This window comes from Papaver somniferum, unplaced genomic scaffold (genome assembly GCF_003573695.1).
Source record: "Papaver somniferum cultivar HN1 unplaced genomic scaffold, ASM357369v1 unplaced-scaffold_76, whole genome shotgun sequence".
Taxonomy (NCBI): Eukaryota; Viridiplantae; Streptophyta; class Magnoliopsida; order Ranunculales; family Papaveraceae; genus Papaver; species Papaver somniferum.
In genome coordinates, this window is record NW_020650526.1 from 2417650 (window position 1) to 2489738 (window position 72089).

The 72089-nt window shown below is 36.0% G+C and overlaps 3 protein-coding genes and 1 long non-coding RNA gene across 4 annotated transcripts; 2 read left to right on the plus strand and 2 right to left on the minus strand.

Moving 5' to 3' along the window:
• Window positions 1–26018: 26018 nt before the first annotated feature.
• LOC113344446 (flavonol synthase/flavanone 3-hydroxylase-like) lies at window positions 26019–27685 on the minus strand. The gene is made up of 3 exons (XM_026588418.1): window positions 27330–27685; window positions 26962–27233; window positions 26019–26880 (listed from the first exon to the last, which is right to left on the minus strand). The coding sequence occupies exons 1-3, from the start codon at window positions 27594–27596 to the stop codon at window positions 26310–26312; spliced, it is 1110 nt and encodes a 369-aa protein (XP_026444203.1). The 5' UTR covers window positions 27597–27685; the 3' UTR covers window positions 26019–26309.
• Window positions 27686–30565: 2880 nt separating this feature from the next.
• On the plus strand, window positions 30566–33906 carry LOC113344329. Its single transcript, XR_003357763.1, has 5 exons — window positions 30566–30802; window positions 31428–31656; window positions 31766–32094; window positions 33077–33132; window positions 33539–33906. It is a non-coding gene; the product is annotated as an uncharacterized LOC113344329 (long non-coding RNA).
• Window positions 33907–38347: 4441 nt separating this feature from the next.
• On the plus strand, window positions 38348–42485 carry LOC113344444 (long chain base biosynthesis protein 2a-like). Its single transcript, XM_026588416.1, has 12 exons — window positions 38348–38632; window positions 38720–38785; window positions 39026–39114; window positions 39225–39370; window positions 39458–39582; window positions 39717–39810; window positions 39905–40068; window positions 40350–40511; window positions 41309–41435; window positions 41533–41699; window positions 41793–41900; window positions 42137–42485. The coding sequence occupies exons 1-12, from the start codon at window positions 38504–38506 to the stop codon at window positions 42224–42226; spliced, it is 1467 nt and encodes a 488-aa protein (XP_026444201.1). The 5' UTR covers window positions 38348–38503; the 3' UTR covers window positions 42227–42485.
• A 15293-nt stretch (window positions 42486–57778) lies between these two features.
• LOC113344306 (cytochrome P450 704B1-like) lies at window positions 57779–60053 on the minus strand. Its single transcript, XM_026588312.1, has 4 exons — window positions 59379–60053; window positions 58542–59216; window positions 58211–58414; window positions 57779–58125 (listed from the first exon to the last, which is right to left on the minus strand). Exons 1-4 carry the CDS (start codon window positions 59928–59930, stop codon window positions 57943–57945), a joined length of 1614 nt encoding a protein of 537 aa, XP_026444097.1. The 5' UTR covers window positions 59931–60053; the 3' UTR covers window positions 57779–57942.
• Between the last annotated feature and the right edge of the window lie 12036 nt (window positions 60054–72089).

Below are 72089 nucleotides of genomic sequence, written 5' to 3' on the forward strand. Positions count from 1 at the left end.
TAGAAGTGAGAAATATTTTAACAGAAGTGAATAAAATTTAGCAGAAGTGAGAAAAATTTACGCGAAGTGTTTATACCTCAACGACAACTCTTATAAAGGTTGTCAATAATGATGAATTTTTTTTTAGCAGAAGTGAGAAGTTTTTTGCAGAAGTGAATAAAATTTAGTAGAAGTGAGAAAAATTTAGCAGAAGTGAGAAAAATTTAGCAGAAATTTTTGTACCTCTACGACGACTCTTAAGGCGATTGTAGAAGGTCTATTTATCCTTTCTTCTTATCTTTTCCATCTCCCATCATAACCATCCATTTACATCATAACCGTCCATTTATTTATTTTCCTCAACATTTTTTTCCTTATCACTTTTTTATATAAGTAAATGTAAAATATAACCAGACATGTAAATGTGGAAGAGTGGTTGAAATCCAAGTCTTAGACAGAGTTGGTTCAGGTTCGATTCACCGTAGCCTCATTTTTTTTTCAAAGTCAATTTATCATTTTACAACCCTTATAAAGGTTGTGAATATTGATCAGAAAAAAAAAGCACAAATCTATTAATATTGTGAAGCTGGAAGTATGGTTGATGACTTGTGTGAATACACAGTATGCCTGGGTTCGAAACTTGACAAGAACATTTTTCAAAATCGATTTATTTTTTATCTTCAACAACCCTTATGCGTGTTGTTATACATTTATTCACCACCTTTAACATATGAGTTGTAAAATCTAAAGGTGGTCACTTCTCTCTGCAACCCTTTTCACACAAAATGTTGTGGTTTTTCACTCTCGTCGCTACCTTTTGGACCTATTTGGTCCTAAGAGTTGGACGGTTTTTACTTTGACAACTTTTTCATTGGAAAAAGTTGTAAAACATGATATCTTTTACAACTTTAAAATTACGAGTTGTCAATCTACAGTTGTAGATTACTATTTTTCCCGTAGTGTGTTCCCGCAGAACTATCATTATTAGTGCGACATGACGACTGAGTGTTACTCTCAGCAGAGTAACACGAATCTCCAAGTATTAATAGTGAGGCATGCACGAAATACGCGTACATGCTACATCTCTCGGTGTGTTGTACTAACCCAATTCATCATATTTGAATCTGAACTGTTCATATCAGTGTCAGAAACAATCATGACCATGCAAGTTGGCCGCACGATTTAACCAGCCTAGACGATCCTCAGAAGGAGCAGGCTTCTACATTAATGACCACCAGTGGGCCCACTTATGCCCTGGTCGGTCGAATACCTACCATGCCTCCTAAACTACCACCGAACACCAACCTGAAGTTGGATGTCCAGACTGGTATGGAGCAGCTTGGAGGAATCGTACAAACAAAGGCTGCCTATGGCAGTCTCAAGTTCATCACGTCCGTCCAACTTCACCGGCGTGGTTGGACGGCGTGGATCATCCCGGTCGAACAAGCGTCGTGGTGTACACCGGCGGACCTTCTTCCTACCTGCATGACCGAATCTTCCTTAACCTGACCAGATTGCACTATACGATTGTCCAAAGTTGTGTCAGCGTGAAGAATTGAGGGTCGCATGAAATTCTACTAAAGGTCTCAAATTGATCACGACCATCCAATTTCACCGGCATGATTGGATGGCTTAGATCAGACCTATAGCTACCAGGCAGGTATTGGCGTGTTCACCACCGGCCCAACGTGGGCCCCACATGGTCGGCCTCCCCTAATTAGGGTTTCCGGCACATCACATGTTTCGTAAATTAGTCTCAACCATCCATCTTCGCAGGCATAGATGGAGGGTGTAGATGTAGATTCAAATGGCCCAGAGAATGTCAACACAATCACCGTGGGCCTTCCTACATACATGACTAATCGGATCTCGATTTGTGCGCCCAGACTAGGCATGGCCACGCGTTTTCAACTGCAAATCGATCTCGACCACTCAACTTTTCCGGACAAATTGAGTGGCTTAGATCACATCTTCACGGGACAGTAAGGTACAAACGTGTACATTGGCCTGTCGACTGCATGCCTGACTAATCGACCAAGACCGACCATGGTTGGTCGTCTCGAAACGCGCTCCCGAAGTAGGCACGACGTGCGGTCTTAAATTCCTTTGCGGCATGGGATTTCTGTCGCAAATCAATCTCAGCCGCTCCTCTTTGCCAGACAAATTGAGTGGCTTAGATCGCATCTCCATGGGACAGTAAGGTACAAACACCTACATCAGCATGACGTCTACACGCATGCCCAATCGTCCCTGCCAAAAACGTGTCCCATGCTTGGATTCGACCAAGCTAAAGGTTGGTGTTCGAGCACCTCCTAAACCCTAATCCGACTGTCGTGGATGTGGGTTGCAAGCCATCTCGTCCGTCCAACCTCACCAGCTTGGACAGACAGCCTAAGACAGGAGTTAGACGACCAGTGAGGCATCACCATGATCACCGTCCACCACTCTTCCACACAAAGTGATCGTACAAGTTAGGACTTACTTGTACAGCCTCCAAACGATCACTCTAAGATGGCTGGACGGATGCTATTTTAAGATGCTTAATCCGCGACTTACTTCGTTAACCCTTAAAACAGCGATGCTTCACACATGCTGAATATATTCAATGCATTACCTGCATAAAATACACACGATATTTCACAAGTATCGACTTCCTAAATAACTTAGTTATTTAATCTAGCAACAAATGCTACTTTTTGTGGGTCCCATGATACACACATTCGGGACATCAAACATGTCACAAACTGGGGGATACTTACTCGGGTATTGGTCTACGGTTTACAACGTGCAGCGCACAACGCGCCATCACAAGAACGTGTCAAGAAGACATGGACGGTTAGTGATGATGGGAGAAGTGGGAAAGACTGATCGTGTGACACTAACACACGCAACTCCACTACTCCATCGCTCCATTTTCTCCACTTCCCATGAGAGACGTGGGTTAGGCTCAATGACTTGTATAAATAGGTTCTCCTCCATATTTCCCAAGACAGGACAAGACAGAAAACCAAGTGTTGATACAATCGTATTCAAACACCAGAACTGATAGCTTACATTCTGCAAGCCAGTTCAGCTTTCTAATACAAGTCATAAACAGCCAACACCTTCACAATATCAACACTTTCTTCGCTTTCCTCCTTAAGATCAACCCCATCTCCTTCACTTTGTGACCGGAGCAAGTCTGGAACAACCATTTCTTGGTTTAGGCCAGAGTTGTTCAAATTGATTTCTCGAATCACAAGCACTCCCGTGCAGTGCATTTGTTTAGGGTTTAGATTCATTTCTCATCCACACACCCCAAATTACCAAAACCGGCAGAAATAGTTTTTCACCCATAAACAGGGAATAAATAGAATACTTATAGATCCCGGAAGCTCTGTCGACATTCTCTTTTATCCTACATACAAACCATGGGTGGAAGGTACGAAGAATTGATTCCTTCAACGTATAAAATTTATGGCTTCAATGGCGCTGCGAACAAGCCAATAGGTGAGGTGACAATGAGGATTTTTCTTCAGAATATGCCAACAGAAATTGTATTATGTGTTGTGGATGTCGAATCACCCTATAATGCGCTGATTGGAAGACCATGGATGCACAGTATCTTGGGTGTGGCTTCGACATTCCACCAGTGCATAAAATTTCCTTTACCTCAGGGTATTGGTATTATAAGAGGAGATACAATTGAAAGTAGAAATTGACATTGATAAGTGCGAAGAAAGAGAGAGTAAGCGAAGACATTGGAAAAACCATGCAGCAGATAGTCAAAGAGCTGAGAGGTTAATGGTGGACGCAATATAGTTGAGAGTTGGACAAACAGATAAGCAGAATATTAAAGCAGGGTTTTCTGCGAATAATGATACTAAACGAACCAGAAATATTACTTCTACTGAAGGAGGAAGAATTCAGAGGCAGAAGTTGTGTTCTCAAGAAAAAAATAAAGGGTACGATGGTTATCGCACAAAGGAGATTGAAAGGGTCATGCGAAATAATATTCCGAAAAGTATTTGCGAGCTTAAGGAGATACAAAAAATGAAGGGGATAAGTGAGTAATATGGGGAATGCACATGTCTTTCTTTATGAGAAACCAGTTAATAAGAAGTCTATGTACTAGAGTTTTATAAACTCAAAATTTGAAAATGGAATGAAAAATTCTAGTTTCATGAATTGATACCGTGTCAAGAAAAGAAAAATTAAAATCTTTATAATAAGACCTTAATAAAAGGCACCAGAAATGATAATTTTTATCAAGATAGACTAGGAATCCGAATGTGGCGTGCAACCTAGTTCGCATACATGCAAGAGGAAAAAATTAAGACCTATCGCACGTCATAGTCGGAGAAACCTAGACAACATGACTCAAGGGAAAGCTATATTGACACTGGAACTTGAATCATGGAGATTTGGGGTGAGAATAAACGAAAATTCCCATCCGGGAGAGGTACCTTAAATTTTCAGTCTAAGATAATAATTTTAGATTGAGAGACTAAGGTGAGAAAGTCTCTCCTAAGGAGTGCAGAAACTCGATCAGGGCACCGAGGTACACGGTTGAGTCAAGAGTGCCCGGGGCGTCTGGAGCGTACCTTGCCACTCTTGACAAGTCCTGACTATGATGCACTTGGTTTGAAGATACCCCACTTAGGGTGCGGTCTCGCAACCATAAACCTCACCGGTAGTGGGATGTGAGACTGCGAAATCAACTGGTTGTTGGATTACCAGATAGGAAGAGCCATAACCTTAACCTGGTAGAGGTAAGATTCCTTGAAGGGGCAATCAAGGGGAAGATAATGACGGCACCCTCCATTAGGGAGATGAATTGTGTCAAAAGACGTAAATGTCATGAGGCTTTTTACTCAAGGGAGTATTAAGACTTGTCATATTTATGCGATAAAACCTAAAGAGGTAATAATACAAGAAAAGAAAAAGATAAGACGAGATCAATGGGTCGATACACTTCAGTGTAAAGACCTCCTGCGATCTCGTCGTACAGAATTAAGGCAAGATAAGACCTTTACATAGGAAGGCAAAATAAGACCTTGAGAGAAACATAAAATTTTAAACTAATTTTGTTTTGCAGGAACTCGCAGAGAAAGAAGAGTACCGCGAAAGCGTTCGCACCAAATGCATGAAGAACTATAAAATAAACTACTCATACTAAGTTTATCAAGATGTGTCAATTAACATAAGCAAGAATGGGAATGCAAAGGGAATGTTATTTTCCCCATTTGATAGACTCATATACATGCGAGAAAATGATATTTTGGACGCGAATGCAAACAAAGGGAATTTATATTAAAGGAGTGAAAATTTATGCACAAAAGGTGCTTGTTTTTAAGATTACATGAAAATATTCAGGACGCAAAGAATTTACAACAAATGAAAATGATTAATCTTCCTTTTCTTCGTCCCACTCAGCCTCAGAACCGCTTATTTCTTCTTTAGATTCTTCATCTTCTCCCTCACTGTCCGAAATATCAGAAATATATTCATTGTCAGGGATTTCTGGAAATTTATATTTTGTAAGAGGAATGTTATTCTCAGCGCAGACTTTCTTAACATCAACTTCGCGAGCACGATTAGCATCATTACTATTGTTTGAAACCATGATGGTGTAATTCTTCTTCAATTGCCGGTACTTGGAGTTGCGAGCAGATAAATCTTTCTCTTTAGAAGCTAACTGAGTTTCTAATTCTTCAATCTTCTGAAGATGATCCTTCTCCTTGTCTGCGAAATATGAATAAGCAGGTTAGGACACATAAAAAAAAAGGATGTTATTTTCAAAGAAAAGACAAGTATTAAAAGAGCAATATTTGACCTTCATAGTTGGAAACAATGTCTTTAACCAGTGCGGAATGTTCAGCTTGAAGACTCACGTTTATAGCTAAATCCTTTCTAGCATCATTCAGAAGCCAAGCAGCCTAACTAAATTCAGCTTCGCTTTCTATGAGAAGCTGAGAGCGAATTAAATTTCTTTCTTCGACAAGTATGTTATTTTCGCTCAAAACCAAATCACGTTCTTTTTGAACCTCAATAATGGATTCTTGGAATTTTTCTAATGCTTTCGCACCCTTAAGAGCAGTCTCATCTTTCTCATTAATAAGCTTATTTTTCTTCGTTTCCAAAAATTGATTTTTTTCTTGGATCTCATGAAAACGATGTTTAGAGTTATTAAATGAAGTCAATAAAGATCCACGGCTTTTTCTAAGAGAAGCATATTTCAGTCTTAATTCTTCCGAACTCATATTTTCAAATCCTTGGTTGGGATAGTTATTTAAAGAAGAGTTAAGATGTTCTAAAAGGGTTTCATCATTAGGGAGATTGGCAGCCTCATCCGAAAGATTATACAGGTCTGCAAATATAACAAAATAAGAAATGCGAATTATCGCATAAAAATAGAAGAACAAGGAAATAAAGGCTACATACCAATGAGTTCATCAATTCATTCTCGGGCTCTGCGAATCAACTCAGAATTGGTCGAATTCTCAATTTTAAGCTTAGAATTTTCTTTCTCAAGCTTAATAAGTCTCCTTTGGTAGTATGAGGAGATTACATAAGATAAACGGGCTCCCTGCGAGAACGAAAGCAATTATTACAGTTAGGAATAAAGCAATACTAAAGAAAAACAAAAGGTAAAGTTTCAAATATTACCAAAGAGCCGATGGTGAATTGGAGGTTTGGATTTATCGCAGAGGAAGCTCCACGAAGACATGAATCATCTAAAGTAGGAGCATCGCATATTTTAGAGACCATTCCAAAGGCACGATTCAATTCTTCATTGTCAACAGGAGTCAAAAGATTGGATAACTCTTTCAAAGAAGAGTAAACTGATGAATCCTCAGGAGCAAGAATGTCGTCCTCACTAGACTCCGAACTTGAAGAAGAATCGTATCTGTTACGCTTCCTGGAGAGATCATCCATTGAAGATGTCGTTTTTGACGAAGACTTAGACGTAGGCCTTTTAGGAATATTCTTACCTTTACCTGAAGTCTTATCACACAAAGGTTTCACCTACACGAATAATCAAGAGAAGAAACAGAAGCAACAATGTTGTTAAAGTTAAACAGAACGTTTCTTACTTTATTATTCTGCGAAGCTGATGCATTGTGTGAAGTTTTGGCCCTCTTAGCAGCCTGCAAATAAAAAAAATGGGAAAATAAGAAATTGGAAGGTGTTAGAGCATAGCTCGGTCGACCGCGCATGCGTTGCTATATCAAGCATATTTGTCAATGTAAGTGATTAAAACTATGAGTCTTGATTTCTAGTCTATTATAGCTAAGTCTCGGACTAGGATAGAAAAGTGTAGTTGAGCTCAAGGACTTCGCGACGATTCACCATACAACGACGAAGATCTACTCAAGGAACCGTGGAACTTCATCAACAAAAAGGTATGTGGAGACTTGAACTTATCTATGACTCAAAAGTATATCTATTCTATCTCCTACTTCTTATGCGACAAAAAGTCGTATGCTATATAGACTGGATCATACACATTTGACATTTCGAGCTGAGTATTCACTACTTATCTTTTTCTCGAAATCGTGTGTTGGTAAAGAGTTTCGCTTTGATCAAGTTTATCTTCACCTAGTGACGAAAGTCATGAAAAGTTTCAATTACTTTGAGAATTGCTCTGACATGAAACGGTATGTGAATAACGGCTATATAATGTCCTCTGAGAATGTCTCAATGATTGGAATGAGAGTTTATATTACATAACCATGTATTCCTTAATCCGAAGTTTTCGAACTTTGTTGATTGAGAGAACCGGAGGAATTGGCTTTGCCAAGTCCGCGAACCCAGTCTGCGAACTAACGGAAGTTCTTGTACCGAGAATTTCTGCTGGGATTTTCCAAAAACTCGTTTGCATGTTTAGTCCGCGAACCTAATCCGCGAACTGGCAGAAGTCTCTTTGCCGAGATTTTCTGCTGAGTTTGGAAAACTCTGCCAGTTGCCTTAAGTCCTCGAACTTGTTTGTGAGCTTAAGTGGTTATGATCTAGAGATGTGCTCTGAACATGAAACTTAAATTACTAAGGAATTCTTTATGCAAACCGTGGCTATAAAGTTTATAAGCCGATTCAATCGAATCGAATCATCTTTGTTTCAATTGTGTCTTGTGTAGTTACATAAGATCTGATAGCAATTGAACAACTCTCTAACTAGTTCATTTGAGTCAATTGAACTAGCTATGGTGAAGAAGAACTAGGTTAATATGAATTGCTCATATGGTTAACCTTTTGGGTTACTATGTTGAACCAACATTCACGTACACGTTTGGGCACGGTTTTCACAAACCCAGTAAACGTCTACCCAAGTGTGTGTGACAAGCTAAGTTTTCGATCTAACGGTTGAGAAATATTAGCTTGAATCTAAATCAGGTTTTCATCTAACGGTGAATATGGATTTCTTTGTAACTAAGGAAAAACCCTGATTTGAAGGTTATATAAAGGAGACCTCTAGCATTGTGCAAAACTAATCCCTACACGTCTGTGTGATACTAGTGCGCTCGTGTTGTAGTATTTCGATTGCGGTAAATAAAAGTTCGTTGCTCGGACTTGTAAAGATTTTAAAAAAAAATATATATACAAAATTTGTCACAGGATCAAGAGATACTAGGACCCAGGATGTCACCAATTCTTATACTCATGCGATTCAATTATTAATTCTAGACAATTAAAGCTTATATTGATAACAAATATCGACTCTTACTTTGCCAAAAATAGATTTTGTAAAGTATTGTATGTAAATCATAAGCATGATGCATCAAGAATCTCATGGATTAAGCATACATCATCAGACAAAATCACAAATAATCAATAAAAATCATAATTCCATTCATAATAGTGCAAATAGTCATAAAAGAATTAAATAAAAATTACTCATGCATAAAGAATGGTTTCTTCCATCATCCCAGTATTGGGGTTTAGCTATTCATATTAATCATACACTCAAAATATTAATTCAAAGATCAAAGTGTGATCAAAAGAGTCAAAAGTTATAAAACAGTGGTTCGGTGACCCACAAAATACGTCCAGAAAGAAACGATACCAGGGAACTGCAGTAAAACAACGACATTCCGCTGCTGCTGTTGACGCTGCGGAAAATAAGACTGCTCTGTGCAGTCTGTTCTTCGTGTTCTTCAAGGTCCTCTAATGGCAGCAGCAGCATCAGGTGGGAATTGCTGTTAATCCTTCTTCTTCGCTCCTCTGCGTCCCAAACCTTCCCCAAAATCTTGATAAACCTTCTCTAACTTCTCTCCACCTCTTATATACTTCACAGCTCAAAGAAATCCCGATAGAATCTCTTTTTTTCTTTCTTCCAAAGTTTCGAAAAATATTTATCCTTTTCTGTTCTTCACGCGGCTTCTGGGTTTATCAAAACTGCTCAAAGCTATTCGTACGCGTCTGTTAGCTATAAACTTTCCACCAAACTCTTATCAAGACTTGAACAAGACCTAGTACGTAACTATCCAGCGTAAAACTCTCACAAAATCTTTCATAAAAATCCTTGAAACTGGACAGAACAATACGTATCCTGTTTGGACTTTGATCGCTTCTCCCAGCCATTCCAGCCCAAGTTGATCGATAAAATCACTTGCATACGGTCTGTTTAGTCTTAACAGGCCTAGGCCAATTGATTTCAGGGATTTAATCTCCCTCAGAACTGCCCAGAAATCCAACAGCAAATTATCAGACGTGAACTTTAGTTTTCCCGCCAAATTCCATTATTTGAACTTTGAATGTGGTGTCCCCTTAACCAGACTGGGAGTCCCTTTAGCATATGCCTTGAAATGGGGTGCCCCTAGCGATTTTTCTAGGGTGAAAATATAACTTTTTTCGGGGTTCCTCCGAGGTATTTCTGGGGTGCTTCCGGGTTACTTCCGGTACACTGTCTACGGAGTTCCAAACGCCACATTTCTAGCCAATTTCGCCGCAAAACCTTATTTTTCCCAAAACACCTACAAATAAATAAAATAACCCAATAAGTACAAAATCGAGCACTAACAATATATACAATTGAGATATATTAGACACATAAATGCGTCTATAAAATACCCCCAAACTTATTATTTGCTAGTCCCGAGCAAATCAAAACTACAAAATAAAATCCTAACTCACTTTCGCAGGCATCGTCGATTGCATTTAGCGTATGCAATAAGCCTTTTAACCCCTAGGTGTCCCTAGTGGCCGAGTTATAGTCTCGGGAGGGCTTACTATAGATATACCCACAAAACCTTAATACTCCAGACCCTAGCTATCTACAACGAACCTTGGAAGGCACTAAAGAATCTCCTTGGTTGGCATACTTATTGACTACAGGAGGAAGTACCCTGATGCGAAATTCCAATTGCTATATATGAGTTTGCACCCAAGTATACTAAAATTCATATAAGTGACAGAGCTCTACTAAGATAGTTTCACGATGGACATCATACTCGGAGTCAGACTAATCATATGGATAGATTAAGAGATGGATATAGAAAAAATATAGATGGTTTTGATGTTAACTAGGTGAACGATGTTTCTCATATCTGTCTGAAGGCCACTGCCAAAATAAACCTATCCTAAATGACTGAGATAGTCTGACAATATCAAATCACTGGCATATACAAGGGAACTAGTGTTCGATAATCCTAACTCTAGGTCAACACAACTGACATATACAAGGGTTCCAGTGGCCGACTTTATTGAATTTTATTCCGTTTGGTCAAATGGTCTGGTCTAAAACATTTTATTTTTCATAATTTTTTTTTTCAATACTCAGTCACTCTATTTTACCCTAGCAGTGGTAACAACTTGAATCGTGAGCCCCACCTAATCACCTAGAGAAACATAGTTTAAAAATAAAAATAGAAACAGAAATGAAAAGGACTCAACGAGATATGGAGAAACTATGATGTTATTTCTAACACCTGAGCTCTGTGCTTTTATGAATAGACTCTTTAGATGTTTCCATCTAGTCAGATTGGTCCCTCAACTCCTAAAACCAAAATTCTTCCATCCACTTAGATTGGTTAGTGCCATCCTAAATAAGCATATATTGCTAGGCTCTGGAGTTTATTTATTATGCAACTAAAATTTTTCTCCCATACCCCCAAACTTAAACCTAACATTGTCCTCAATGCTCTATAGATGAAATTAAAAGCATGAACAAGGAGAAACTGTTACCAATGAAGCAAAAGAGATAAGGAAAGATATTACCGTGTCGCATGAATATTGGGTTACCTCCCAAGAAGTTCTAAGTTTAATGTCTTCAGCTAGACTTAGGAAAGGATTAGTCAACTCGAACCGTATAACAGTAACCGAAATAACTGTGGGTCTTCAAAACCAAAAAGAGATGACAAAAGGAAACTGCAGTGAACCAAGAAAATGTACAAGACTAGCATGCCCTTACCTAGTTTCTGGATAACTATCACTAATTGCGGTTCAGGTTCAAGTTCTATGAAGGGGTCTAATAGACTATTTTCCTCGGATGCATTTCCTCATAGGTATGATCCAAATTATTAGGTCCTAGAGTCTGGAAAAACTCAGATAAGAACCTGGAATCACAAAATAACCTAACTAATTTAGGATCCTCTAAGTAAATTAGGTATGACTTACATAGTTGACCACAGTCAGAGTAGTGGTCATTCTGAAGCAAATGTGTCGATTCTAATTTCCTAAAGTACTTAGGCTTAGTCTCAGAACTTAATAAGTGACACATTTGAAATCTATACGTTCCCACAATTGGAAGAAAACTATTTGGTGGGAAAACAAAGTCAATCTGGGTATCATAGCCTGGGCAAACCACATCAACCAGAGGATGGGTTTCTAACGACTGAACTTTTTTCAGGACATCATTAGGTTTGGGAAACCTAGTATGAAGATAATCTTGTAAGATGGTTGAGGCATGGATATCAAGTCCTATGTTAGGGGACTTTCTGAGAGTTAAAGGTAAAGCACTAGGAAAGTGATAATCACCCCAAACGAGTTTTCAGTGTCTCTAGATAGACTAGTCACAATCTCCCTAATTTCTAGATCATCAGATTCTTGGAAGTGGTCAATTGATTCTTCTAAGTTTTTATCAGGTAGTGCATCTTTACTCATCTCTATGGGTCTATGTTCTTCATTTAAGATTATTGTTTCTAAGTCGCTAGACTCTAAAACAACATTTTCAGAATAAACCCGTTCCTCTAAAACACTATCGGCTTCGTAATCAAAAGGAAATACTACATCGTCTAAAACGGTGGTATTCCTAATCAAATCCTCTTCCTCTTGAATAGGTGAATAATCATAAAAATTATTTGGATTTGAAGTAGAAATAATATAATTATTATAAAGCTCAATTGGATTACTAGATTCCTGATCACTATGCCTACATATTTCAGATTCTTCATCACTACTATCCTCATCATCATAATAGTACGAAGATGATTGAACCTTATCTAAATAAGTAGTGTTACTAATTATAACCTCGTTATCTTGATTATGTGAAAAACTATCTTCATTCTCAAGGGTATTATTGGATACATTATATTGGCAATTCAAGTTATTTCGAGCAATAATTTCGTTCGTCTCTAACTCAAGTCTACGTGTCGAATCAGCTATCCTCTCAAGGGTCTCTTCCAAAGAAAGTTCCCTTAGTGTAGGATCTAAGTTTTGAGTTAATCTATTGAGGATATCTTCTACAGATTCAGTTGTTGTTGCAGTCCTTTCTTCCATAACTACGTTATCCACCTCATATGATTTATACGTCGATTCAGCTAACTGACGTGATGACTCAGCTAAATTCCTGAGAGTCTCTTCTAGAGAAGGAATAGGAACTGAAGGATCATAAAAAGGACTACTCTTCAATAGTTTGATTGTATCCTCTAAAGACGAAGAACTAGTACTATAATCTTCTTGCTCGTATGACTGATGCACGTGTGGATAATAATTGGGCTCACCATGGTATGACCCATAACCTTCAAAAGGTTGGCGTTCCCAACCACTATTCACACTATGGTCATAATAATGTCCATATTCAACTTCAGGTCGATACTCATTGTATTGGCTTCTATTATACCAGTTTGACATTCTTAAATGCAAGGGAATTCTACAAAATCACAAACAAGGCCGACTCGACCAAATCAAACCTATAAAATCTAGCAAACAAAAAGCATGATGGCTCCACTTAGATTGTTTCTAGACCAGCTTCCATTCCTTCGAAAGGAATTCGTTACAATTTGAGCACACCCCTCTGGAATCAATCCGAGTCAAAGTAAGTTGAATTGAGGCGAGGGAATCTCAGTGGAGCTTTGATACCCAAGGCCTCACCGCTATCACAGGGCGGCGCAGTCACGCATTCAACTCACAGAAACCATCATGAACTTTGAAGTGTGCATAAAGAGCAACCAATATTTTTCGAACGAGTTTCCTATTAAGCTCTTTACCCTACCGGTCTCGTTCTATTTCAAATTTTAAAGCTTAGGTTCACGTTCGGTTTTGTTTTCCTAAGATGGGCAAGAAGGAAACGGTGATGAAATCCGAGTCCTTATATTGATTTGGCCAGGCCTTTCCCTTTACTAGGAATTTAAAAACAGTCCAAATTCGTCCTCAATCAATGAATCACCTTAAGGAATACAGTAACTCGCTTACAGGAGATTCGCGAGTGTTTCGATGGACTTACCTCCCGTACCAGACGGGGGATGAACCGTTGAAGTCGACTCGGGACACGACTCCTATGTCATGTACGAACCCGAGGGGCCGAGATGATATTGTAATCGTCGTCCTTCCCTGCAAACATTTTATATTTAAAAATTTTTTATATAACCCTTCCGTAGGGTTAAAAAAAAATAAAAAAAATGTCCAAAAGTCCAGAATAAAGTCCAAATAAAAAGTCCAAAAATTACAAAAATTATGAAAAATAAAGCCTATTTACAAATTCTAAAAAAATAAATAAAAGCTATATACAAAAATAATAATAATAATAAAAATTAAATCCTAAAAAAAAAATTATGTCTTTTTTTTCATCTCTTTTAGCTTTTAGCTTTAAGCTTTTTTTTCCCAAGTCCTTAGTATTCCACTTCGAACCTGTAAATCAAAGACACAAAAAGAAACGTAAAAAGGAACACATAATAGTAAAAATAAAATAAAATAAACCTAAAAACAAATCTATAAACAAGTCTCCGTCGGCAGCGCCAATTTGTTGTAGTATTTCGATTGCGGTAAATAAGAGTTCGTTGCTCGGAATTGTAAAGATTTTTAAAACAAAAATATATACAAAATTTGTCACAGGATCAAGAGATACTAGGACCCAGGATGTCACCAATTCTTATACTCATGCGATTCAATTATTAATTCTAGACAATTAAAGCTTATATTGATAACAAATATCGACTCTTACTTTGCCAAAAATAGATTTTGTAAAGTATTGTATGTAAATCATAAGCATGATGCATCAAGAATCTCATGGATTAAGCATACATCATCAGACAAAATCACAAATAATCAATAAAAATCATTATTCCATTCATAATAGTGCAAATAGTCATAAAAGAATTAAATAAAAATTACTCATGCATAAAGAATGATTTCTTCCATCATCCCAGTATTGGGGTTTAGCTATTCATATTAATCATACACTCAAAATATTAATTCAAAGATCAAAGTGTGATCAAAAGAGTCAAAAGTTATAAAACAGTGGTTCTGTGACCCACAAAATACGTCCAGAAAGAAACGATACCAGGGAACTGCAGTAAAACAACGACACTCCGTTGCTGCTGTTGACACTGCGGAAAATAGGACTGCTCTGTGCAGTCTGTTCTTCGTGTTCTTCAAGGTCCTCTAATGGCAGCAGCAACAGCAGGTGGGAATTGCTGTTAATCCTTCTTCTTCGCTCCTCTGCGTCCCAAACCTTACCCAAACTCTTAATAAACCTTCTCTAACTTCTCTCCACCTCTTATATACTTCACAGCTAAAAGAAATCCTGATAGAATCTCTTTTTTTCATTCTTCCAAAGTCTCGAAAAATATTTCTCCTTTTCTGTTCTTCACGCGGCTTCTGGGTTTATCAAAACTGCTCAAAGCTATTCGTACGCGTCTGTTAGCTATAAAATTTCCACCAAACTCTTATCAAGACTTGAACAGGACCTAGTACGTAACTATCCAGCGTAAAACTCTCACAAAATCTTTCATAAAAATCCTTGAAACTGGACAGAACAATACGTATCCTGTTTGGACTTTGATCGCTTCTCCCAGCCATTCCAGCCCAAGTTGATCGATAAAATCACTTGCATACGGTCTGTTTAGTCTTAACAGGCCTAGGCCAATTGATTTCAGGGATTTAATCTCCCTCAGAACTGCCCAGAAATCCAACAGCAAATTATCAGACGTGAACTTTAGTTTTCCAGCCAAATTCCATTATTTGAACTTTGAATGTGGTGTCCCCTTAACCAGACTGGGAGTCCCTTTAGCATATGCCTTGAAATGGGGTGCCCCTAGCGATTTTTCTAGGGTGAAAATATAAATTTTTTCGGGTTCCTCCGAGGTATTTCTGGGGCGCTTCCGGGGTACTTCCGGTACACTGTCTACGGAGTTCCAAACGCCACATTTCTAGCCAATTTCGCCGCAAAACCTTATTTTTCCCAAAACGCCTACAAATAAATAAAATAACCCAATAAGTACAAAATCGAGCACTAACAATATATACAATTGAGATATATTAGACACATAAATGTGTCTATCAGCTCGCTAGAGTCTATTCTCCTTTAACCTTTGGTTTTCTTCTCTAAAACCAGGTTAACGACTTAAAGACATCATTGGGATTGTGAAGCCAGACCGATACTACTTTTATCGTAGTTGTGTGATCTGATCTTGCATCTTCTATCGTACGAGTACAATCTTTGATTGGCTTGAGATCGTGAGAGTTCTCCTATAGGGAAGATAAATAAGTCACAAACATCTTCGTCTCACTGTTTGTGATTCCTCGACAAACCGCTTGTGTAGTCAAGAAGGATTGTTGAGAGGTGATTGATTAATCTAGGATGTTCTTCGGGAATATAAGACCGAATTATCAATTGGTTCCTGTTCACCTTGATTTTATATCTTAAGACGGAACAAAAACCTAGGGTTTTTCTGTGGGAGACAGATTTAACCTTTGGTAGACTTTTCTGTGTGAGACAGATTTGTTTATTATCAAGTCTGCGATTTTGGATTGCAGCAACTCTTAGTTGTGGGTGAGATCAGCTAAGGGAATCAAGTGCGCAGTATCCTGCTGGGATCAGAGGCGTAGGAGTACAACTGCACCTTGAATTAGTGGGAGACTGATTGGGGTTCAACTATAGTCCAGTCTGAAGTTAGCTTGTAGTAGGATAGTGTCTGTAGCGGCTTAATACAGTGTGTATTCAATCTAGACTAGGTCCTGGGGTTTTTCCGCATTTGCGGTTTCCTCGTTAACAAAACTTCTGGTGTCTGTGTTATTTATTTTCCCGTATTATTTTTTATATAATCGAAATAATACAGGTTGTGCGTTAAGATCATCAATTGGAAATCCAACCTTTGGTTGTTGATTGATATTGATTGATCATTGGATATTGGTCTTTGGTACCGTCCAAGTTATCTCTCTTTGATAAAGACTCGCGGATTTCCGTTTACTTGAGTAAAGATCAAATCGAGAGATTGGAATATAAACTCCTTGATATATCTTTTTATTGATTGAGTCTAACTGTCTAGTTGATTCTCATAAAAAGTATATTGGAGTTTATCCATACAGATTGCTAAGAGAACTATTGGGTGTTGTTGTTAGACCCCCGCGTTTTCAATTGGTATCAGAGCAGGAAAACACGTTAAAGACCGTATAAGTCCATGTTTGTGGCAATCTGAGTCTGTGGATATAATCTCATATGCATACCAAAAATTCCTCCTAAAGATGTCAACTTTTTCAAGTGTCTCGGAAATACCTCAAAGGGTCACTCCTTAGATGATTCTTCCGAATCCCGAGGTAAGAAGATTGTTCCGTCCTGGGGTTTTCATTCTTCCTTCAATGAGACATTGGACATAATGGCAAAGGCTGAAAAGGAGCTCACCAGAATTTCAAAAAATTCTATAGAGTTTGTTGATCTCAAGGATCATGTACAGCTCATTGATGAATTTGAAAAGTCTATTGATCGTGAACAGGTACTCTATAACATTATAAGGTCATTCTCTAAGGAAATTGAGAAACTTCTTCAAGAAAACAATATACATCGTGAAAAGATTTTTGATCTTGAAAAGCTGGTTAAGAAGGCTCAATTAGAGAAAAATGTTTGATCAAGACGCATTCATTTGATCTTGACAGACTTCGTGTTGAGAAAAAGAAACTTGAAGCATCACTTGTCATAGCCCATGGACAGTGCAATTCCTTGGAAAGGGAAAACTCTGTTTTAAAGAAAAATTCTTCTACACAAACTAATTCTCATGAGTTACTGTACAGAATGAAATTTTCTCCAGATGAAGATTGTGTCAAGAAAAGCTTTCATAACTTACAATCTTCTCCGGTGACTATGAATTTTAAACAAGTACCAGTTATTGCTTCTCCTCCACGAATCTGTACCTTCTGTGGAAAAGGAAATCACTATGCTATCCATAGTTTTGCCAGAAAGAAACGTGTTTCTGAACTTCACAAATTGCTTCTTTCTAATATCAATGGAGTAAATAGTCGGACGACTGCTACAGTGAAGGTCTCTTTCACAGGAAACCTGGCATCTTATAAAAATGACCTCTCTCCTAGAAATCATTACAGGACATTTGTAAACTCTCGGGCTACCAATGAAAGCATGTCCTGTGCTTATAAGAACAAATCTGGTAAATCTAAGTCTAGTGTGTGGAGACCAATTTCGGAAAATCCCCTAGAACCTATTTCAAGAGGTCATAGACTTTGTTATCAGAAAGTTTTCTCACCAGTGATTACTAGAAGGACTGCAAGACGCACCCTTTTCCTTGGAATCTGCAGTGAAAGGACAAGAAATGCTGAGATAAGATATCATGGAGGAAATTACAGCTACTCTGTCAGAACCTATGGTGAGACTATGTCTCCCTCTGCTACCTAACAGCAGAATGTTCTATTCTTGTATCTAACTTGATAGATACAAGGATAAGGATTTGAGAGATGCTCAAGTATTGTGTTATTTTTCTCTATCTTGTATATATTTTGATGTAATGCTCTTTTCTAGTTTCATTTTCTTTTGTCACTATGACGTTTTGGGATGGATAATCTTTGAAAGCTGCACAGTGTGCAATATTTTCTCTTAAGGCCATTTGTCTTTTGGTCGTCCCACGAACGTCTGCATCTCCTCAAGGAACTCTAGGGTTTCTAGACATGGTATTCACAAACATATATAACTCTTATACATGTTTCATTTTTCTTTATAAAGGAGCTCTATGGAAACTGTTCCCAAAGAATAAGTGAACCCTATGGTTGAGGATGATCTTAAAGGATGTGATTCTGGTCAAGAGTTTATACTAAAGAAGATGCTTGAAAGAAAACAGTATAACTATTGGATTGGAGAATCTGTCAAGGATCTGATTCGTGTTCAGAATGAAGTTAAGAACAAACTGGCTAACCTTCAATTGCAGATAAACCAGCTTATTGATGGACATGCAAAAATCCTTGGTACTCAGTATATCTTGATCATAAATCAGAAGAAAGTTATCCTTGATTGTGCAAAGGCTCGTCATTATGCTCGCACTGTTCATTGGAAAGTTAATGTTCTGACTTATGAACATGGTGTGTCTACAGTTAACAGAATCAAGGAGTGACTCATACTTTTATGGACCATTTTAGAGGTATGAAATTATCAAGGAAAACTGAAGATATTTTCAGATACCTAGTATGTCTTCTTTTGAGTTGGAAGAATAACTAGTGCTTTGAATAGCGAAGATTGTGACTACACATAGCTATTTTTGTTTTCATCTTCTTATGTTATTTTTTAGGTTTACTGGTATTAAATTCTAAAAATATTTGGAGGATGATATTAGTGCAGTATTAATCTGTTTTGAAGTATTGCAATATTTTTATGGGATATGTATTGTTTGCGTCTGTGAACTTGAAGGTCCCATATTGTGTCAAAAGTAAAGTCGTTCATAAATTGATATTCGTATTGATGAAAGGACGAATGGACTTTTGACAATTACAAAAGTTATGCCTATGCAATCATTTATTTGATGGAAAATAGGATGAAATCTTTTGTTTGACAAGGATAAAATCTATTATGTTGTTATGCAAATAGTGAGGGAAAATAGAATAGATCCTTGTATGTTATCCACAGTATTGATCTTCATTTGTCCATTTTGTTATGTTTTACCGTGAAGGCTCCATTGTGTATCTTATGTTGAGCACCTTATAACTATGACGATTAATATTGGCCTTGTTGGTTGTTCCATGAGATGCTATATGTTGAGCATTCTTGAACTAAATTAATCATCTTGATTGGTTATTTAGTTATTTGCTCCGAAAGTCTTCTTTTGTCGAGAAAAATCTTTTTACAATTAAATTGATTGCTTCGGTGATTAGTTTGGTTGTGTATTCCAATTAGATTAATTATAGGTTCTCTTATAATTAATCTAGTTGAGTTTTTCATATATTCCACAAGTTCTTGTATTGAGTATATGAATGGCTATACTAATCATGCCCTATTGGTTGATGTAGTCGTATATTCCGTAAGGTTTTCGTTATGTTGAGTATTTGAACGATTAAGGTAGTCATCTCCGTGTGGTTATCTTAGTCATATATCCGTGAGTTTTCTTATGTTGAGCACAATCAATTAAATTGATCACTTTTGTGGTTTGATTTAGTTGCGTATTCCGATTAAATTAATCATGGGTTTACTTGTGATTAATTTGGTTGAGTTTTGGATATAAAAAATCATTTCCATGGTTTTTGATGTCCAATTAAAAAATCCTTCTTTTCTTTTGAAATTAAGGTCGCTCTTGTTGTTCTTTCGGGAATGACATCAAATGGGGGAGAGTTCTTTTGAACTTGTGCTTAATGGTAATATCTTGCGGGGTGTGCGGCTGTGGAATTTTATAGGGGTTATCTTGTATCTTAAAACTCCTTGATGAATGCATTTAGCTTCGGATTTATGATTGCATCTAAATTAAGTTGGTATGTATTTTTTCTTTTAGTCTATGAAATGTATTTTGTGGAAATTTCATTATGATCCTTCTTTTACCTTTGCCAATTTTATTGACAAAAAGGGGGAGAAATAATGTAGTTCACACTACAAATACATATGGTTTTCGGATCATTGTGTAAGGGAGAGTGGTTTCCATGATCGAGATGGAGTATTAACTAAGGGGGAGTGATACTTATCACCATAGTATTGTTGTTAAAGTCGTGATGCAATTGGACTTTGATGTTACATAATGATACTATGACACTGTATAATAATGATCGAGAATCTCGATTTCTCTCATTGTTATAGCTACGGATCTTCAACAACGGTGGTTCTAAACTTACAATCTTTGGGATCATTGGAGTACTTCGAAGGACGAAGATTTCAAGGAACGTTTAAGATTAGACTATGGAATAGGAGCCACTAAAGTTTATTTTTTTTGTATTTCATATGTATTAATAGTTTTGTCACTAAAATTGACAAAGGGGGAGATTTTTAGAGCATAGCTCGGTCGACCTCGCATGCGTTGCTATATCAAGCATGTTTGTCAATGTTAGTGATCAAAACTATGAGTCTTGATTTCTAGTCTATTATAACTAAGTCTCGGACTAGGATGGAAAAGTGCAGTTGAGCTCAAGGACTTCATGGCGATTCATCATACAACGAAGAATATCTACTCAAGGAACCGTGGAATTTCATCAATAAAAAGGTATGTGGAGACTTGAACTTATCTATCACTCAAAAGTCTATCTATTCTATCTCCTACTTCTTATGAGACAAAAAGTCGTATGCTATATAGACTGGATCATACACATTTGACATTTCGAGCTGAGTATTCACTACTTATCTTTTTCTCGAAATCTTGTGTTGGTAAAGCGTTTCGCTTTGATCAATTTTATCTTCACCTAGTGACGAAAGTCATGAAAAGTTTCAATTACTTTGAGAATTGCTCTGACGTGAAACGGTCCGTGAATAACGGCTATATAACGTCCTCTAAGAATGTCTCAATGATTGGAATGAGAGTTTAGATTACATAACCATGTATTCCTTAATCCGAAGTTTTCGAACTTTGTTGATTGAGAGAGACCGGAGGAATTGGCTTTGCCAAGTCCGCGAACTCAGTTTGCGAACTTAGTCCGCGAACTGACGGAAGTTCTCTTGCCTAGAATTTCTGCTGAGATTTTCCAAAAACTCGTTTGCGCGTTTAGTCCTCGAACTCAGTCCGCGAACCTAGTCCACGAACTGGCGGAAGTCTCTTTGCCGAGATTTTCTGCTGAGTTTGGAAAACTCTGCCGGTTGTCTTAAGTCTGCGAACTTGTTTGTGAGCTTAAGTGGTTATGATCTAAAGATGTGCCCTGAACATGAAACTTAAATTACTAAGGAATGCTTTATGCAAACCGTGGATATAAAGTTCATGAGCCAATTCAATCGAATCGAATCATCTTTGTTTCAATTGTGTCTTGTGTAGTTACATAAGATCTCATAGCAATTGAACAAGTCTCTAACTAGTTCATTTGAGTCAATTGAACTAGTTACGGTGAAGAAGAACTAGGTTAATATGAATTTCTCATATGATTAACCTTTTGGGTTACTATGTTGAACCAACATACACGTACACATTTGGGAACGGTTTTCACAAACCCAGCAAACGTCTACCCAAGTGTGTGTGACAAGCTAAGTTTTCGATCTAACGGTTGAGAAATATTAGCTTGAATCTAAATCAGGTTTTCATCTAACGGTGAATATGGATTTCTTTGTAACTAAGGAAAAACCCTGATTTGAAGGCTATATAACAGAAACATCTAGCATTGTGCAAAATAATCCCCACACGTCTGTGTGATACTAGTGCGCTCGCTAGAGTCGATTCTCCTTTAACCTTTGGTTTTCTTCTCTAAAACCAGGTTAACTACTTAAAGACTTCATTGGGATTGTGAATCCAGACCGATACTACTTTTATCGTAGTTGTGTAATCTGATCTTGCATCTTCTATCGTACGAGTACAATCTTTGATTGGCTTGAGATCGTGAGAGTTCTCCGATAGGCAAGTTAAAGAAGTCACAAACATCTTCGTCTCACTGTTTGTGATTCCTCGACAAACCGCTTGTGTAGTCAAGAAGGATTGTTGAGAGGTGATTGATTAATCTAGGCTGTTCTTCAGGAATATAAGACCGGATTATTAATTGGTTCCTGTTCACCTTGATTTTATATCTTAAGACGGAACAAAAACCTAGGGTTTTTCTGTGGGAGACAGATTTATCCTTTGATAGACTTTTCTATGTGAGATAGATTTGTTTATTATCAAATCTGCGATTTTGGGTTGCAGCAACTCTTAGTTGTGGGTGAGATCAGCTAAGGGAATCAAGTACGCAGTATCCTGCTGGGATCAGAGGCGTAGGAGTAAAAATGTACCTTGAATTAGTGGGAAACTGATTGGGGTTCAACTATAGTCCAGTCCGAAGTTAGCTTGTAGGCTAGTGTCTTTAGCGGCTTAATACAGTGTGCATTCAATATGGACTAGGTCCCGGGGTTTTTCTGCATTTGCGGTTTCTTCGTTAACAAAACTTCTTGTGTCTGTGTTATTTCTTTTCCGAATTATATTTTATATAATTGAAATAATACAGGTTTTGCGTTAAGATCATCAATTGGAAATCCAACCTTTGGTTGTTGATTGATATTGTTTGATCCTTGGATATTGGTCTTTGGTACCGTCCAAGTTATCTCTCTTTAATAAAGACTCGCGGATTTCCATTTGCTTGAGTAAGATCAAATCGATAGATTGAGATATAAACTCCTTGATATATCTTTTTATTGATTGAGTCTAACTGTCTAGTTGATTCTCATAAAAAGTATATTGGAGTTTGTCCATACAGATTGCTAAGCAAAATATTGGGTGTTGCTGTTAGATCCCCGCTTTTTCAGAAAAAAATTATGCGAGATTGAGAACATTTATGCGAAGCCCCCATACCACTTTCTTTGTCTCAGCTTCGGAAAGTACAAATTTCCAAGGTTGGTAAGAAGAAAACTTTTCGGGAAGAGGAATATCAGAGCCATCCTCAGCTTCACCAGAAATATAAGGACCCTCTAGAATGACAGGGCAATTAAGCCAGCTTGAGTCATTAGATCTGCGAGCAGAACTGTTAGATTTGTCATTCCAATCAACATCTCGCATGATCTTATTATCTTCAGCGATACCATCTTTTCTTCTTAAGCGAACGACCCATTTAGTTGAATTGCTTTTCATAATTGTAGCATAGTAATTTTTAAAGAAGTTATCAAGAGTATATTCGGTAGAATCGATGACCTTATCACGATGCGATTCATTTCGCACCTCATAAGGATAAGAGGTCTCTAAACCAGCTGCACGACGAGAATATTCCAAAGCTATTCTGATAGCATCACCATTTAGTTGGAATATTCCCCGTGCGAATCGATCATCAGCAAGAATTTCATAGAATAGGGGAATTTCTGGGTTGAACAAGGGAATTGGAAGAATATAAAGTTGTCCCAATGAAAGAATGACTCTTTGATTATTCCATTGTTCGGAATTGATCAAATCAAGATTGAGTTTGGATGAATAGCCAGATGATGAAGGAAGAGAAAGTGAGTAACCTCTCGAATGGACTTCGTCCTTTAACCTGTTGAATTCTGTTTCCATCTTCTTACCAGCAGGAGCCATTTTTAGAATGGGAATGAAGATGAGTAAAAGAAGTAAATTATTTGGTGAAATAAGTTTTAGTTTTGATAAAATCAAGATCGGTGAAAGCAGTAGCAGAGAAAATGAAACAAGAAAATAGAAAGAAGAAGACAAAAGAAGATATATAAGGAAAAGTTAGTCCCATTTTTCGAGATTCCATTTCATTAATGCGAGGAATGAACGGATAAAAACAGGCGGTTAAAAGGACGTGTCAGATAACAAATGGTTAAAAACACACGCGTAATTAAAGAAAACTAGAATTCCGGAGGAATGTCGGTAAGATAGAATACGAAAAGATACATACATGCGATATTTTAGGATGGAAATTTCTCATATCGCTCACTTCACAATGTAAGCGAAATGAGAAGAGGAAAAATGTAGGAATGAAATATCGCACATATCAATAACTATGCGAAGTAAGGATTATCTGATGTAAGCGAGGGTTATCGCACATGGCAAAGTTGAAGTGACGTATTGGATGATGTCAGCAAAGTCACGAGTAAAGTGTGATGATCTATGCGAAGTATAAGTTGCGCGAGAATGAGTGAGTATACATGAGCGAATGTAACACACAGTGATTTCGAAAATAACGGGTCTCTTAGCTGTCATCCACTATGAGGAATCCTATATAAAGGAAAGAAGTCATCACATAGAGAGAGAGAGATCTTTTAGTGCGTGTTAGACAAGAAACTAGGAGAGAGAAAGTTTATTTGGAGAGCAAGTAAAGTCATTGTAATCCTTTGTATCCAATTAAAACCTTGATAATTAATAAAAGAATTCATTATGATTACTTAGGTTATTGTTTAGATACATTGGGGTGTGGCTGTATGTTTTCCTGCAACTACAAGCATATCATAACAAGGCCATTTATGCTCGCGCAATGCGCAGGCTAGGTTATGCATAAAAATTTATTTTAAACTATTTAAGCGATGGTGCCTGACCTATAACTACTATCGGTCTTTGGTATCGAAATCAGTCCTATGAGCTAGATTTGGCTGCTAGATTAGCCAAAGAGTGTTACAATCCAAAATAAAAGTGTTGTCTATTTGTTAACACTAGTTCTCTCTCCTATTATTTGCTTGCATGTGAACTAGCAGTGAGATAGTTGCACTGAATGGTTCAGCGCCACAAAAATCACCTTGTTGCGGAATGGTTCAATGCATCTAGATTTATTTTTTGATCTGACGACTGAGATTGATTGCACTAAACCACTCAGCGCTGGGCGCTACTTGATTCTGCGATTAGCGTGCTAGATTAGCATTGCCATGGGACTTAAGATTGTCTTAACTGTGGTGGACGACTAATCTAGATGCTCGATTAACACACCATAAGATTAATCCTAAGGAATGGACCTTGACCTGCCATTGAATGCCAAGATAACTCGTTGATTAAACTTAAGAGAATGTTTGCAGTCACTTTGTGTTTCCCTAGTATTGATGACAATTACTGACAATGCCAAGATGTCAACCGACCACCAACTCGTGTGACAACATCCTTGGTTAGCTGACCGTAAATCGACAAATCCATAAATATCGCAGATACTTAGCAGTCTAGTATTAATGAATATTGCAGTTGCTTTGCAGTATCAGAGAAAAAAAATGGTTAAAGCTTTAACTTTCAAGTTGTAGAGTTTTCTCATCTTTCTAGATAAATTTGTAAGTGTTGCAGACACAGGAAGTGACACTGCATAAACGTTGCTGAAGTAATATAAATGTCGTAAAAATAACTAATTTTGCATCAACTGTCAGATAAACATTACTTACATATTTGGATACGAATTTCTAGAGGACTCTGGATATGAGTGCGAATTGCCTAAAAATTAGGTATACCTGGTAAATAAAGTCGCTACAATGATTAATAATGAGAATCAAAGCATACAAGTCTTGGACATTGATTTTTGGTTTTGGTTTGAGTTATGGCTTCCGGTAGATGATAAAAAAAAAATCAGTTGCACTTAATTTGCACTTGATTTTGAATGAAAGGGAACATAGTTTGTAGACAATGTAGACCATAAATTAGAAGGATACAATCGGAAACGTTGAAATGAATTACATGACTTATCAAGCCCAAATTAATCAAGGGGGCGCGTACTACTTTTATTAGGATATTTGGATTAACTTTATTTTATATTTTTCTAAAGCATTTGCATTAACTTTATGATGATCGGCATATTTTCATTCCACTTGAATTCTTTTGCATCTTAATTTCTTCTAGCAAATAAAAAAAAAATATATCTTTTTTTCTGAAGCTCAAAGCTTAAAATTTTATTGAAAAACAAAAGAACAAAAAAGAAGTAGAATCGCAAACAGTGTATGGGAAAAACCAACACACTAGCTAAAGAAACACACAACAAAACAAGACTGCCAAACATAAAATATTACAAAGCAAAAATGCAAACACAAAAACTTGAACCCTTAAGATTTTTTCCTAGCAGATGTACGTTTCCCACAACCAAATTCCAATTGTTACCACTCATATCCAGTTGCTGAACTTCAGTACCATCCTCTTAGAACATACAAAGTGGTAGAAGAATTAGAGGCTGGTCCAGTCATACCCAGGCTTTCCTTCCGAATAATTTTTGTAGTAAACTGCAAGAAAATCTTTCATCTTCACCTTGTCATACTTTCTAGGATTACTGTCGTTGATTAACGAAGCGACAGGTTCGATTTCTTGATCGTGATGTGGGAAATAAAAATTACCCAAAGAAATTCGGGTCCGTTCTGAATTTGTTACTGCCCTGTGCCACGGGCTCTTGAATATTCCATTACTCATTACCTGCAATGAATCTCCAATGTTGACAAGAAGAGCTCCAGGCACACATGGAACACTAACCCATTGATCATTTTTCTGAACTTGAAGACCTCGTACTTCAGGGTCTGGCAGAAGAATAGTTATTGCTCCACCATCTGTATGAGCTTTTAAGCCGTAAACAAGATCTGGTCTAGGACAAGGAGGATAGAAGTTAAACGTTGTATACACTATTTGTGGATCACCCAGCTGGTCGAAGAAGGCATTCTCCTCTAATCCTAGTGATTTGGCCATGGACTTTATAATGATTTCAAACAGTGATCTCGTTTGAACGCTGTATTCATCCAATGTGCTCCTGCAGGTCAGCACACGCAATTACTAATGCTTATTTTTGGATAGTACTAAATATGGATTTCATTTTGTTTGTTATTAGTACCTGAAATTCAATAGAGAATCATCACCAGGCCAGTACTGGAGGTTACGGTCTGCTATTGGTTCGTTTACGAGGTTTAGATAGTCGGACCAGTCAAGAATCTGATCTGCATTAGTTTCTTTAATGGAATCGCTCCCAAATCCCTGCAAGTCAAATACCTCGTCCACTTTGGATGACGCGTACTTTTGCTTCTCTTCTAAAGGAAGATCAAAGAACTGCTTGGAAATATTATAGATATCATCGAGTAGACTTTTCGGAATAGCATGCCCTACTGCCTGAAAAACAGTTAAGACTAACACATTAAACATATCCTTAAATTATATCGCATGCAGATTTTAAATTATATCGAATGAGCACAATTTGTTTTTTACCTGAAACATTCCCCATGAAATCGAAGCAGATTTTAGCTTCTCCATCTCTTCTTCTTTCTCTTCGATGGATGCATTAGCTGTTAAACGACTAACATCAATTGTCGGAACTGATAAAGAAACATCTGCAGTTACCTGCTTTTCATTAACATTAACATCTTTCTGGATATATCTTTGTGGTAGTTCTTCATTGATTGCTAGGTCTTGGACGTACTTCAACGGTGCTGTCTGTTCTTGCGATGCAGCTGATAGGACCCCCTTGGCATCCATGATAACAATTTTAAAGTCTTTTGATCGGATTCACAAAAGGGAAGAAGAGAGGCTATAGTTTGCTTTTCTTTCTTGGTGTTGTGTTTTTTGAGAAGTTTGTGCTATGACTATCCTGTAGATGTATAACATATATATAGGCTGGGTGCAAGTGGGAGGATAGGTACCCACTGCTACTGATTGTTAGTGTTAATCAAAATTAGCAAAAACAACGCCCACTGACATCAATGGGGATATTCAAAACATATTGCAGTTGAAATTCATTGAATGATAGTTACACGATACTGTAAGAATATTGTTAGCGACAGTGAGTCAAAGTTATAGGTGCTGACGTTATGTGTGAAGGACTAACAGGTGTACCACTTAATTAGATGTTAGTTTTTTTACTTTTTCATTTTGAAGCATAGAATTGATGTAATCAACTAAAAAACGGTTACAAGAATGGGATTGGATGGTTTTAAATTGTTTTCGTGTGATTTCACGCGAATCATGCCTGATTGTCATCGGCTATATGATTCTCCAAACCATCCGATGCCTGGTTCCCTTTCTGTAATTATGTTGGATAGATGTTGTAAGTTACTGGATTTTGTTTCTAATATATCATACTTTTAGCCAGTGAGTGAGCTAACTAAATTAAGGACTAGGAATGGATAGTTTCCCTCCTTATAATAAGTGAAATTTTCCACAACAATAGAAAAGCCTTTAGTCCCACATAAGTTCGTGTAGGCCAGAACAGAACCCAAATCATCCACCATTCATAGTTTGAATTGTTTAATGGGAAGGGACTTAAGAAAAGGTCCAATTCCATGATTTTACTATTCAGTATCAAAAATTTCAAAACTGACCTTTTAGACTTTCTGCAAGGTTTTTTACCCTTTTACCCGGTAATAAACTTTTTATACGTTTTTATAGTCAATGAGTCCTCTTGGAGTCTAGTTGATTAATTTAGGACGGAAGACTTTCGTCCTTGAAAAATTGACTGAGTCCAATTGACCAGTTAAGGACGCGGGGGCCCTCCTATTGGACACTCAGATATAGTGTTGTTGACTAGTCAACATGAGTCCAGTAGACCAGTCAATATATATTTGGGACGCGCTATTAGTGCATTCCAAAAATTGTTCTTACTGTATGCATCATACTATCATGCACATCATCATTTCAAGGACGTATGCGACATTTTTTTGGTCACATTTTCATGTTTTGGAATTGCCGTCTCGGACGCTGACATCCGCACATTCATGTTCAACGATATTTTTCGGCTATCCCCATTTCTTCAAATATCTTTTCACTGCATCCTCCCATGTTAATCTCAGCCGACCTCTGCATCTCTTGGTGTTTACTCCATTACGTATGATTCCAACGCACACTGGTACCTCTCGAGGTCTCTGTTGGATACGTCTGAATCATCTTAGTCGGTGCTAGATAAGCTTCTCCTTGATTAGTGACACTCCAATTCTTTCACGTATATCGCCATTCCTAACTGGTGAAATTTACAATGCACTCTAAAATTTATGCGGCCTTCGATCTTGCTACGTAAATATTGTGACCCCGGTGAAATAAATTCTTGGGTCTTTTATTGGTGTTATCTTAGCAGTGATATGTATTTATACAGGTTAGAGATTTAATATTTTACTATAAGTGTTTTCTTTAATTGTTTCGTTATTAGATATGTTTTCTTCGTCATTCTTGATCTTTCTCAGTAGATTTCTGTGTTAAATGAACCTGTTTCCAACTAAAATCTCAATCATATTCCTTATTTGATATTCTTTTCATGGATCCATATGAATTTTCTCGGTGTAATCAGAACTTTGTTGCTTAAAGCTAGTTTCGTTTCTAAATTCTGCATTGGACCTTTGCAATAACTTCTAACTTTCCCAGAAACAGGCTTCCCACAAGTCTATTGGGTTTATATACCCAATTCAAATGCTTTTTTAAATACCGATTAAGTTTTACGCCAGATGATCGAGTTTACAAGAAATTTCGTAGTTTCCGTTAATGAGAGCATGCTAATTGTCCGAGAAAATGAGTTGTAATTAAGTGTTTCTTGGTGTTGGTGTAGCTTGATCTTAGGACCTTAGGGTTAGATGTATGCTCATTCATTTCATTGAGTGAATGAATCTCTTTAGTCCACATTGGGTATACTAGAGAATGAGCTCCACCATATAATCACCTTCCTATGGAAATATTGACAAACAATGTGGAACCGGTGGGGTAAACGAAATGTGGCCCAACCCATGGCATATGCGCGCATGCCATGCACCAATTCCCGTGTGCACTCGAAATCATTTTTTATAAGTTTTTTTTTTTAGGAAATTAATTTCAAAAAATATTTTCTTTAAGTGTTTTATTTATGGGAAAAATCATGTTTTCGTGTTTTAATTATTTTACTAGAAACAAAACTCGTTTTAGAAGAAAACCTAAACCTAACTTGATTCACAAATAATTTAAACCTAAACCTAAATCTGTTTTAAACTTGGGTCCAGAAGCGGCAACTACTCTGTCTTCCTTTCACATCTTCTTGCTCGTTTATTTACTTCCAGTCCCTATTGCTAAGTTCAAGAGTGGGTAGTTTACGTTGTGCTAACACGAGATATATCAAGTAGTCGTATGCTGGATACATCTTCCCTGTGAGGGGTTTACACTACACCAGATTCAAGGATTAGTAACAAGCTTAGCTTCTGTTGCGAATTTTCAGTTGCAAATTTCAGTTGCAAAATATTTCCAACAGTTTCCGGCAGTTGCAAAACTTGCAATTGTTCATCACTGTTACGGTTCGTAACCAAATTGAGTTGTAAGGGTGCGAAAACTGAGTGTGGCTGCCTACACTTTCACTGACTCATTGTTCAGCCCTTTCAGATTATCGGGAAAGCTGATTCGGTTTTTTTTTATCATCGAGCAGCCTCTCAAATTCCATCTCATTTTCTTTTCTCCCCTCTCTCGTTCTCCCTGAGAAATTTCCCCTATGAAGTAAACCCTAGATTAAGATATTTTTTCTTCTCCTTTTGATTTTTCCACTTAAAATCTTTAACCCGATTTCTAATCTCAGTTCAAAGTCATGCTCACCATATTATTATCTGGATTAATCTGATCATAAAATCATCTACAAAATATAATGGGAACAACAGCATCTAGATCTGTTGAAACCCATATTAATCCATCTCTTCCTAGTGATCCTTCTCTTCTTTTTTCTTCAGAGATTATTTCTAGAGGTAAATACAATACTAATCACAATCTGCAAAACCTAAAAATCGTTATTTATCAATGTTTTTAATTTCTATTTGAATCTTGTATGTTGCAGTTTTGGTTCTAATTTACCTGTTTCAGCTTATAAATCCGGAGAAAAGCATCATGAATCGGTTATGTCTTTGTTCTCAAACCCTAAAAAATGCGATTTTCTGAACTTTTTCTAACACTAAAAACCTAGAAATGTGTGTACAAAAAAGTGGAGAGATGTATGAGAGTGACGATGAAGATGCTAAAGAAGAAGAAGATGAGGATTTGTTATCGTTTCTATGATTTTCCTCTTGATTCTCCCGTCCAAGATGAGTTTTTTTTTTTTGTATAAAATTTGAAGAAAATTTTGATTTTTTTTGGTGAATTTAAATGTTGCATTTACCTTTAGAAACCCTTAGTATAAACCAGTTGAGACCATGGGAGCTGTTTATGGTCACAATTACTATACGATTAGATTTATTCTCTTCAATTTCATATTTGTTCATTATGTTTGCTTACAAATTTTCAGTATTAACATTATAATAGCCTGACAACCATTTCCTTCATATGCTTTGTACTGTGTATTATGATTCATGTTCTTGAATTTTGTTTCGTGTGTAGGATCCTAGAGCTATAGAAGCTGAATGTGGTAGCAGAGTTACGAAAACTATCCTCACAAAGATACTTAGTCACACTAGTCCATCTCCACTTATGGTTCCTAAAGACAAAGGGTCCGTGTCTGAGCATCCAGTTACTTTGCCACTGTGGTTAACGGAGGAAGACGTTTGTTATCACACTAGTAAAAATCAGGCTTCACAGGACCATTCAACTATTACATAAATATGAATGTGTATGTGTGCACCTACACTTCTGCAGTTTTCATCTTTGTATATTTTTGTTTTTCAGGTTTAACTCTTCTGAAAGAATCTTTCTTGTGCTTTGGTTTGTTAATTTGGCAGAAACTGGAAATTTGCACATTGGACAAGGGTACCGGTGAAGGTACCAGTCAAGTTTATGGTAGGTGACCAAGATTTGAGCTATCATATTCCGGATGTGAAGGAATATATACACAGCGGTAGAATGACAAAAGATGTACCATTTCTCCAATAAGTAGTTGTACTTGAAGGGGTTGGTCACTTCATAATGGAGGAAAGGGAAGATGAAATCAATAACCATATCATCGATTTCTTACAGAGATTTTGAGATTTGCATCTTTCATCTTGTCGAATTGAGTTCTGTTATGCCAATAATCCACTCTTGTTTAGACAGGAGAATCAAATAGATCCTGGTAAACCTCTTTCTTTTGATTTTTAAGTTTAATTTGCATTGTACCTTAAGGTTGGGAGGGACAATATCATGGGTACATTTGATGACCATTTAGCGTTTGCCGAGCTAATGTAGTGGTTTGTTGCGTAGAGAAGCTTAGCATTCTTATCCATGACTCATGTGTATAAGATGTTTGTTGTTGTTGTTGAACTCCTTCCCTGACAACGCCCACAGTTGTTTGAGTTGCAATTTGAAGTGTTAACTGTTTTTTTTGTGAAGCAAGAGATGGATATACAAGTAAACCAAGTTGGTAAGAAAGTTCAGTGATGGGACTATGAAGACTATTTTCCCTGAATATAAGTTGAGTTTTTTATGTCGTGGGATGTACAAGTACACATTACTGCATGCTCTTTGAAACTTTATTTATGTTTTATATCTAGATCTGCAACTAGCGGCATTATCATGTTATTATAGGAAAGTTCTTGAAAGAGTTCAACATACTTATACCTTCGAGTTAGATGGAAAATAATTTGCTTATGATGGTGATAAGAGTTTGTTTACTGTTGGTCCTCTCCCACAAACCAGAGTTCACTGTTGTGCTTGATGAGATGTCATCATCTGTCGTTTGTTTTTATATGCCTATTAATCTTCTTGATGAAATGTGTTTAGGAATACCGGGAATGTCAGCCCTGTAGCCCTGCTGGTAATGGAAGCCCCAATAACTATACATATTAACATGTAAAGTTCTTTACAAATGTTATTAGTTTAATAATAATCATGATTCATGAACTAAGTCTTTTGGAATGTATTCTAAGTTATAGTTTGTCTGACCTTCTTTGTGTTATATTACGATTCAATTTTCTTATTTAAGGCTTGATGTAAACACCCCAATTTGAATCTACTGTGTTATACATTACTGCATATTTATATCTAGCTTCAGAAACTTGCGTGCTACTGTTTAGTTATTTCTTGAGATGCTAACTCAATGGGATTATGTCTGCTAGGATGGCGCATTAGGACCCGCTGAACTTGATGATATTTTTTCAACTCCACCGGAAAGGTGATATTTTAAAACTAGCTGTTTTTTTTTTATTTTACCGCATCGGTATGATTTCACATTATGTATTATATGCTACACATTTCTGCAAAACGTCCTTTCTACGAACTGGCTCATAGCCTTAGAGCATTATTAGTAGTCTTACTATGCATAATTCAATAAACACTTGCATGATCATCGTATATGGAAGACCGAATGCTTTTTTTTTTTCTTTTGTGCCTTCATATGTAGTTTGTGCCTCGCTCTTTAGGTGCGCATGTGCATATGAACAAAAGAAAGAAGCAAAGCAAACTGAACAAATTAATTTGAAATATATTTTATGAATCAATATTTATTTGGCTGCGCTTCTGAGAATATTCGTATTATGGCCACTCTCATATGAAACCTAATTTTAATTGTTATATTTTAGAATTACAGTCCTTGGTGTGAAGCTCCATATGAGGAATCTGCAGAGAAGAATGCATTAGGATGGTTATCCTTTGATGGATTCTTGGCACATGTATGTGCATTCACTACTTTCGATTTGTTTGCTTTCTCAAAGAAACAAAATATTTTCATTTGTTGGAGTTTATTCAGATAGAAACGTTTTCTAGTGCTTCGTCTTTGGACCTAAAGTTGTTGGGAAGTCATCATTGCTGAACTCTTTTCTCGGAAGGTATGATACTTAAAGTAATTGATGAAATAAACTTACGTAGTGATATGTTAAACCTTGTAGAATCATACTGATGTGTGGCTATTTGTATGTCCTTAGAACTTCTGTAATGTAGTTATTACTTTTTGTGTATATGGAGTTAATCATCGAACGTCATGGTGAGTTATCTATAAAGGAAAAATATTTTTTTGATAGTTTGTTGGCTTAAAAACTTGATTTTGACTTTTGATAGTCGGGGAAATCTAATTTCGACCTGGTTATGACTGGCCAAAACCTGGTTTTGACCTATCAAAACCACTATTTTTTTGGTGTTGCAAAAATGTCGCAACTGCAGCGACCTGTTGCGGAATCCCAGTTTCGCAAGTGTTACTAACTGTTCAACCAAATATTTGCAACGCCAGCGTAGCCGTTGCGAAGAATTGCAACATCAACTTTCACAACAGAGATGAACCGTTGCGACCTTACTTTGCAATTGCCAATTACAATTGCTAATCACTAAATTTGATGTAGTGTTAGCATTAAGTGCTCATTCTTGAGTATACCCGCGAATTAATGTGTTAAAAACAACTTGTTGAACCTGTTATTCTATCCTCGTCAAGTTGTTTGTGGTAGTGGTATTTTTCATTCGATCTTTTACATGTTATCTGATACATCTAACGAGCTGTTCATGGTTGCAAGATTCCGACATTAATGGCCAATGGTGGAATAACAGGGTTAAGAAAATCCCAGTGACAAATAATAGGAGCAACAATTTTCTTTAGATGAGAACTAGAAGAAGAATTGGAATATTATCAAAAAGAGAAGTTCCACCATGGAACCCTAGAATTGCATAATTTTTCTTCCTAAAAAAATTTGGAGCTAAGCATATTTTTTTCTGCCGAAAAAGTAGATACCCATTGTGGGGTAACCAACAAAAAAAGATTTTTTTTTATTGGATGTAGTTTCGCTCAATGTATAAGTTAAAGACCCAATTGTACTTTGATCTACTTTCTTACATAATGCTATATGTGAAATTTATGAAGTTCGAAGAAGACAGAGTTCGCCAAAAGTAAATAAAAATTGCAAAATATATTTCCGTTCTAACAGATAGTTAAAACAAATATTTTCCTTGATGTTTGTTTATGGATTAGCAAAGAAAAAATTTTATTTGTAAAAATTGGGTACAAAGTACCAGGCAAAAAAAATTTACCGAGGAGAAAGACATATACCAGGAGGAGGAGGGATAAAAAGAAAAGAAAAAAGAGCAGCAAGAAAATAAAAGAAAAAAAACATTTTGGTAGAGAGTTATCGTTAGCACTATTATTCTTTCCCTCATGATTTGGAAAAAGTATATGAACAAAACTAAGCGCAAACAGAAGTGTTTATTTGGAAATTGCAAAACTCTCCGCCAACAAAATAACTAAAAAGCTAACAGAAGTGCAAACTTGCCAAAACAAAACAGAGATACTCCCTTCTTCCCATTTTAGTTGCATAAAGATGATTTTTATAGTCCCAGTTTACTTATCGATTTTCACATTTTTCCAATAAATTTCCTGTTGTCATACTTTATAGAATCATGTATTAATTTTGATATTTTGAAAGTTGCGAAGTCTCGTTTTTATTAACCTGGCTGATTTGGGGTCTGTAAAATCTATTTGGGGTCTATCATTACATGACAAAATAAGAAATTTCGAAGTAAAATAAAAAAGCCCTTAGCCAACGATTTTCCTTAATGACTAATTTTCCTCTAATTAATTAATGTTAATTTTGATAATTAATAGATATTTAATCAAGTTAACCATGAAATCAAATAACATTAATTCGTCATCAAAACTTGAAAAAAAATTTTGAAAAAAATTAACCCAGAATCGATAGATATTCATGCACTCGTAGATGATTTCTGTGTTGATGTCTTAATTCACCAAGCACACAAAGAAACAGTGTATATTACTTACTACGTAGCCCGATTGTAAGAATCGGTAAGTACGATATACACACATAGAACGATTCAAAAACTGCACAAAAAAAATAGTTATGTAAGTGCTCATGTAATCCGAGTCCACGTTAAAAAGTACACAGGAAAATTGGGCATTATTTCCAATAAGAATCAGTTTACGTAGACAATTCTAGCAAAAAAAAATAAAAACTGAAAATTATGTATAAAATAGAATTTAAATCCATACTCGAGTTAAAAGTGTATGAAATCATACTCATTCTTAAATTGAGTATAAATCATACTCTATTTGGGAATGGGTACGAAGTGATACTCATTTTCAGTTCGAGTATAAATCATACTCATTTTCAATATACTCGTTTTCAATTTGGGTATAAAATTTTCATTCTCATTCAATCATACTCCAACGAATCATAGGTTAAAATTAACAACAACAAAAAAAGTATTTTCTATAACCAGAATTGGTGGATGTGGAAAAGAACATCGACCGATTCGGGTTAGAATCAATATATGTTAATACATGCATAAACCGATTATGGTTGATTTTCATAAAAAGTTGATGAGAAAATTTCAGATATTCATATTTAACTTATTGATGAATCTCTCTTAAAAGGAACGGTTCAAGGAATTTGACTCAAATAACTCGAATTGTTTGTCGTCAATTTTTTTTTTTTTGAAAAACCTTAAAGATAAGAACATCGAATTGTTGCCTGGGATTAGGTTTTAGATTTTGATTTTGATGAAAATTGGGAAAAAATTATGATTAAGGATTAATAGAAATTATTTTAGTTCTGTATTTGTTTTAGATAATTAGAATGATAAAGGCTAGTGTAGATGGCAGTTTAGTATCTAGGCCGTTGAACTAGATACTGGTCTCACAAGAGACAAGGAACGTCTACATTATATACGGGCCTTTTCAGCACAATTAACTTCAGAGTTGGCAGAAAAATCTGCAGTTAAGCGTGCTCGGTCTTCACATCAGAATTTTCTACCAACTCTGCAGAGTATTGTGCTGAAAAGGCCCCGGTATAATGTAGACGTTCCTTGCCTCTTGTATAGGGTAGTTTAGTATTTTCAGACACTTTAGAGACCCCTTAACATTCTTCTAGTTTGAAGCAAAATTTTGATACGCCCAAACCGGCCAGATTTTTTAAATATCTTTCTTCAATACTAACCCACATTATAACTTTCTTTATTCTCACAAAATGTCTTTTGAATTTAATCATTCTCTTTCCAAAACGCTCTACTATTACCAAAAGGATCTACAAGCTAGGAACTGAAGACCATGTAAATCAAATTTGCTGGATATACTAGTTAAGGGCATATTCAAATTTGTTGAATGCCGTGTTCCCAGGTTAAACCGACAACTAGTATCACGTACTCATTACTTTGAGATTACATACTTTGCTAAAATGATTAATTAACGTGATAAATCATGATTCATGTTGCACTTATTTTAAGTCGTGGAAATTAATGTTTAATGGAATACGAAAGATGGGTTGCGAATGAATTTGCAATTGCAGGTTGAAGGAGCTAAACCACGACTAATACTAAAACAAAAAGAGGTTATCTCTTCATCACCCACACTAAGTATTTGATAGAAGTCCCGAACAACTAAGGTCTGTCCTGATTTTCTGTAGCTAGTAGTAAATTCATGGATGTGTATACCAAGGAAGGCTCAGAAGTGATTTTGGAGCTCAAGATAAGAAAGGATCTGGATTAAAGTTTGAATCAGAAAACAACGTATTGTACATGTTGGTGAGAAACTATGGTTAAAGTGAAAGAAACGTATTGTACAGCTAAGGGTATTTCTGACCGTTTACAACATAGCCAACTCAGTCAAGTTGACCTGATTCAGTGACACCTGGTTATTTAACGGTTGTTAGCTGTCTTATTCAAAAAAACGGATGGAATTGTCATATCGGGTGTATTTTAGAAACATTGTAAAAAATGGGTGTATTTTAGAAAACGCATTATCAAATGGATGTATATCATAAAAAGTCCCAAAAAAAAAAAAAAAAATCTTAGAAAAGGATTAAAGTACATTCTTAAAAAATTCACATTAGATTCTATTTAAAGAAAAAAGAAAAGTACAAGGGAGAACCAACACAACTAGCCCATGGAAGTGCAACCAAAGTACAGAAGGGAGAGCAAGACTACCCAAGATAGCAACTAGCCCACGGATTTTTACTAGTGTTACTTAATTACGATATGATGAAGATTGGCCAAAAATGAATAATTAATGTGATAAAGCATGGTTCATAATCTACTCCTTTTATATACAAATTTATGTCTATAGTCCCTGGATATCTGATAGTTCGTTGTGATGCATTGACTAATGACTACCTGTTGGTCCTCTCTCTTTCTATATACGATCATGTCCTTTCATCATTGATTTTGTTTGAATCTTCTTAGGAAAACTCACAATGAAAGACACATCAATCATTAGTATCATTAGTTAGAAAAATATTAAATTTCATTCAAAAAGAAAAAGAGTAGTACAAGGGAAAAGAAGAAGCGCACATGCTGTTTATTCTTTCATTAAGGCACTTGGATCAGACAGATTATTATTATTATTATAGAGATCCGCCCGTATCAGTTAGTTTAGACACCAACTACCAGGACTAGCAGTTGGTTTAGTCTTTTCTCTCTAAAAACATCAAAAATCTACACCGAAACCAATGTTAGAATTTTCTGTTCGAATGATATCAAACATCAATCAGTTGAGAATATTTCCTGAACTTGAATAACAGAGAGATTAAGGGAGAGAGATTTGAAAGAAGGAGAAGATGATGAGAATTCCATATACAACTTCTTTAACAACGTTATTTAGTTATGGATTATTGTTTGCTTTTGGAAAACTTAGAGATCTATTCAGAAAATTCTTTGAATGGTGGAAAGACACTAATAATCTTCATGTAATTTTGTTTTAGTTTTTGTTTTTCTTCTGCATTCATGTGCATGCAGAAAATTAATTAATTAATAAATCTTACATGCATGTGTAGGGATATGCACCTATTTGTCTAGGTCTTGAAGATTTCTATGTTAGACGTGTGTATCTTCGTGCTCAGGTAAGGTTTCCTATTTTTTCAATTTTTTTTTTTTTTGTATATGTGAAACTGTTATTGTAGTTGCTTTTGGTTATATACAAATTGCTTAGTGATTAGTTGTTGGAAACTTAGGTTTCAAATTGAGAAAGATTTATGATTTTATTGGAAAATACAAAGTAACAAGCTAGTAGTGTTTGTATAAGATGAAAGATGATTTAGTTTTTTGTGAAATTTTCTTGTGAAATTTTCATGTATCAAAAGGATTGTTTTAATCGACCAATTGCAAGCGCTCCTGATTCTTGGATTGATGTGGTAGACCGTTACTATGATGATAGCATCAAGACACTCAAGTGAGTTTCCTACTTTTGTATACGAATGCTTGTTTACGTCCACGGGTTTACAAGAAACTATTTTGATGAAAATCCCAGTAATGCAATCCACTTACTTGCATTTTGTGTAGACGAACCACGAATACAAGTAAATGTCTCAACTTGGGATCATACAATTACCTTGGGTTTGCAGCATCAGATGAATACTGCACTCCACGTGCTGTCGAGTCATTGAAGAAATTTTCACCAAGTACATGCAGCACTCGCGTAGATGGTGGTATGTATAATAAATTGCAAGTTAGTTTGTATATATGCATTTCCATTTACATCTAATCGTGATGCTGTGGTGTTGTGGTGCTATCAGGAACGACAACATTACATGTGGAATTAGAAGATTGTGTTGCTAAATTTATTGGAAAGCCAGCTGCTATGGTAACTGGTATGGGATATGTCACAAATTCTGCTATCCTTCCAGTTCTGATTCGTAAGGTTTGTTTACGTGCTATTGATTTATCTTCACTGTACTTCACATATACTTGGCCCATCTGATACTAAGTCCCAACTATTACGAACCCAATATTTCCCTTAACCGCGCTATTATTTCCCATTAATGTCTTACGCAGGGTGGGTTGATTATTAGTGATTCCTTGAACCACAACTCCATTGTTAATGGTGCTCGAGGATCAGGGGCCGTAGTACGAGTTTTCGAGCATAACAGTAAGTTTCTGCCTTATACTTGGGTTATAATGCTGCTAAAGTACTCTTCTAGTTGTTTCATGCATCTAATTATTTATGTTTTTTATCTCCACAGGGCCGTCCCACTTGGAAGAAGTTTTGAGGGAACAAATTGCATTTGGACAGCCTCGTACACGTAGGCCTTGGGAAAAAATAATTGTCGTTGTAGAGGGGATATACAGCATGGAAGGAGAGCTCTGCAAACTTCCTGAGATCATACAAGTGTGCAAGAAATACAGGGTTTGTGGCTCTGTCACACTGTACTGAATTATTTGGTATTTTATTTTCTTTATCTCGACAAATGTATTAGTTTTATCATATAATGAATGAAAAGAGCAATAAGGTTCCGCATAACTGTTCCTGAACATGAAATTATAAGTATATATATATAAGCAATTAACAACACAAGTATAATAAGTTAACATGGTATGAAACATTAAGTTAAAGTCGGTAGATAACTCAATTTCTGCGATATCTAATGACAAGAAATCTTGTTTATTCTTTTTTCCCCCCTCAATCAGGCATATACTTATTTGGATGAGGCTCATAGTATTGGCGCAGTTGGGAAGTCCGGCAGAGGAGTTTGTGAGCTTCTAGGAGTGGATACTGCTGAGATAGACATAATGATGGGGACTTTTTCAAAATCTTTTGGATCATGTGGTGGTTACATAGCAGCATCCAAGGTTTCAATCATGTTCTTTTGCACCTTAATTTAGTTCTGAGGTTTTGTTGATTTTTTTTTTTAAAAGTGGCTACCACGAACAACCTGGTCCATTCTTTGGTATTCTGATATAACCTGCATCTTTTTTTTTTATGCTCGCCGATTTTCATGTGGGACAAAACTTTGCATTCATGAAGAAAGTAATTTGCTTTTATGTCTATAGATTTGGATCAATTAGTAAGAGTTATGATCTTTTGAAGAAGGGTTATGTTAACATGCACACGAGAGATATTAGAGTGAAATTTAAGTACTCTAGTTGTTTATTATTCCCTCCGTTTCTAAAATATAATCAGGTTTTCTTATTTGGTATGTCAAAAAAATAGGCGTGTTTCCATATGTGGAAAATTAAATGTTATGATTTTACTGCTATACCCATAGAGGGACCACTTCTCTCTCTCCTTTTTCTCTCTTAATATAAAAAGGGGACCACGTCTCTCTCTTCTTTCTTTAATAACAAATGAGTGTGGACCAAAGGATAGTTTAGGAAAAAACATGAAAAAGTGGTTACAATGATTGGTTTTCTTAATTTTTGTGAAAATCAAACTTGCTTATTTTTTAGAAACGAAGGGAGTATTAAAACAGTGCTGGTGTCGGATCTTGTACCTTGAGGGCATCGTTTAGGATGCTTTCCCTCTAGATATTGAATTTGTTCACCTTGATACAGTATGGCGTAAAGCTTCCTTGTTATCATTTCTGTTTTTCTTTTGTTGCTTTTGTTGAAAGATATCTTAGTCACAAGCTTAGACTCTTCATTTCCAGGAGGTTATTGAATATCTAAAGTTCGCATGCCCTGCTCATCTATATGCGACTGCAATTTCACCACCTGCTGCACAACAGATTATATCTTCCATAAGGGTTATTCTTGGGGAAGATGGTTCTAGTAGAGGTTCGAGGATAACTTGTTCTTAAAAAAAAATCATATATTAAATAGAGATTAACCATCATCTGCTAAATTATGGAGTTTTTGATTTTTTGTGCTGCAGGGGCTCAAAAACTTGCAAGTATTCGTGAGAACAGCAACTTTTTCCGATCAGAATTGCAGAAGATGGGATTTGAGGTCCTTGGAGACTTCGACTCTCCAGTAATGCCCATCATGCTTTACAATCCATCAAAAATCCCTGCCTTCTCTCGAGAGTGCCTTAAACGGAATGTGAGTATATCAGGCTCATTTAAATTTGTTATTCTGTTTGCAACAAGTTCGCGTAATGGGATCTTTACTTGTATATATATGGTGCTATTGCAGGTCGCTGTTGTCATAGTTGCTTTCCCAGCAACCCCACTACTGTTGGCCAGGGCACGTATTTGCATATCTGCTTCTCACACCAGGGAAGACCTGTTAAAAGCTCTAGAGGTGAATAGATTGTTCATTACGAAACATTTATAATTCTCCAGTCAATTGTGAAAGCTTCTTGAAAGTCGATTTCCATGACATGTTAACCTAACTCGAAATATGGTTAGAACTAGGGTTCTTATCCATTTATCTGAAGATTATAGAAGAATATGATGTGATATGAGAGTATGATCGGTTAAAAACTTGTGGGACGCCTTTGCAATTTGTGTTGACAATTATAAATTGATTCTTGTCAGGTTATCAGCGAAGTTGGCGACCTTGTGGGCGTAAAGTACTTGCTCGCTGAGCCCAAGAAGCGGGATGACGGCAGGGTAAAGCTCGAGTGAGAAATAAATGTCACTCATGACACAAAGCCTCAGGAAGGGATTTTGGTCCGTCAACTCTAGTTTTGTCTATGAGAGTGAACTTAACAATTGTAATTTAGTTTACTTGAAAGTGTCTTTTTAATTCGATTAACTAGCTAGTTGCTTTTTAGTTTTATGGAAAAGTGAAGCTTTTAGGGAAGCGGTCTGCGAGTTATAATCCCAAAGGTGTCACTATCCATCCACAAAAAACCCATCAAAACAAAATTAACACAAAAGGCCCAAAGAATTTGATGAAACATCATAGTATTTGATGAAACCAATTTTGAAATTTGGGGTTTTTGTATCAATTTTTAAAAATTTGGTGCTTTTGTATCAATTTTTTTTTAAGATGGAGTTTTAATGGATCCCAATATTTGAAAGGGGTTTTTGTACCACAAGTTTGGTCACCTTGGATTTTTATGACTAGTTCTGTTTAGGAAATCAACAAATCCTATTATCGTTCGTGTTACTAGCTAACAGTTTTTTTTTAATTTCATATACTGTGCATCTTTTTATGATGCTCAGTTGCTCACCGATTTCCATGGTGGGAAAAAGCTTGAAAATATTTGGTTGAATCCATCAAGAAAGTAATTTGCTATTATGCTTGTCAGAACTAATTAATGGCTCTAGCTAGCACAATCAATTAAGATATGAAAATGGATATGAAAGATCAATTAAATCAAGTATACACACAACACGAGAATTTATAGTATTTCGATCAAGATGATTTACATCCACTTGTGAAGACGACGAAATGATTCCACTATGATGATCAAACAAGTTGACAAGATTTCTCCCAAATCCCTTCTCAAGAACTCTAGCCTCCTTTGTGCCTCACACTCTCTCAAGAATAACATAAGTTTCTCTCTATTATAACATAACCCTAGTCCCCTTTTATATTTGACCTAGTTACAAAAGAGACTAATGGAGTATTGGGTTAAGACAAAGGGAACAGGTCCGAACAGACTTGTTAATCCTATATTCAAGGCATACATAACAAATCTCTACCTTTACTTGAATACTATCACTATAACCATTCATCATTTTTCATCATCGTCTTCGCTTTTCCCTTACAAGGGCCATCAACACTTGTTTACCCCAACCAAATGCTTGAACTTGATACTTAGAACCGGCTTCGTCAACATTTATGCAAGGTTGTCCGTTGTAGGAACCTTAAGCATAGCTATCTTCCTTTCTTCAACTGCATCCTTGATGAAATGATACCCGACATCGATGTGCTTCGTTCTCTCATGATACATCTAGTTCTTGGACAAGTGAATGGCATTTTGAATGTCACAATACAAAATTGCACTCTCTTGCTTGAACCCCAGATCACCAACCAAACCAACCATATGCCTTCCTTCACTGCTTCTGCGGCTGACATGTACACTACTTTGCAAAATCGACTTCCACACAATGTAATAGTATAGCCTGTCAATGACCTTTTTCTATCAAGATCACTTGCATAATCAGAATCCACATAGCCCACAACATTTGTTGAATCACCACTGTGTATGTCAAACACCAAACCAACATATATATTGCCCCTTAGATACCCCAAAATCCACTTTACAGCTTGCCAATGATCCTTCCAGGGACTTCCCATGTATCTAGTTACCATAGTGACAGCTTGTGCAATATCCGACCTTGTAAAAACCATAACATACATGATGCTACCAACTGCACTTGCATATGGAACCCGATACATATACTCTATCTCATTTGAAGTTTAAGGTGATTGCCTTCTAGATGGTTTAAAATGAGTACTTACTGGTTTGAGATCTATATTAATTGATTGCGGATCTAGAGTTTGATTATTTCGGTAATCAAAAGATAAATTGATCTTACCAGACAAAGGAGTTTATTAGTTTAAACGGAAGAGCCTTTTCAACAACTCACATATCTTTTAGCAAGATTGATTAGAGTGGTTACAAAACAGATTCTTCCTTTGTTGTTTGAAATACGACCCAAAGGACTTGGTATTCACGTGCGTGACTCTTGAAGTCGAAGTCGCGGGGATACTGAGGAAACTAAGTGGCTAGGAGTAGTCTACTTGGTTCCAACTATACGAAGTTTGTTAGAGCATTGCTGGGTTGAACCCACCAAGTGTTGGTATGTCAAGTTTGGTTGTCATATTTTAGTGAACCAAAACTCATTTAAAGAGTCTTTTGATTATTTACTAGAGTTAACTTCGTATAGGTTAGCTAGAAAGTTATTAGGATATGAGACTTACAAGTATTACTCGAAGACTTGAAGAATGTGAAGAAGTAAAGAGCTACATCGACGACATCATCCTTCCTCTTGAGGCTAGTAATATTTTGACTTAAACTGTTTCATTCCTAACGTATCTTTGAAGTCATCCTATATTGAAAACATAACTGCGAAGCTGTGAATGATTGTACTCTAGTTAGACGTAGTATTAAAGAATTATAATACGAAGTATAATGCTTATCTTTTGAACTTCGTATATAATACATCAACATAATCGTATAAATGCTACTGTGATTATGTATGGGTATGGGTGAATATTTCGTCCTAGGAAACGATGTTTTACATTCGTTTAAAGGAAGTACAATTCATAAACTAGTTTTATGAATCGAAAGGGAAATCGCTAGGCTTATTGGTATTGTTATTCATTGCAAATATTTGGATTACCAATATGTGTGTTTAGTATAACCGCTCATAACTTGTTTATGTATCTTGGTAAAACTATTCACAATGCCCGACTTATGTATCGGTATGACTTTTATTAGTGAAACCAATCTTAAGTAATCTCCTGAGATGGTATGATCGATATTTGTAATTGGTGTGACCAATTCTAGTCATTGGGTAACCGATCCTATAACTTGGTGGGGCTAATCACAAGATGTGTGATCGATCCTTGTAGTAGGTTAACAAGTTTTAGTAATTGGTGTAACCGATCCTATAACTTGTGCAACCGATCACAAGTAATACCATGAGATAGTGGTAACCGATCCTGGTACTTAGTTAGCCATTTTTTGGAAACTAGTGTAACCGATCCTAGTAGCCACTTCGAGGTAGAACCGAACTTTGTGTTTGGTAGAACCGTTAAACCCATGGATGGTGATTGAATGTTTTTGATCAATCACATAGTTCTTGGAAATCAGATGAACCAATTCTAAACTCGTTTGGAACTGTGGCAAATCGGTTCCAAAATTGTAAATATGAAAAAGGATTTACAAAGTAAAGATGTCGACATACTTTGAACACGTGCAATAATTCTTATCTATTATTGTTCAAATATATTCTTTAATAACTAAAGGAGAATCCCGGATCGAAATAAATTGAGAATCTTTTAATTAAGGTTTTTAATTTTATATGCTTATAATTTCCAGCAATTAAATGAATATCTTTAGAAAATAATGTGCATTTACTAATTGGATATTTTCTACTGGATTTCGGTCAATATTTGGACAAAGCATTTCCAGGAATTATGAAAATCGATTTTGGATTTATTGCATATCTTTGAGAATACTCGGTTTTGGAAATTCCTTGGTGTCCGAACTTCCTTGGTATATATATATTGAAGTTTGCATTTCGAGCAAACTAATCCTTAGAGCCAGCAAAACTACCTAGTTGTGTTGTTACTGGTGGAGCCGTCTATTCGGAGAGGAAAGTACCCTAATTAGGCGAAATCTCTTACGACCGCTCGTTTTAAAGACTTCTTTGAGATTGAGAATCTCTACGAGTACCATTGGTGGGAAACTAGATAATTGTAGTTTATTATTAGTTTTCGATTGATTTGATTGACTAACGGTTGTTGAAATTTGATTTTACCTAGTTTGTTTATGCTTGAGAATCTTCTCTTTTGATATAAGATTCACTCAAACTAGATTGAAGTATCGACGGGGATCTTTAGACTGTTTTTAGATCTAAAGACGTCTTGTGATAATCCATCGTTAACAGACTCCGTTCTGTGTGTGATTGATCACAAGTGATCACAAGAGATTCAAGTTGTTTGTGTGCAGGTGTTTATTGGAGATCTAAGAAGATTTGAAGACAAAAAAGATTTCTTATTTGAGTTCATAATCTTTGGTGTGCATAAAAACTTGATCGGCTGGGGATCCAACTGTAATCGGTTTATCTTTTAATATATTGGATTGATTAGTTGCGTAGATCGGCATCAATACATTTCTTTGTGATTCATAGTATTGATTGCATAGTCTAAACAATTATTTTGGTAGTTGTTGAATAGATTGATCTAGAACCCGACAAAGGAGTTTATTGGTTAAATGGAAGATCCTTTTGTCAAACTCATATCACGTTGTTTGAAAAGAGTTGTTACTGAACAGATTTGTTGTTCCTTTACTGTTTGGAATACGAACCAAAGGAATTTTTCCAAGTGTGTGACTTATTGCAAGTTGGAGGCGCAGGGATACTGAGGAAACTAGGTGAACTATAGGTTTAGTTGCTTGGTCTCAACTATACGAAGTTGGATTAGATTTCACTAGTAGAAAAGTGACATTTAGTAACAGTTTAAACTTTTATAAAGTAACAGTTCGTAAAATGCCTGTTACTAAATGTTAGATATTTAAATAACAGTAACACTTTTCGTAAGAACTGTTACATAATATCATCCAGGTTGTATACTGTAACTGTTTTTATAGTAAGTGTTACTATATACCCATGTTACTGTAACATATTTCGTATGTCGACATTACCATTACAGTTCTTTAAACCAACAGTTACTATATATCTATGTTACCGTAACATATTTAATATGTCACCGTAGTTGGCATTATCATAACGTTTTTTAAACTAAATGTTACTATATATCTATGTTACTGCAACATGTTTAATATGTTACCATAGTTGACATTATCATGACATTTCTGTAAATTATTTATTTGTATAACTAGTTTTTGGGTATCCGGTTCAAAAAAAAAACTAGTTATGGACTGATATTAATTTAACATCTTGATTTAATTCTAAGCACGAGAGCTAGCCATGGCTCGTACCTAAAGTTTGAGAAAAAATCGAATATAATACAAAATAATAAACAAGTTGTAAAAATATGTAAGAATATTAAAAATATATATTGTGTTGTAGTTGCGTGGTGTGACGACGAAGGTGGTGGAGGTATAGTTTACTGTCTAATGAGAGTAAATATCTTATTTGGATAACATTAATCAAAAGGAAAACATGGAAGAGTGGTTCAAGACTTATAATGAATGCAGTAGGTCTCAAGGTCGAATCTTGTGAAGTGTACTTTTATAGAATTTATATTTCATGTCCAAGAAGACCAACACATGGTGTGGACGAGGCGGAAATGGTGGTGACGGTTGTGGAGATGCTAGTGTTGATGGTTGTGGCAGTGCTGGTGGTGGAGGTAGTGGTGGCGCTACTGGTGGAGGTGATGGTAGTGAGTAAAAACTGTCAGTTTTTATGACAGTTTCAATAAAAATAGTTACGGTTACTCAAACAATAGCAACACTTTGTTCCCAAACATGTTACAATAAACTGCTAACGGTAACGGTTTTATGTAAAATAGTTACAGTAGAAATTATTCAGTAACATATATTTTATAAAGTGTTACTGAAAACTACCAACAGTAATAGTTTTAGAATTTATGAGTCATTTTTCAATAGCCTTTCCGTAACAGGTTTTATAAACTTTCCGTAACAGGGGCTTTAGTAACACCGCAGAAAAAACTAAAAATGTTACGGAAATAATATAATAACAGTTTTTAACTGTTACGGATCATCATTTTTCTATTAGTGTTTTGTATAGCGGCTTAACTCTGAGAGTATTCAATTCTGGACAAGGTCCCGGGGTTTTTCTGCATTTGTGGTTTCCTCGTTAACAAAAACTTGCTGTGTCTTTAACTTTTCTATTTCCGCAATTATAATTGATTTATTATAATTAAAAGTAAAATACATAAACGTTAATTCCTAATTACATGATAACAATCCTATAGTGTTTGGTTAAGTCCGAACCTATTATCAAGTAATCATACTTCGTTGTTGTATGGTCTCGATCTTTTATCCATAGTCAATCACATAAGTTATCTTGTTGTCATATTGTCTCCCCTAGTAGAAAAATGATGATCCGTAACAGTTAAAAACTGTTACTGTATTATTTCCGTAACAGTTTTAGTTTTTTCTGAGGTGTTACTAAAGCCCCTGTTACGGAAAGTTTATAAAACCTGTTACGGAAAGGCTATTGAAAAATGACTCATAAATTCTAAAACTATTACTGTTGGTAGTTTTCAGTAACACTTTATAAAATATATGCTACTGAATAATTTCTACTGTAACTTTTTTACATAAAACCGTTACTGTTAGCAGTTTATTGTAACATGTTTGGGAACAAAGTGTTGCTATTGTTTGAGTAACCGTAACAATTTTTATTGAAACTGTCATAAAAACTGACAGTTTTTACCCACTACCATCACCTCCACCACTAGCACCACCACTACCTCCACCACCAGCACTGCCACAACCATCAACACTAGCATCTCCACAACCGTCACCACCATGTCCGCCTCGTCCACTACCATGAGTTGGTCTTCTTGGACATGAAATATAAATTTTATAAAAGTACACAAGATTCGACCTTGAGACCTATTGCATTCATTATAAGTCTTGAACCACTCTTCCATGTTTTCCTTTTGATTAATGTTATCCAAATAAGATATTTACTCTCATTAGACAGTAAACTATACCTCCACCACCTTCGTCGTCACACCACGCAACTACAACACAATATATATTTTTAACATTCTTACATATTTTTACAACTTGTTTATTATTTTGTATTATATTCGATTTTTTCTCAAACTTTAGGTACGAGCCATGGCTAGCTCTCGTGCTTAGAATTAAATCAAGATGTTAAATTAATGTCAGTCCATAACTAGTTATTTTTTTTGAACCGGATATCCAAAAACTAGTTATACAAATAAATAATTTACAGAAATGTCATGATAATGTCAACTATGGTAACATATTAAACATGTTGCAGTAACATAGATATATAGTAACATTTAGTTTAAAAAACGTTATGATAATGCCAACTACGGTGACATATTAAATATGTTACGGTAACATAGATATGTAGTAACAGTTGGTTTAAAGAACTGTAATGGTAATGTCGACATACGAAATATGTTACAGTAACATGGGTATATAGTAACACTTACTATAAAAACAGTTACAATATACAACCTGGATGATATTATGTAACAGCTCTTACGAAAAGTGTTACTGTTATTTAAATATCTAACATTTAGTAACATGCATTTTACGAACTGTTACTTTATAAAAGTTTGAACTGTTACTAAATGTCACTTTTCTACTAGTGCTCGATCTCGTATCCATAGACGATCACACGAAGTGTGAACCGATTCGTTTTATTGTCTCGACTCAGTTCATAGACAATCACTTTCGGATAAAGGACTTATATGAGGAAAATTTTTAGATTGAGATATATTGGGTACCCTCGTTTTTTCAAAGTTGGTATTAGATTTTGTATAACGGCTTAATTCTGAGAGTATTCAAAACTGGACAAAGTACCGGGGTTTTTCTGCATTTGCGGTTTCCTCGTTAACAAAAATTTCTATGTCATTTACTTTATTTTACGCATTATAATTGTTATTATATTTAACTCCGTAACACTTGATATTGATCCTGTAGAGTTTCGGTTTAATACAATACCTATTATCAAGTGCACACTTTGTTGTCGTATCGTCTCAATCTTGTATCCAAAGTCAATCACACGAGTACTCTTGTTTTTGTATTGTCTCGATCTCATATCCATAGACGATCACACGAAGTGTGAACCGAAGTTGTTGTATTGTCTCGACTCTTTCCATAGACGATCACATTCGGTAAAGGACTTATAGGTAGATAATCAAAATATTGTGGTGTATTTGGGTACCCTAGTCTTTTCAAATTCGATAAAAAAATTAATAGGAAAAACACGTGTCAACATATCATTTGCCCCCCATGCCCCCATCAAAAATTTATCCCAATACCAGTAGCAGCTAAAAATAAGGATAATTATTTATTTACAAACTCACCCCACCATATATTTTAATCATAACAATTTAACACTGCAGTTAATTTTCAAATTGAGCTTTGAAAGTAAAAAAATATCTTGTTTAAATCAGACTTGTCATATAAAGAGACAATCCAGCAAAATTTAGAATAATCATCCAAAATTTTGACATAATACTTGTTTCTAGAAATAGATGTAACAGGACAAGGACCAAAAAAATGAAGTAATTTTAAAGCTTTAGAGCTATACATAAAGACCCTATATAGATTAAGGAAGCTTATGACTTCTATGTAATTGACAGTCATTGTGTTTTTATTACATATGAGAGATTGAGAGTGTTATATAGACATGCTTCATTGTCTAGAAAAAGGGATGAGCCAGTCACATGTGCCAAACTTCAGCAGAGATGTTTATCGTGACACCAGAGAGAGCGTTATTGTTGGAGTTGTGGATTAAATGAAGGGGATAGTCCATTATTGTGAGAGCTTTGTAAAATTGTCTTCCTACTGGATAAGTCCTTCACTGAAAAAACAAAAGCATCAAATGCAATTGAGCATTGATTATTTGAGGTGAACTTTTGGGCAGATAATAAGTTTGAGATGCTTAAGGAACTAAGAGTACATTACTAAGGTTGAATATATGATTAAGAGTATATTTTGTTAGAGAATTTCTCGGTTGAACCCACCAAGCGTTGGTATCAAGTTTGGTTGTCATATTTTAGTATCAAAGATCATCTAGAGTCGCTTGATTAAATACTAGAGTCAACTTTGTTTAGGTTAGACTAGAAAGTCTAGGATTGTTGAGACATACAAGTATTACTCCGAAGACCTACATAATAAAGAGAAGTAACGACTCCAATGAAGACATCATCCTTCCACTTGAGGTTAGTAATATTGACTTGATCTTGTTTCAATTCCTAACGTATCTTTCAAGTCGTTCTATATTGAAAACATAACATGCGAAGCTGTATATATTGTATATAATACTTTAATGATGATATTTGGTCATAATAGTATGATCAAAGTATCGAGGAAGCATACGAAGTATAAACACTTATCTTTTGGAACTTCGTAAAGACGACATCGACATAATCTATTGTATATATTTATTTGATTATGTGTGAATCGTATAGGTATGATTTCATCCTAGAAAACTGTGTATCTTTACATTAGTTTAAGGAAGTAGATGTATGTACTTTTTTTCATAATCGAAAGGGAAATCATGATTGGTCTTGTGATTCTTTGAATATATTTTTTGGTTGACCAATGGAGTTGAAAGTGGTAGAACCTATCTTGACTATGTTAAGACTTCATGTATAACCGGTCACGGCCTATAATGAGTAGCTAGTTAGAATCGGTCACTTGAGTGTAACCAATCACATGTTATGTTGGGATGCTAGATGTAACCGGTCACATAAACACTTTTGATCAAAGTGTAACCGGTCACATGATGTATCGAAGGTTAGTGGTAACCGGTCACATAAACACTTGGGATCAAATGTGTAACCGGTCATATGATAACCTCGGGAAGCAAAGTGTAACATTCACATAGTTACCTTGGGAACAAACTGTAACCGTTCACATGATGGCTTCGGGAACCAAGGTGTAACCGGTCACCTAACCGATTACAACCTATCTTAGGAATCTTATTGTATCCGATCACAACAATCTTTGGTGTGGTCATATGATAGGTTTTATGTCCTAAAACCATGGTTCATATATTTCTTCATGTTGTTGTGTGAATTAGGATTTAAGGGTTTACCAAGATGAGTAGCTTCATGATGTCGACATATTTGAACATGTACATAACTCTTATTATTTATTGTTCAAAGATATTCCTTGATGATCAAGGTGATCCAGTACCGAAATAAATTGAGAACCTTTTAATTAAGGTTTTTGGTTTTATGTGCTTTAATTACCAGCAATTAATGCATAGCTCTGGAGAATAAAAATTAGTAATGTGCATTTACTAATCGGAGATTTTATATGAGAGATTTCGGAAATATTGGACTATACATTTATTGGAATTAGGAAAATAAAATTTGGGCCTTCATTGCATATCTTAAGAATAATTTCAGTTTTAGAAATTCCTTGGTGTCCAAACAACCTTGGTCTATAAATACCTAAGTTTGCATTTTTAACAAACTATCCTAAGAGCCAGGCAAACATCATTTCTTGTAGTTTCCGGTGTAGCCATCTATTCGGATAGGAAAGTACACTAATTAGGCGAAATATCTAACGACCGCTCATTTAAAGACTTTTATGGGATCAAGAAGCTCTTCGAGTACCGTTGGTGGGAAACTAGATAATTGCATTGTTATTGTAGTTTTCGATTATTGATTGGATTGACTAACGGTTGTTGTAACTTTGATTACACCTAGTTTGTTTATTCATGAGAACTTTTTCTTCTGATATAAGGCTCACTAAAACTAGATCAAAGTATCGACGTGATCTTTAGAACTGTTGTTAGATCTAAATACATCTTGTGATAATCCATAGACTTTGTTCTGTGCGTGATTAATCACAAGAGGATTCATGTGTTGTTGTGCAGGATTTCGAAGACAATAGAAGATTTGAAGGCGAAGAAAAATTCTTATTAGTTTTGGTATCTTGTGGATTTAATGCACAAACCTTGATCGGCTGGGATCTAACTAGAATCGGTTTATATTTGATAGACTTGATTGATTAGTTGCATGAGATCGACATCACTTTATAGTTTCTCTTTGAGATCTATATTGGTTGATGGCGAATCTAAAAATTGATTATTTCGGTAGCCAATATTTAGATTGATATAACCATACAAAGGAGTTTATTAGATTAAACATAAGAGCCTTTGTCAACAACTCACATATCTTCTAGCAAGATTGATTAGAGTGGTTACTAAACAAATTCTTCCTTTGCTATTTGGAATACCATCCAAAGGAGTTTCCATTCACGTGTGTGACTCTAAAAGTCAAAGACGAAGGGATGTTGAGAGAACTAAGTAGCCAGGGGTCGTCTGCTTGGTATCAACTATACGGAATTGGTATTAGATTTTGTATAGCGGCTTAATTCTGAGAGTATTCAAAAACTGGATTAGGTCCTTGGGTTTTTCTGCATTTGTGGTTTCCTCGTTAATAAAATCTTGCATTTCCATTTACTTTACTATTCCGCAATTATATTTGTTTTATATAATTTAAACTAAATTTCACTTGTATGTTAACTCTGTAATACTTGATATTGATCCGATAGAGTTTCGATTATTTCCGAACCTTTTATCAAGTACACACTTTGTTGTCGTCTCGTCTCGATCTTGTATCCATAGTGAATCACACAAATGATCTTGTGGTTGTGTTGTCTCGATATCGTATCCATAGACGATCACACGAAGTGTGAACTGAATCTGTTGTACTGTCTCGACTCTGTCCATTGACGATCACATTCGGTAGAGGACTTATAGATGGATAAATAAAAGATTGTGGTGTATTTGGGTACCCTCATATTTTCATATTTCAAAGGAAAACCAATGTAGGTGATGTGCATACCTTATCCATTGGAAGCTTGAATGGCTTTAGGACCCTCATAAGCAGAAGTAACTTATAATTCTGAGTCATCAGGTGTGATATGATTATTAGCACCAGTGTCAGCATACCATGGCTTGTCTTCTAGAGTATTTGTAAAATCTAACATTGCACTTAAGTTATGTGGTATATGAATGTTGTGATATGTAAAATTCATCAGGTTTCTACATTCTAAGGCACCATGACCAGATATTCTACAGATTCGACATACTATATGTGACAGAGCTAAAAGTTACTCCTAGCGCGCCAGCTGCGCGCAAGCCGTGACATCCCGATGCACAACTATGATGCTACTAACCGGAACTTAACAAATAATACAGTCGACAATAACATTTATAACAGGCTGTAATATACAGTCTAGCATACATTAAGAGTGTATGATTATTAACGTATACCAAGTTTGGGACCAATCAGGGAGAAAATATAGTGTGTCAGAGAGAACACCAATACAGGACATACAACACATAAGAATGAGTGTATGTAGAGTGTAACATAATTACGTGTTACTAACAATATAGCATGGAATAAATCTCATGGATTTTGATAGAGAAGCTAAAGCTCCAAAACAAACGCATGTGTGTGGAGTATAGAAAAACATTTACAAGTATATTCGATTTTTCAGATCAAATTTCTCTCTCAAGGTAGGAGAAGGAATGTCGGTTCTGCTCTAGCAAGATGATAAATAGGGTGACCAAGCTTTGGCTATCAAGTTCCTTCATATATATATGCTATTGCTTCTACCAAAGTGGCGGTGAACAAATGTACTGCGACTATCAACAGTGGTGGGTCTTGGAACTTAGTTTAGATAGAAGACCTTCTTCAATCCAAATTGAATAAGTTTGCGCTCGGACCTCTCTAATTCAGAACTGCTACAACGGTACGGGAAAAGATGCGACAAGTCTAGTAAGTCTACTATCACAAGACCGTCTCCGTCTGATCCATCTTTAAGAGCTAATAATAAATTTGGTTCCAATTCCAAAGTAACAGGTATGTTCCCAAGTGGTACTCTAAATACAAAAAATAAAAGCATTCCAAAATCTAAAGTTCCGGATACGGTTTCAGCTAACAAACTGTTGGAGTATGGTTCTTCATGGTGTTTAGACTTTCCCCTTTTAAAGAAAAATCGTGAAAAAATGTTTGGTGATCTTGTAAAAAATCATGAAGGGTTAGTTATAGAGGATATTGATGAGTCTATTAATTAATAGTGGATAATTGTCTGGTACCTCAAGTTGTGTCCTCTTTGGTTGATCCTCTGTGTACCTGGAATTTTTGTGGCTTTAGCTTTTGCTTTTGCTTTGTTGTCTTTTCTTTAGGCTTTTCGCTCTCTCTTGTTTGTAATCGCCTACACACGGCTTATTGCCTTTTTATCTATCCTCTTTGATCGATCAAAAATAAAATAAAATAGAAAACCGGTGGTGCAACTTTAAACTCAAGTGTATGGTCTAGACTATGCCCGGACAAAGTTGGTTTTTTCTATGGTTGATGTTTCACAATAAGATAGTTTCGATGGACTCTCTTGAGAGGTAAGCTTCTTGATAATGGTTTTCTCTGTGTTGTTACTCGGGGGAACTAGTCTCGCATATTCTCTTTCTTCATAAGATCTCTTTCCAAGTTTGGAACTATAACGGGAGTTGGTCTCTTTGGATTTTGTACATTACATATATACAAAACGAAGCCAAAACCTTCACGTTCCAGAAGCACATCCATAAGCACATTTTCATGTAAAGGTTGATCTTAATCAACTTATTAGTACTAGTACATAATGGCCAAGTTGGTCAAGTTGGTGACAGATACTAGTCGCGTCAACCTTCAAAGGAGACACGACAGCGGTGGATATCTTATAAAGGGTTTGAACTCTCTAATACTCATAGGTTAAAGCATATAATGAAGTCCAGACTTCAGTTTTCTATTTTTTCTTTCATACTCCCTCATTTCCACGTTAGACGATCTAGCTGTAGTTTGCACGATTCTTAAAGCAAGAAAGAAAGATGACACTTTTTTAATACCTTTTACAATTATCTTCTTAAAGATAATTATAAGTAAAATTTAGATAGTAGGAAATACCATTTAGTCCTAGAAATAATATATTAGAGAGAGTCTAGTCCAGTTGACTCAGTCATGCGTCTTTTTGGTCCTTTTTGAAAAAATATATTACTATTTGGTCCTAAAAATTATAATTTAGTCCTAGGGTGACGTCATGGATGATGTAATTGTCATCTAGTAGTAACAGAAATACACTTTTGGGATTATTATATCATCAATGACGTCACCCTAGGGATATATACTCAATTATTAAGAGAGAAAAAATCATTTTCAGATTTACTTTCTCCCACCTCCATATTTCAGATCTAGTTTCTCTCTCTTTTTTTTCTTCTTCTGCTGCATAAAAGATGAAGATTTGTGTAAGTTCTAGGGTTTTGATTTTACAGAGATGATGAAGACGATTTGCAGAGATGATAAAAACGATGGGTATATAAAGATGATTAACACGATTTTTTGCGACGATTTGCGACGAAGATTTTTTGTTTTTCTTCACTGTTTTGATGTAGCTGTGGTTGAAGATGATTATGAACACGATGAAGAAGATCGATTTATGTGTTAAAGATGATGATGATTTTGATTTTGATTTTGATGATCTTGATTTTGACGTTGAAGATCTTGTTTTTGATGTTTGTTGCTCGTGTTAAAGATGAAGATCAGTTGTTGTTGAAGACAATGATATTTTGTTGCTGCTGTTGAAGACGATGACGAAGATGAAGATGATGTTGCTGCATTTAAATTTTACGAATGAACTCTTTTTTTTACGAATTTTGGAAAATGAACTTTGTTTTCTTCTATAGGTTTTACTAGGAGTTCATTTGAAAGAATGAACTCGGTTTTCATATAGGTTTTTACTAGGAGTTCATTTGAAAGAATAAACTCGGTTTTCATATAGGTTCTATTAGGAGTTCATTTGAAAGAATGAACTCGGTTATCATATAGGTTTTATTAGGAGTTCATTTGAAAGAATGAGCTCGGTTTTCATATAGGTTCTATTAGGAGTTCATTTGAAAGAATGAACTCGGTTTTCATATAAGTTTTATTAGGAGTTCATTTGAAAGAATGAACTCTGATTTTTTGTAATAACAAAATTTTTGTAAAATTTAATGAAATGTAATAAAGTTGGTAGAATATAATGAAGTGTAGAATAAAATTTAATGAAATAAGTAGGAATTAGTGCAGAAGGATATTTGTGTCCATTTAAATATTTTCAAATAATTATGGACCAAACATGAAAAGTTTTTCCCGCTGGACCAAACTGTTGTGGTCCCAAATAAAAAAGGACCAAACGATATTTTTCCGATAGTATATCTCTCAAACTATACAGCGAAAAACTTTGTACCATTGAAAAGCATTTAAAAACATATACGTAACGGACATGACCATGGCTATCAAATTATGCATATTTCTTATACTAATAATAATCAATTAAAAGGGTACTTTTAGGAATAACCCATTATTTGGTGATATAAGTCATCTATTGTGGGACAAAATTTAAAACTAACTAGATCATCTAATTTGGGACCTGAGGGAGTTTTAAAAACAAAATAATTAATTTTAAGTGATTCTTAACATTGGCAATATGACGTTTGATAAGATTAGTTTAGGGGGAAATTCTTCGCTGTTCTTTATTTTTTATACTTTCTCAACGCAGATAAAAAAAATGGGATACAATGAGTTACTCCTTTTTTAAGCAAAGCTAAAGAGAGGCGTTTTATTGAACAAAAAAAGCCAAAGAAAAAACAAGAAGGAAGGGGATAAAAAATCTGACCTCCAAAGAGAAAATAATAAGAAAACTGAACTAGCTAAGCAAAACAATAAGTAAATGAGACATCTCTGTCGACCACCCTCATTATATTTTAAATCATACTTGGTGGTTCGAGCAACCACTATTCTTCTGTAGTTGTGCAGCTCCATTATTCCATGAAAATCATCACAAGCATTACCCTCTCTATAGATAAAAATACATTCATAGAAATGCAAAAGCTAAAATGCCCAGTATAAAAGTAGACTAATCACTAGTCTTTATTTTGTGCATGCGTGGGCAATATAACAGGCCCTTCATGTTTCTTACCGAACCATTTCAAGATGGCCTGGTAGTTACAGTGAGCTTCAACCCATGCTTCATAGCTATAGTTATCATCATTTTGTACGTAACAGGATGGTTTGGAACCAAATGGAATTTAAAGAATCTACACAAGATAGCAAGCGTCAACTTCATTTGTAGATACGATGAGTCCTTCCCTAGGCATATTCTAGGTCCAGCCTGCAACAGCATGAGTCTCACACATTTAAGTATTGATATTACAACTGTCAATATAACCAACATTTCATTGGAGTTGAATTCCTACCTGGAATGCTGAGAATTTGAATGGAGATGCACTTTCAAATAAACCCTCTTTGTTGAACCATCTATCGGGGTTGAATGAAAGGGCATCCGGCCCCCAATTGTACTCCATTCTCCCCATGGCGTATGGAACATAAACCACTCGTCCACCTGCTTTCACTTTTGTTCCATCGGGTAAAACATCGTCTTCTAATACTCCTTTCGAGTCCTGCAAGTGTAAGAGGAAACTTTATTTTACGTTCAAATGATACTAAATTTTTCGAAAACAAAACATATATTAGTAAAAGAATATGTAAAAAATCTTCAAAATCTGGCTTCGATAAAGGGTTTGGTACCTGGGGCACTGCAGGGTACAACCGTAGTGTCTCAGTGATTGTTGCATGCATGTAAGATAACTTTCCAAGTGAATCATAATTCAATAGACTTGCAAATTGTTTTAATTTCTCAGGAAATGATTTTGTTGGGTCCTTAGGATCATAACCAGTCATTGCTTTGGTTTGGTTTTCTTCAAAGGCTATAAGTTCCTCGTAGATCTTCTCTTCTACATTTGGATTCTTCATGATCATGTATATCAACCAAGATAATGTTGATGCGGTTGAGTCACGTCCCGCTAAAATAAAGCTTAAGATGACATCTCTAAGGTATTTGTCACCATTCAACTCAAGATTCTCATTCAACTCAATGAATCTTGATAAAAGATCATGCTTTGGCTTGTCACCATTATCACCAGTTGTCTTAGCTTCTTGTAACTCCGCTTTTCTTTTACGAATTAAACCGTATGTAAATTCATTAATAACTTGGATACTTTGAACAAATAATGCTTCGGACCCAATATTAAAGAATCTCTGTAATTTCCACAAAGGGTTACTGAACCTAAAAGATACAACACCAGTTGCTTGTTCAAAAGCTTTAGCGAAACGATTATCGGGTAATTCATGAGCCAAAGTTCCAATGTCCACCCCAAATCCAATTTTACATATAGAATCTAGATTCATCCTCAGCAACAGTTCCTGACAAATAACAAACTCTTCATTACATAAAGCATCCACCAGGAGAATTTTACATGAATATGTATTGCAAGATGCTTTTTGCTATGTAAAAAAATGTAGATTTTCGTAAAAAAGCTTAGAACTCCTATCACCGGAGAAATAGTTGGAGATTTAGTGACTGACCTGCATATCGATTTCCTTGTTATGGAGTGACGCCCGGTGTAAGATACCAGAGAGAGTTAGTGCACAGTCTTTGAAAACAACAGTGCTGAAATTTCTCAAGTTTCTAGATGCAAACTCATGACTAGCAGTCTTTCTTTGTTGCCTCCATGTCTCTCCATCCGCATTAAATATTCCATCTCCAAGCAACTCTTTCATGCATGTTTGAAAATCTTCACCCTTTGGGTAGTTGGGGAAGTTGGTTTTAAGAATATGTTCTACATTTGCAGGATCTGCAACGTAAACTGAAGTTATAAATGGCAGTTGAAGCGTCAAGGTTTTTGATTCCACAAAGTACTCAGTTAACCAATCATGCATTCTTTGGTAGTTCCTAAGAAGTTCTATTAGTACCCCAATGAATGGCCATGATTTGGGGCCTTTTAGATTCCTTTGATTCCATCTGTGCATGAAGATGTAGGCTAACACGATACTGACCAGGAAAATACTGATTTCAATTTTGTTTTCATTAAGTTTTGATGATGAGAAGAACACTGAAAGTTGATTTACTACTTCCATGGCAAAACCAGTAAGCTAAAGATAAAAAGAACTAAAAGAAGAAAACACTTGATTGTAGAGAAAATTTGATACCATTCAAAGGAGAGTTAAAAAGTTTTGAGAGTGTGGCTGATTATAGTGCAAGCTTCTCTTATATAGCTACCAGTGGCTGGGAGAGATTGCATCAAGTGGCGTGGATCCTCCTTGACTAAAAATGCATCATGTGGTCGCGCATATGCTCTTCTTCTTTCCGCTTGTACTGCACTTTTACTTTTTGAAGAAATCTTGTTCTTTTTGTTACTAATGATTGATCTACCTTTCAAAAAGTGAAATTTCTTAAGAAAAACATATCTAAACTCGATCATTAGAGGACTTCGTATGTAGGAAGAGAGAGGACTATCCATTAGTCAATGCATCCCAACGTACTATCAGATAGACGACCAACAGGTAGTCATTAGTCAATGCAACACAACAAACTATCAGATATCAAGGGATTATAGACATAAATTTGTATATAAAGTAATCATTTTTGGAAGATCTTCATCATATCGGTCCCTCTTGTGAGGATATATAATTATATGTATGGGTTTAAAGGTGTAGTATGGAAGTATGGAATCTCAGAGATTCCTAATGTACATTTCTAGAGTTCTCTGTCTGCTTTTGTTCCAAGTTTTTTCTTGGAACTTTTGTAATGTACATTTGTCAGAAGCTCTCCTTTCTTTTTTTTCACAATATCTCCAATGTTAAAAAAAAAAGAATAAAATTCTCAAAGACTTATCATAATACTTGGAACTTTGCATACATTGTGGGACTAATAATCTCAACACGCCCGCTCACGTGTAGCCTCATTGGGTCTAACACGTGGACAATAAATCGGGTGACGCGGAGTAAAGGCGCGGTCTAATGACTCGTCGTAAATAGCCTGCTCTGATACCATGTTAGAATACGGGCATCCAACCCAAAATCAATTGGCAATGAGTGGAGAGGCCCTAACAGATTATAACCGCAGGATCTTAGATTGTCCAAACAATGTGGGACTAGTAATCTCAACAAGAACCTCCTCCTCCTCCTCTTTTTTTTTTTTTTTTCCATAATCTCTCCAATTTCCAAGAAAAAAAATCTCAGAGATTCGTCATGAGATTTTGTATACGTTTGTCAGAATCTCAGAGTTTCGTCATGATTGAGTAAGACTAGTAACAAACCAGTAGTTGCCGGTCTAAACTGGAAACATGGCATCAACTCCTGTTTCCTATGGAATATTCATTAGTTAATGCATCACAACGAACTATCAAATATCAAGGGATTATAGCCATACGTTTTACATAAAAAGAGTAGATTATTTCAAATAATAAAAATAAAAGGAGCAGATTATGAACCAGGATTTATCGCATTAATTAATAACTTTTGGCCAATCTTCATCATATCGATCATTTGATATTGTGAGGCTATATAACTAATGTATGGGTTTAAAGGTGTAGTAATGATGAAAGTATGGAATCTCAGACATTTCGTCATAATTGAGTAAGACTAGTTGTTGTCGACATAAACTAGGAACATGGCATTCGACTTCTGTGTCTTTGGAATATTCTTTAGTCCATGCATCACATCAAACTGTCGGATAGCTTCTCTTTTGAGAGAAAAAACAAGGAGAAAAAAAGGAGGAGAAAAAAACTATGAGATAGACAGATATCAAGGGAATATATAAGCAAGCATGAGATAAATTTGTTTGTAAAATAAGTGGATCATGGACAATTCTTTTTCACATTAACTAGATGACTGCTTCAGCAGTGCTGGGACGATCAAAGTAGGGGTTGTTTTTTGTGACACAATTTGTAACAGCTTTTGCAATAATATCTGTAACAGTGATTTTATCACATTTATAAACGTTATATACGTGTAACACTTATATTGTAACAATTGTGTAACATATTTTGGAGAAATTTTTTGACGGGGGCATTTTATGAAGGGCGCATGGGGGACCAATGATATTTTGACACGTGCGTTTGATATTAATGAATTATGTTTCCAAAAATATAAAAGAAATGTATTTTTGGAGAGAAAATTTGTTTTATTAATTGGTGTTGGTATTTTGGGAAATATAATTCATTAATATCAAGTGTATGTGTCAACATATCATTGGTCCCCCCATGCCCCCTTCAAAAAATGCTCCCATCAAAAATTTTCTCCAAAATATGTTACACAATTGTTACAATATAAGTGTTACACGTATATAACATTTCTGTAACAGTTTTAGATCTGATGGCTGAATTTTATTGGCAATCAATGATCAAGATTAAAATTAAAAGTTTAATTGACGGTTTTTTTGACCATATTCATGCCGTATTAGCCGTCAATTGAGTCGATTTCCATTCGTTTCTATCGCTCCTAACCGTAGTTGGGGACGAAAACTCTCCGATTGTTGATTCAATTTCGAGAAAAAACGACCAATATCCATTCAATTGAATCGATTAATAATGAAAAAAAGTGTTGCAAGCAATGCATTTTTAGGCCTCATAGTGACAGTATATAAGGGACTCATAGCCATTTTGGGATAATTACATGTATGAGTTCGAAGGCGTAGTAAAGACTAGTAAACAAACAGTAATTGTCGAACATGGCACTTAACCCATTTTATCTTTAAAATATTCTTTCGGTGATTGTAAAATTAAGACTTTGATTAGGAAAACCTCTGATTGTATGAAATCTCTGTTTCTTTTCCTTTCTTTTTAATCTACCTCTGATAGAATTTTTGTACATTCTTTCTTTAATATATCTTCTCTTCTTATCAAAAAAAAAGATTTTGATTAGGAAAAGGTTGCATATTGAAATAATTTCCACATATTTCCTCCATTAGTATATCCCAATAAATTTAAGTTGTTGTAGGATCATAATCTCGCAGCAATAATGTCTCAGCGAAATTATTAACAACACAACACAACAGCGTCGCAGAACAATTTCAGAAATGATATAATAAACAACATCAGCTAAAATCATGAGAAAGGTGTGATAGTCCTGCGAAAATTAGAGAGTTTGCGAGATTAACATTTGTAAGGTTGCGAGAATGTCGCAAGCCATATCCGAAAATAAAGGACAAATTAGTTGTCATCCACTATGTATTTCCCTATAAATAGTCGTTCAGTTGTAAAGGAAGGGGGAGATCATTTTTTGAGTAAGAAACAAGTAAATAGGAGAGAGAAAATCTAGAGCAGTGGTTATTCCCAATTCCTTTATCTTTTCTTGTAAGATTGTTCAAAGATTCATCAATAAAATTAAGATTGTTAATCTAAAATGAGTTGAATGTTAATGAAATCATATGAGGGGTGTAGTGTAGGATTTCCTGCAACTACATAATGGCGCTAGAAACAGGGAATCTGAAGATCGAAAGTTGAAGATTGTTGTTGAGATTGTTCAAATCAAGAAAGTAATTAAATAAATCAGTGAACCAGTTAAAAGAAAAATGATTAGAGTCAATGAAGACGACAAAAGATTGGAGTGTAATATGATAACAAAAACAATGGTTAATGAATTCCATGAAAACATCAAAGGAAGAATACATAAACGAAACTTTGAAGGAAGGAAGGTTATGGCGGTAGAAAACACATCACCCTTGAAAGATTGGGAAAAGCAAAAAATCACATTCATGGCGGCAGAAATACCAAAAGAAAATTTGAACCACACATCTTCATTGGTTATTACAGTGCCTATTACGCGAAAAGAGAAGGGGACAACAACAAAATCTACAGAAGAATGGATATTGAACAGAACTTTAGTCGATACAGGAAGTTCAGTAGATATAATATTTTATCATGCGTTCAGGGGAATGGGATTTAAAGATGAAGAAATGTCCATTTCAACATATCTTGTTCATGGCTTTGGAAAATCCACAACAAAACCTAAAGGAGAAATAGCGGTACGAATTCCACTAGGAGAGATCGAAACACACGTGACACTATGCGTGGTGGATATGGAATCGCCATATAATATGTTGCTAGGAAGACCATGGATACATGCGATAAAAGCTGTAGTATCAACGTTACATCAATGTATTAAATTCCCCACACCAAATGGAATAGGTTAAATCAGAGGAGATGTTGACAATGCGAAATTATGTCATCAAATTGAAGTAAAGCATTATGAAGGACAAGCAAAAAGGACACAATTTCGCAGAAAGTTGGCAAAGGAGGAAAAGAAAGAAGAAGAATTTAGAGTATACATGATAAGGGCAAAACAAGGTAGGGGAATACCCAGCGAAATTTCAGAAGAAAGAGAAGGACCTGTGAAAACAATAAAAGAACCAACACCAATGGGAGAACCAAAGTCCAGTTACACTGCCGCAGAACCAACAAAAGAAGTAAACGTGGGGACTATAGAAGAACCTCTAATATTGAGAATTTGAACCAAGATGGATGTAGAAGAAGAAGAAAGAATTGTTAACCTTTTGCGAGAATATAAAGACGTTTTCGCAGGGAGCGTGGATGAGATACCAGGAATAAATCCATCAATTGCATGCCACAAATTGGAGATTAACAAGAATGTGAGACCATTTAAACAAAGAATAAAAAAAATCGCAATAGCTCACCATTCCCAAATAGAAGAAGAACTACAAAAAATGCTTGATGCAGGAATCATAAGAGAAGCTAAATACCCAGAATGGATAGTGAATATGGTCATTGTCCCAAAGAAAAACAAAGGAATAAGGATTTGCATAGATTTCACTGATTTGAACAAAGCTTGTCCTAAAGATAGTTTTCATTACCAGATATTCCTCAAATGGTGGAATCCGCAGCGGGAAATGATAGGGTATCGTCCTTATATGGGTACAAAGGGTATAACCAAATCCCTCTCGCTGAAGAAGATCAAGAACATACTGCTTTCTTTGCCCCTAGAGGTTTATATTGTTACACGAAAATGCCATCTGGTTTGCGAAATGCGGGAGCGACATATCAAAGAATGGTGGAGAAGGTGTTCGCGAAATGGATACATAAAATATTAGAAGTATACGTGGACGACATGTTAGTAAAGAGTAAAGAAGCCAAAGACCATGTACAAGACCTGAGGGAGATTTTTGAACAAATGCGGCAGTATAACATTAAACTGAATCCTGAAAAGTGTACTATTGGAGTTGCATCGGGAAATTTTTTATGCTACATTGTATCAAATGAAGGAATACAGGTTGATCCAGAAAAAGTGCAAGCAGTTCGTGACATGCCAACACCAGAAACAATAAAAGATGTACAAAAGTTGAATGGACTTTTAGCTTCGCTGGGGAGATTCATTTCGCGATCATCAGACAAATGCAAATATTTTTTCGATATACTTAAGAAGGGTGCGAAATTCAAATGGACTGATGAATGCGAAAAAGCTTTTCAAGGGATCAAAGAATATCTTATGAATACAACTATTTTACAAAAAGCAGAATCAAGAGAAGAATTATTGATCTATATTGCGACGACATCGCATGCATTAAGTGTCGTGTTATTGCGAATAGACGCAGGAGTGGAGAAACCCATCTATTACATTAGCAGAACTTTTAATACTGCCGACAAGAATTACTCAAAGATTGAGAAGCTAATCTTAGCATTAGTTTATGAATCATTTAAGATCCACATATATTTTCAAGCGCACAAGATAAAGGTATTAACAAAAGTACCAATTGAATCAGTGATGAAGAATTCAAAAAGATCAGGAAGAGTGGAGAGATGGAATGCACAAGTAGGCCACTTTGATATTAAATATGAAATTTTGTCTTCACCAAAATCACAAGTTGTTGCAGATTTCTTGGCAGAATTTCCTTTAGAAGAAGATGAAGCGGTAGAAGAAATGATGGATATAGAAGAAGAACACGGAGATCCAAAAGACTTATTAACAAAACCAAATAGATGGGAAATATTGGTAGATGGATCATCAAATGGAGAAGGCAATGGAGTTGGAGTTGTTTTAATTTCTCCAAAAGGAGTGAAGATGGCTTTTTCTTTCAGATTGGAATTCACATCCAGTAATAACGAAACGAAGTATGAAGCTGTGATACATGTCGGAGGCAGCTTTTTCGTGAATTGGAGATAATGGTTTAACTTACGAAGATGTCGCAGGAGATTTAAAAGAGATAAGTAAGTGGAATGGAACAGAGGCTTCAACAACTTTAAGGTGGCGAGATTTCTTGAGAGGTTTATTGACATCCTTATCACCCTGCGAATTACAATCCAGATAAGAAACAGAGGCAACAATATTTTTATTAGAAAAGAATAATGTTTCTTACCACCTTCTTATTCGCAGACTTTCTCTTGTGTACAACAATCTTATGCTGCGGTTTGGGAATATTAGGGTTCTCAACCGTAAATTTAGTGTTGCAGGCGCTTTTGATGAAATAACAACAGTATGGGAATCACATAAACATCATCAAATAAGGCAGTAAGCAAGATCAATTTCAGCAAAACCCATAAGGAAGAAAAAAGAAAACTAACCTTGATGAATCCATGGAAAACACTAGCAGGAAGATTATTTCGAAGAAAATTACGAATGATGGAGATCTACAGAGGGAACAGTATGGAGATGAAGAAGAACTTAAAAAGATTGAAAGAAGAAGAAAGAAGAAAAGTTGCAATAACGAAATTTGCAGAAGAACGATGAAATTGCAGAGAAAATAAAAATAGATAAAAAGAGAGTGAGAAAGAGTATATATAGAGGAAATTTTTTCTCGAGAAGATAAACACGATTAATGCGGAAAGATGAAAGCGGTTAAAAAGCAGCAGTTACAAAAGACGTGTCAAGAACCAGATGGGAAAAAGGATATGTGTGATAAATGCAGAATATCAAATGATGGATAACTGCGGCATTTCTCACATTATTCTCTACTTCGCAGAGAAGATATGAGAAGAGGCAAGATGTAGCATCATAATCTCGCAACAATAATGTCTCAGCGAAATTATCAATAACACAACACAACAGCGTCGCACAACAATTTCAGAAATGATATAATAAACGACGTCAGCTAAAATCATGAGAAAGGTGTGATAGTCTTGCAAAAACTAGAGAGTTTGCTAGATTAACATTTGTAAGGTTGCGAGAATGTCGCAAGCCATATCCGAAAATAAAGGACAGATTAGCTTTCATCCACTAGGTATTTCCCTATAAATAGTCGTTCAGTTGTAAAGGAAGGGGGAGATCTTTTTTTGAGTAAGAAACAAGTAAATAGGAGAGAGAAAATCTAGAGCAGTGGTTATTCCCAATTCCTTTATCTTTTCTTGTAAGATTGTTCAAAGATTCATCAATAAAATTAAGATTGTGAATCTAAAATGAGTTGAATGTTAATGAAATCATATGAGGGGTGTAGTGTAGGATTTCCCGCAACTACAGTTGCATAGATTTTAGTACGTAGATTGTACTACAGTTCTTCCATTATTGTTCGATTTTAGCCATAATCTGCGTGAAAACTCTAAAGCCCTCACCTAAAGTGCAACGAAGAGATCTAAAGTGGAACATAAGGAGTACTATTTTTGGTAATACTTATACAAACCACTGACCTAGCCTAGAACTTGAACACCACACTGTATTCACCTGCGACAGACACTTGCCTCATATTATATTTTGAAATGGACTATGGTTGAGACCGAATATTCCCTACAAGTAATTCAGTTTCAGTTCTGCTCCTTAAAGTCTCGGATCTTGAAAGATCCTAAGTAATATGAGTCCCCTAACAAATATTATTTTCAAGCCTAAGAGTTGCTTCAACCTAAGTAAAAACTTTTATGACTATTCTTTCTTTGACAGAAACCTTATTTGATTTCCTTCAGATTTATTCAATCAATATCTAGAAATCTGTTTGCAATAGAACAAGTTCAGCAAACCTCAAGGATCTGGAACAATTATATTCTTATCAAAGAGTAGCCTAGAGTTAGGGTTGTCTTCGGATGAATATCCGTTGGATATTTAGAAATATGTATCTGATAGGTTAAGTGCTATTAGATATATGATAATATCCTATTGGATATCAAAAACAATATATTGATTCTGGCAGGTGGTAGGCCTCAAAGATATTATATTTAAATGCAAAACATTCCCCGGCAGCGGCGCCAAAAACTTGGTAGGCCTCTAAAAGGTGTTAAAAATTATGCGCAATGAAAACGGGGGCCTACAGTAATACCGCAAGTGCACGGTCGTCAGTTGTAGCTCGTGCAAGTACGGGTCGATCCACAGAGATCGGGAGTGTTTTGAGTGTTTCTAGCTAATTGGGTTCCTAAATTGCTGTTGGGCTTTGAATACCCTTTGAAATGGGTTGAACTGAGCTTGGGCTCAGTTGGTCTTTGAAGTGTAAATGGGCTTGTGATTGAAGTTGGCTTTGGCCTTATTCCTAAGAATGAACTGGGCGTAGTCTTTTGAGTTAGGCTTTTGGGTTAAGCCCACAGTTGACTGAATTGGGCTTTTAGCCTTAACCTAAACTGTGGTTGGGCCTTAATGAACTTGGGCTTTGGTCTTAAACTTAGGCTTGGGCTCAGTTGTACAAACAATAGACAGTGGGCTTAGAACTGAGAACTAGGCCTTGAACTGGACTGATGGGCTTTTGCTTGGCTGCAGGCTTGGCAGCAACAACAGCAGCAGCAGCAACAACAGCAGAGGCAACACAGAGAAGGCACCAGCAGCAGCACAAGGCAAAGATGAAGCAGCCGCAGGGGAAAGAAAAGGCAGCTGCAGCAACAGCAAAAGAAAGCAGCAACAGCAGGGTTGCGGCAGATGGGTTGCAGCAGCAGCTGCACAAGCAGTGCACAGCAGCACAAGGCCAAAAAAAGAAAGCAGAGCTGGCAGTGAAGCAAAAACAAATGAAGAAAAACAATGCAGCAGTGCAAGGCAAGTGAGAAAGAAAAGATGGCAGTGAACAAAACAGTGAAGACAATAAAGAAAACAAGCAGAGAACAATGCAAGAACTAAACAAAGCAAATACTAGACAGCAAAGAAAGATAACAAAACAAACCAAGGCCTAAGGCCAAGGGCAGGGATGTGGAGAAGCTAACAGAGCAAAGCTAAGGCAAGAATACAGGCAAACAAAAATGGAATGGCAAGATAATCAGCTTGCTATGAGCACTGATTTCTTCCATTGCACAATCAGCACATTGCATCCTAAGCATACAAAAGGAATGGCAAGATAATCAGCTTGCTATGAGCACTGATTTCTTCCATTACTCAATCAGTTCAATGCTTCAAAGGTAACTATCCTAGCATACCATCACTTCATGATAATGAATTGAAACGCAGTGAGCATTTAAACTAACAAAGGCACATTAAACAGAGTAAACACTTAACATGATTAACATTAACAGGAACATAACAGGAAATTAAAAGTATGCATATCAACAGGAACATAACAATCATGAACATAAATGAAATTGAACTGAAATTAAAAACATTAACAGGACATGAAAGTCCTGGATGCTGGCTATTCCAAGCATGGTCTTTACATCACACCCACAAGGCTATTTATAGTCCACAACACAATTAGGGTTCTACCAAAAACAATTCCCAAATTAAAAACAGTAGACTAGGGTTTGATTTCTTTACCTAATTTGATGTAGCAACATCAAATTGAACTCGACCCATTCTTCTATTTGTCCTCCTCTACCTCTCCATGCCTTCAATTTCACTCTAGCTTCACCTAATTCTCTACCATGTCTATCAATGCTTTTTCTCTATTTTCAAAACCCTAGACTAGGGGAAAACAGTGAAAAGAAGTGAGAGGCATGTTAGAGTGATAGGGGTTTCAATGTTGAGCAGGTGGGGAGTTGGTGGTAGCGGACATGGAGGTACGGCGGTGGTGGCAGTGGAGTTGGTTCTGCAAACAGGGAGGTGATGGAGGAGAGGGGCTCGACTGTTTTGGGAAGAAGGGGGGTGTTTGGTTAGGTGGTAAGGTTCGGTTGCTAGGGTGTTAGGCGGCTTCATCAAATTGGAAGAACATCGAGGATGAGCCGTGGGATGTGGAGCTGGTAGGTAGATCGGACGGTGATGCGGAGGCAAGCGAGGAGCGACCGTCGGATGAAGGGATACAACGAAACGAACGGTGCTAGATTAGGTTAGGTGCTGTAGTGTAAGGCGGGGATATCAAACTTTGATGAACAGCAAGGGAGCAACCGTTGGATTCAACTACCATCTAATCTGAAGGCTTGGAATTTCAGCGCTGTGGTGCTTGGCAGAGACTTCAGATTTTGATGCTCTATGAAGGAGCGACCGTCGGATGCTTCTGAGAACTGATCTGATGGCTGAGAACGGAGGCGTTTTTGTGTGTAGAAAATGAGGTTGTGCGCACCATTCTTCGCGGCTTCCTTGCGTGATTTCTCCCGGCTTTTCACTACTTTTCTGCTCTTTTTGCTCCGCGACTCATCCGAACTTTATTTATTACCTAAAAATGCAAAATTAATTAATAAAAATATTTATTCTTGAAAACAATGAAAATACAGAATATGGGATAAAATGTAGAATTAATGCACAAAAGATGAGTTAAAATGCCAACAAAAAAGGATAAATATATACATTATTTGGCACTCATCAGCAGGCTAAGCTATCGGATGTCGGATATTTGTCCGATAATATCCGGTTTTGGGAAATTGTGCGTGTTTTGGGTTTTGAAGTACAAAGTGACTCTCCAATTAATCACAATTCTAACCACATTAGTCATACAACTAATCACAGTCATAGCTTAACAAAACAACAACGTCTAGTTCATTGCAGACAACCAGAGATCAACTTTTCACGGTTATGTCATCTTTTCATTCACAGCTACAAATTCCAGTCACTATTTTATCTTTCAAAATGAACAACAGGTCCCATGAACAGAAACAACAACACAAAAACCATTTGTTCTTCTCAGGAAATCAACCTACGATCATCTTGTACATTCGATCCCTTAAATCATCCACATAAACTAGTGGCAGCAACAAACTTTTAATTCCTCAATTCTTCTTCATATTGTATCTTCTTAAATCAACCACCATAGACCACCATGGTGCTACTCATCTTGGTTTGGTTAACATCAAGCACCAATGGCAGCAATATTTCCAATCCTAGTTTCTCTACAAAGATGTGTTTCTATCGAATATCGGATGTTAACAAACGGATGGAACCTAATCCGATTCTTATATGTTCTGGAAGAAATATCAGATAAAAAGTATGATCCGATATTCGATAAAATGGATAAATTCCTACATGATCTCGATTACTCGGAAACGGATTCCGGTATCTGACTGATATTGACAGCCCTACCTAGAGTACACCACCCTATAATAACAACCTAAAAAAATTCAAAACAGAAGTAGCTTCGGTATCTGTCTTGTGGGATCACAAAGTATGAAACGATGAGTACTTTACGATATCTATCTACCTTGTTCCTGATCTATATTTTAGAAACTACAAGATCAATAAGAACAAGATCCACGTAACAAAAACTATTAGGTAAAATATAGTTTGGACGGGGTTCATAATCCGTTATTTAAGTCTCTCAAAGTAGTAACTTAATACAGTTTCACCAAAGGGAACTTAGGTTTTAGAGGACGACTCTAGCCGCAAGTACGACACAAAAGTTCCTCGATTGAGATTCTATTGTGCAGGAGTCGTATATTTATATTGATGAACAAGGCTTGGTAGCTTACAAAAAAATCTAGGTTGGTGAAGTAGTTTACATACTTACGAATTTCATGCAACCAAACAGGCTAAACTTCTCCATATAGATTGTTTAAATTGTACATTTAAACATGTGAGAAGTTTTCCTTGAATCTCAAAGAAGATGCGTGCAACTATAGATACGTAATGTACCAGGTTAAGTACTTTAGGAATCAACAAGCTAGCTTAAATTATCGCAAGACATAATCAGTTCGTGAAGTGTCAAAACAGTTTGCGAACTAGAATATCGTCTCGTAACTTGGGAGCCTGTTAGATTCATAAGTTCGCGAACTTCCTAAAACAGTTTGTGTCCTTGAAAATAAAATGCATAAATCAGTTAGTGTACTATTAAAATAAATAGTAAGCTTTGATGACATGAAGAGCACAACAAATTATTATTTCTCTCTTAGTTCGGGTGTATTGTCGTGGGCATCTAAGAAGTGTAAAACCGTAGCTCAATTAACGGCATAAGCGAATATATGTCGGGATCAGAGCCTACTTCTCATGTAATCTGGTTGCGAATTATTCTAGATGGCATTC

Excerpts from the sequence above, each read along its gene's own strand:
- LOC113344446 (XM_026588418.1), bottom strand. The coding sequence starts at position 27,596 with ATGGATGCCAAGGGGGTCCTATCAGCTGCATCGCAAGAACAGACAGCA. Across the intron at positions 27,234-27,329 it reads TTTCATGGGGAATGTTTCAG|GCAGTAGGGCATGCTATTCC; the intron begins GTAAAAAACAAA and ends ACTGTTTTTCAG. Across the intron at positions 26,881-26,961 it reads GATTCTCTATTGAATTTCAG|GAGCACATTGGATGAATACA; the intron begins GTACTAATAACA and ends GCTGACCTGCAG.
- LOC113344444 (XM_026588416.1), top strand. The coding sequence starts at position 38,504 with ATGATGAGAATTCCATATACAACTTCTTTAACAACGTTATTTAGTTAT. Across the intron at positions 40,069-40,349 it reads AAGTGTGCAAGAAATACAGG|GCATATACTTATTTGGATGA; the intron begins GTTTGTGGCTCT and ends CCCCTCAATCAG. Across the intron at positions 41,700-41,792 it reads GAGAGTGCCTTAAACGGAAT|GTCGCTGTTGTCATAGTTGC; the intron begins GTGAGTATATCA and ends GTGCTATTGCAG.
- LOC113344306 (XM_026588312.1), bottom strand. The coding sequence starts at position 59,930 with ATGGAAGTAGTAAATCAACTTTCAGTGTTCTTCTCATCATCAAAACTT. Across the intron at positions 58,415-58,541 it reads TGTACCCTGCAGTGCCCCAG|GACTCGAAAGGAGTATTAGA; the intron begins GTACCAAACCCT and ends TTACACTTGCAG. Across the intron at positions 58,126-58,210 it reads TCAAATTCTCAGCATTCCAG|GCTGGACCTAGAATATGCCT; the intron begins GTAGGAATTCAA and ends ATGCTGTTGCAG.